At 36.5% G+C, this 72,089-nt stretch overlaps 1 pseudogene; it reads left to right on the forward strand.

The window, feature by feature from the left end:
- Positions 1-37,184: 37,184 nt before the first annotated feature.
- LOC143597799 (protein FAR1-RELATED SEQUENCE 5-like) lies at positions 37,185-39,650 on the forward strand (annotated as a pseudogene).
- The last annotated feature ends 32,439 nt before the right edge of the window (positions 39,651-72,089 follow it).

Raw genomic sequence — 72,089 nt, forward strand, 5'->3', positions numbered from 1 at the left:
GCGTCGTCAGTGAAGAGTACCCAAGGATCCTGGGTCTTCTCTAGTTGTTGGACCTCCAAGTCAGCTTCTTTTCGTAGGTCACAAATGAAATCAGCCACAAAGTCCGCCAGTGCTTGAGACTTGATTTTCGTTTTTGGCTCATATTGGATATCATATGCACTTAATTTCACAGCCCACTTGGCCATTCTACCTGATAACTCTTGTTTTCTAAGAACATTCTTCACAGGATAATTAGTTCTCAAAATAATAGGGTGAGTTTCAAAATAATGTCTCAATTTAGTAGAAGCCATAATGAATGCAAGAATTAACTTTTCTAAATGAGAATACATGGCTTCTGCATCTAGAAGACTTTTACTTACATAGTAAACGGGATGTTGTTCACCTTCATGATCCTTTACTAAGACGACACTCACTGCATTTCCCGAGACAGCTAAATATAGATATAAGGATTCTCCATCCACAGGCTTCATTAGAGCTGGAGCCGAGGATAAGTAATCCTTCAAGGTCGTAAGTGCAGCCTCATGCTTTTCCGTCCACTAAAACTTCTTATTCTTCCTAAGGATATCATAGAAGTCCTTTCACTTTTCGGAGGATCTTGAGATGAACCTATTGAGAGCGGCTATTCTTCATGTGAGCCTTTGGACATCTTTTGCATTTGCAGGAGACTTTAAATTGAGGATAGCTTCAATCTGCTCGAAGCTTGCTTCAATTCCTCTCTTAGTCACCATATATCCCAAAAATTTTCCAGCCTTAACACCAAAGTGGCATTTTGCCGGATTCAATTTCATGTTATATTGGTCGAGGATATTGAATGCTTCCTCGAGGTCTCTAAGGTGATCCTAAGCTTTCTTCGATTTTACCACCATATCATCTATGTATACCTCCATAGTCTTGCCCAATTGATCCTTGAACATCATGTTGACTAGTCATTGGTATGTTGCCCCTGCATTTCTTAGTCCGAACGGCATAGCAGTATAATAGTATATGCCGGTAGGAGTCATGAATGTTGTATCCTCTTGATCAGATGGTTCCATTTGAATTTTTTGAAATCTAGAGGAAGCATCCATAAAGGTAAGCATTTCATGTCCTGCCGTTGCATCCACCATGGAATCTATATGTGGTAATGAGAAAGGATCTTTGGGGCATGCCTTGTTTAAATCGGTAAAATCGACACACACCCTCCACTTTTCATTCTTTTTTGAAACAACGACCACATTAGCTAGCCATCGAGGATACTGGACCTCTCTGATCATACCGGCCTTAAGATGTTTTTCAACTTCTTTTGTATGATCTTGTTCCTTTCAGGAGCGAATTTTCTTCGCTTCTGATGGACGGGTTTAACAGATAAATCAAGGCCTAGTTTGTGAGTGATTACCTCTTTTGAAATACCTGTCATGTCTGAGTGCTTGAAGAAGGTAGATTTTCTTTGTCCCAAGAAGGATACTAAATCCTCCTCGAATTTGCTGGGGATACTGGATCCTAGGAACACCTTTATCTCTTGATCCTCAGGGTCCAATGATACTTCTTTAAGGTCTTTCTCCCGAGCTTCCAGCACGTCCCTAGGATGTTTCCGTAGTTGTTATGCTATAGTTTGTTTGGCTGTTGGCTTCATTGATGAAGAATAATAGTTTTTGGCCTCCGCTTGGTCACCAACTATCTTCACAACTCCCCAAGGGGTAGGCAATTTGATGCATTGGTGATATGTTGAGGCTACTGCCTTCATTCCATGCAGCCGGGGCCTACCTAAAATAACATTGCAACAAGAAAGGTTATCAATAACACAAAATTTCTGGTATGAATTTAACCCTTCGATATAAATTGGGAGGTTGATGTCCCCCAATGTCTTCTTGGTTTCACCACTGAAACCGACTAGCACTGATGTTCTTAGAATGATCTCTGAGTCCGGTATATTCATCTTTTTAAGGACATCATGCTGGATAATGTTGACTGAGCTCCCTCCGTCTACTAGGATCTTGCGTACATAATGGTTAGCGATAAATAAAGTAATGATCAAACCGTCATGATGAGGATCTTGGATTTTTAGTTTGTCTTCCTCGTCGAAGAAGATCCTTTTGTCTGTTGTTAAGGTAGTAGATACTATCGGTTGGTCTCCGTTATCCATCTTGACTTCTTTGGCAAGTCTTTTTGTTGCAGAGAAGGAAGTTCCACAAATGTCTTAACCTCCAGAGATGAAATTCACCATTCGGACATCCAGCTCATCCTTCTGAGGATCCTGGATCTTTGAGTCGAAGAAGACTCTCATATCAGTCACTCGAGTAGTGGGGATAAGTGGTCTTCTTTCATCGTCCAACTCGAATTCTTTTGTGGGCTTTTCTTCTATGGCACACGAATCTTGAAACATTTCGTAGTCTCTGGAGATAAAGTTGATCACATGAGCATCTGGTGGTGGCGGCATTGCTTTTTGTGGAAGATCTTCAGGATCCTGGATCCTGGAATTTTTCCTTCCGAAGAGTTCTTTAAAATAACCATTTCTCAGTAGGTATCCAATTTCCCTCCTCAAGCCGATGCATTCGTCTGTGCTGTGGCCAAAGTCTTCGTGAAAGGCACACCACTTAGACTTGTCTTTGAAGGTAGTCATCTTCTTGTTCTTTCGGGGCCACCTTGCTTTCTCTCCTAGATCCTTCATGGCACAAAACAAGCCATGGGTATCTACGGAGAAATAATACTCGGAGATGCAGGGATAGTCTTCATCATCCTCTCCTTCTTCAACTGCTCATACGTTCTGGTTGTTGAACTTGTTAAACGGCTTTGTGTTGTTGTTCTTGAACGAGAATCCTTGCTTCTTGTCGGAGGATTCTTGTTTTGTTTGATTCCCCAGGTGATCCTGGATCCTTTTGTCATCCTCCAATCGTATGAATCTGAGTGCTTTGTTCCTTACTTCATCTAGAGACCTGCAAGGATTCATCACAAGATCATCATAAAAGGGGGAGCCCCTCTGAACTCCCATTTTGAAGGCCTCAACAGCAGTAGCCATGTCAAGATTAGGGATTTCTAGAGCTTCCCTGCCGAACCTCATAACAAAATCCCTAAGGGATTCATCATTAGGTTGGATAACTCGGTATAAATAACTAGTTAACTTCTCGAATTTCCTACTACAGGAAAATTGGTTGTTGAACAAGTTAACTAAATGTGAAAAAGAAGTAACTGAAAAGGGAGGAAGACTTAGCAGCCATTTTAATGCAGATCCTGTGAGTGTGGATCCGAATCCTTTGCATAAGCAAGCTTCCTTGAGTCTCTCCGGGATAGGGTTGATCTCCATCCTTTCTCTGTATTGTGCAACGTGCTCCTTAGGATCTGTGGTCCCATCATAAGTCTTCATGTTGGGGGTTTGGAACCGCTTCGGAATCTCAGCATCACAGATATGTGGAGCAAATCTTGATAACTTGTGGCTTCCCTCATGTATCTCGGGGATTGGTCGTATCACCCCGGGAACACTGGATATCATATCCTTAAGCTTCTGTAGTTCTTTGGCCATAGCCTGGTTGATACCTGTATCTTGCATGGGACCACGGTTAGTATCTAAGGATATAGGATCATACAAGTTACCTCTTTGCTGGGTGAAGGTCGGCATCCCGGATGAGTAGATGGGATAAGAGGAGTACTCGATAAGAGTTGGTCCACCAAAGGTTATGGTCAGCATGGGGATTATATCTCCTTCATGGACTTCGGAGGATCGTTGATGTTGGACTCCTGAGGATCCTTGGTTCGGAAAGAAGGATCCTTGATTCGGGATGAAGGATCCTTGAGGTTGCGTACTGTAGGATCCTTGAGGATATGACCCAGTGGATCCTGGTGGAAGGATGGCTGATCCTTGTCGATAATACAAGGATCCTTGATTTTGCTGACCCATGGATCCTTGATGGAGGATAGATGATCCTGGCTGAAATAGCGAGGATCCTTGGGCTTGTTGACCCATGGACCCCTGTTGAATGATAGATGATCCTTGTGACAACTGTGCCATGGATTCTGGACTGGTAAAATCCAGCATCCTGGGCATCAGGGGGTGAGATCCTCTGCTGGCCTCTTGTTCTTCTTGAGATCTTCTATCTCACGAAGGATCCTCTGGTTGGTCTTGTTCTGCTGCTCCATGTATGCTTTAACCTGCGAAAATTTAGATGAAACATCACTGTTAGTATTAACCACCGACACAGCAGCAGCGGTTTTCGAGCTCTGGAAGATTGGTAGTTGCGTATTGCTTCCAACAGCAGCAGGCCATGGTGCTCCCGTGATTGGCGGAGGCATCGGTGGCAAAGTCCTTGATGAGAGAGCAACCATAGACGGCATGGTTGATGAAGCAGAGGTTGACTGAGAGGCCATTGATAGTGATATGGGTAAGGAAAGGTTGAAAACGATAGGAATAATATGGATTATAACACCAATTGCCCCACGGTGGGCGCCAAATTGTTTTGGATAAAAATCGGCTAAGGATAATGTATCCAAATCTGTTTGGTGAGGTATAGTTCTAACACGATAAAAGCGAATGTATAACCGAAATCTTGGTGAACACAATGATTTGATCACGAGGGAAAAAACCCTTAATTACGATAATCTTTACTTCGGTCAAAAACTAACAAGGTTATCTTTGGTCGAATTGCTTCGGTCAAGGATTAACAAGGTAATCTTTGGTCGTACGGTATGTGATTATAGTAATCTCCGGCATAAAAAACCCCCGGACGGTGAAAACTATCACCGTCAAGTTTATTAATGGTAAAAGGTGATTACAAGTGTTGTGGAGTTTATGATCGACGTTACAAAGTAGGCTAGTGAGTAGAGAGAATATTTGGTTCTGCTCTAGTGTGTGTGAGAGTACATGTGTCTTTCTAGTCGTTCATAACTCAATTATATATTGAAAATACAATTAACAACAATTCCTAATAATCCGCAAGTCCTCCACTAGCCACGCCCTGACTTTGACCACGTGCCATAGAAATCCAGTAGTGAGATAAGCGGAAAAATAAGTCTAAGAGCCGTTGTTGATATTTGAACATCAGCCTTCACATGAAATCATCCATTACTAGCTACATTTAATAAGGATCCTGGATCCATATTCTAGCCAGAGAATACTCCATGAGGATAATTGATGTCAGCACGTCTTAAAATCGTCATACCTGTTTAACACATCACCATACTAAACGCAATCATTAGTAAACAAATAATACCGAGGATCGTCGATCCTTTATAACCTGAAACATATCTCAAGGATAATCAATCCATAAGATAGTTAAGGATTATGGATCCTCAGCATAAAATTCATGCCCTAACAGTTACGGTTCTACTAAAAAAAATTAAAATTATTATGTCTTATTGCCTTCGAAATTCATCAAGTCAAAAACAACATGGATGAGGCACCAACTGAGTCTTGTGAAAGCTAAGTGAAAGGATTGTAAAGACGACTCAAATGTACATTGTTTGATCAGACACTACGGGTCGAAGTCAAATCAGGGTGATCTTGGGAAAGCTAAATACGCCTTGAGAATAGATCGGAGGCATCACAATTCCTTAAGTGATGTCCATCTAAATTTTGAGTTTAATTGAACCTAATCCATATCACAGAAGCAATGAAAACCATGCTAAGTTTTATACCTGCCTTCAACCTGTTTCTCTATGTCATAATAATGCTGAACATGAATCCTAGTGACAGCCTCTTAATCAGTATGATTCCTGTTCGGATCGTTTCTTAAACATACAGGGTCAACTGAAAGACTGAAATTTGATCTCGTCTCTTTATATTACTTTTGTTTTATTTGCTTGTTTTAATTATGTTTAAAATAAAATCTTGGGTTACTCATTCTGATTTTCTTTTCTTTCAAAATTGTTCAAAATCTAACTTCGTTGTGGCGAAGTTATCAAATCAACGAAGTTGTATTAGCTTCGCCCTTGGGTTTTTCAGAAAGTATAAAAGGAAGACAAGGGTCAATTTTAATCAAACTCACACTCTAAACCCTCGGCTAACTTATTCCTCTGAATAAACTCTCTAATAATCTGCTTTTTGTTTGATAATAAGGCTCGTTGACATCTAACGATTCATAATTTACTAGTTTCGTTTGTTAATCGGTTCCTTAATGTAAGGTTTTGATCAGTTTTCTTGAATAACCCTAAAAGACATTAATATTCATCGGTTTTCAAATGTTTTAGGGATATTTGGACCTCCGTAGCCTTAATCAAACATCCTTATACATGATTTCAGTCTCTGATTATTCGTGTTTACAACTGAAAAGGATCTGTTGTTCGGCTCCGTTTATGCATCGAAGTTGTAAGAAGGTGAAGTTGCCTTATAGCGAAGTTATCTCTAACTTCGCTCACTCAATAACTTCGCTGCTTTAAACCTTTTGGTCACAACTTTGCCGACACACTAACTTCGTTACTTACATGCTAAGCGAAGTAACAAACTGTGTAAACATGTCTAACTTAGCTCATTTTTTTTGCATGTTTTGCAGATATGGCTACTGTGGCAAGTGCTGGTGACACTGGTGGTAACAAAGGATATGGTGATAAGAGACCGTTCTTTTCGGGTCACAACATGTACGTTACTTTGGATCCGGATAGTCGTGGAGCTGAGGATTTTGCTGGGATCATCTCGTTTCTAACACGTTCACGTATCTTTCATGCTATCATTACTACTCTACCGATATATCTACCAAATATTGAAGACTTTTGGAGAACAGTTGAATATGACTGTCGTGTTGAACCTCCAGTTATGCATGCTACAGTCAATCAACAAGTGGTACAGTTCTCAACTAATCAGATTAGGGAAGCTCTACAGTTCGGGGTTGAGACCACTCAGGATCCTACTGAGTTTCCAGCTACTTTTAGAAACGGGGCTTTTCTTCATATGAGGTACTCGGGTCCGTTGGAAGATTCACAACGTAGAAAGGGATTTATTTTAGACCAGTGGAGTTTCTTAATGCACGTGTTGATTGTGTGCATGTCTGGTCGCAAGGTTGGATCTGATGGCATGGGTGCGACGATGCAGTCTGCGATGACTGCATTGACTTATAATAAACCGTATAGCTTCAGTCAAATGGTGTTATATGAGATTGATCGTCAAGATGAGCTGTGGCACGGGAACGTTTCTTAACGTATCCCAGATTTTTACAGATGATTCTTAATCATGTCGCCCCCAATCTGCCACAACGTCGCCCTATCTCTTATGTGGAAAGTATAAACAAGAGAATTTTTGCACAGTGTAGGACATCTAGTGCACGAAGCAAGGCTGAACTTCGTCTGAGGCACACTACTTTGTTTGGGTATCTTGTCAATCCTGCTTATGTTGCCCCGCTGGATGATGGCTTTAATGATCCTGCTCCACTACAAGTCGATATTCCTCAATTACCTCCTGTGATTCAACCACCACAGGTGGTTCAAGAAGTTCCTATTGTTGACCCAGTCGTAGCTCCCGCCGAACAGGTTGATCTTGAAGTTGCCTTTGGAGGGCAAGGTTTCTTTGATATGGATACGGTTGATCCTGCTGAAGTTCAAGCCTCAGTAGTTGATGTTTCTGGTGTACATGCTTCTCTGGTTGATACATCTACGGCTCCATCAATTGCCTTAGTGGAGGATTTTGAGGAAACGTTATCTGATTCTTCCACTGATGAAGTTGTTGAAGCTCAGAGAGTTCTGGCTGCACAAGAAAGGATCCAAGGAAAACAAAAGAAAGATTCGGATGATAGTGAGTCAGATTATGAGGAGGAGATGTATGCCTTAGTCCATAGATCAAAGAAGGCTAGAGCTGGTGAAAGCTCGAGTGTTGTTCATTTTGCCCCTCCACAGTTGTCTGGTATGTCTACACTGCCTTCCTCTTCATCTGATCCATTACTAGTGATAACTAGTGCTCCGTCGGTAGCTTTGTCAGCACCGTCTATTGAACCCTCTACGGTACAGGTGTCTACACCAGAGATTGTTTCTTTACCACCTCCTTCTGTTACTCCATTGGATGTGGTTGCTATGTTTGTTGAATCCACATTGGTGGCTACTACTGGGTTATTTGTCTCTGTTTCACCTACAGTTACTACACCATCTACATCTGATATTCCAGTAAGCTTGGGCATTCCACCGCCATATGCTCAGGATACTTCTCACATGTCTTTTGATTTTGACACTACCTTGTCGGATTCTGAGAGGATTGCAGCTCTTGAAAGGGTTGTTGCTGAGCAGTCAAGGGTGAATGTTATTCAAACTCAGGCTATCCAACGTCTGGTGGCTGAGAATCAACTTAAGACCGCACATCTTGTTGAGCATGGTAAGCTTTTTGATGCCTTGAAAACGTTATTAGCATCTCAGGGGGAGTCTAGCTGCAAAAGTGACGAGTTGAGAACAAAAAGGAGACATGACAGAGATGATGATCCCAATGCATCAAAAGATGCAGGTGGTGAGCTGCAAAGAACTGTACAAACTCTTGGGGTTTCCACATCTCAAGGGGAGTCTACTGCTCCATCGGGTAGTGTAGGTGGTGTGACTGTTGTGGTAGACGATGAGGATGATATGGGTGATGATATGCTATCTTTTGGTGAAATTGAAAAACTTGGTGAAAAGATTGAGATTGACAGTGGCTTAGAGGAATGTGAGATACCTGATGATAGTGTTGAACATGACATTCCTAGTGCTGGTCAAGAAAGTTTGAGTCAAGATGATAATGTGTCGGGTGATTCTGAGTGGGAGGAACAGCCAAGGTGGAAAGAAGGATGTGCTCAGTGGTTTATCAAGATAAAAAAGCCAGTGGTACCTACGATGTTCAGGAAGAGTTATAATATCAAAGGTTACGCTGAATCAAAGAAGGGAATTATTTGTTGGATTTATGATGATCTACTCAAGTTGTTTGTGATCAAGAGGTATGATGGGATTCAGTACTTTGCTAAGAGGTTAAGATCGTTCAATATGTTTCCTAAGTGTGAGGTGAAGGATTTGGCTCGTTTAAGGTTGATTAATAGAAGTGGGGATAATTTTGCTAGTTGGGTTGGTAAAATAGTGTGGAAAGAACTTGTTAAAGAGAAAAAGTTTGAGTTGTTGAAGCCTCAAAAGGGGAAGTTGATTGAAGATATAGAGTGGGGAATGCGGGCTGATGGTAAGCCTTGGATGGTGATGAAGTACAAACCGATTCGATGTTTGAAAGAGGTTCCAATGAAGATCATGCCTTAAGATGTGTTGAAGGATCTTAAATGGTGGTATATTGATTGTCAGACTGCTGAAGCCGTGATGGAAGATCAAGATAAATAGGAGATCTTGAGAGTGTATGATCCTATGCACTTGGTTAACTTGTCTCAAGCTGATTTGCAGGTACTCAATGATAAGAAGATCTTTTATATCCCTGCTTGGAAAGACGAAGCGAAGAAATACCAAAGGGTGGTCTCAGTTTGTGTGAAACAGGGTGTTCATGCTTGAAGACGGAAGATACGGGCTTTTTGGATTACAAGACACGGCGAAGGTGTAAGAGAAATGAAGCTACTGCCAAGGGGGAGTCTGTTGGTGTATGATGCTAGTAGTTCATTTATCTTGAGTATATTGTGTCTGTAATCGTTACATTGTTCTTATGTTTTGATGAACGTGTTAGTTTTATTATTGGGTTTAGCGAACTTGTGGCTTGGCGAAGTTAGGGACAACTTCTCCTAGGGTGTTAGGCGAAGTTGTCATAGTATTTAACCTAACTTCCACCGTTTACTTTGGGTGTTTTTTGGGCAGATATGTTTTGTAAGCAGTAGAGATACTTGTTTGGTGTTTTGTCTCTTTGCATCGATATAACAAGTAATATTTTGTTCTTACGTGTTTCGTTTTATTTACGTGTCTCTCGTGTAATCACTCTTATCATATACGTAGGGGATCTGCACCCTCGTGTTACGAGATACTCCTGTGTAGATCCGGCTGGGAACCTACAGTAAGCAAATCAACACACAAGTCCATGTAACGAATTGTAGTTTGTAAATAATAAGTAAACGAAATTGAATTGTTGATAGGATATATATGTTACCCCCAAAATAATTAAAAAGGGTGAAAAGGGGGTGTGAGAAACTCACCTTTGCAATTAGATGATAACTTGAAAATAACACGGTAAGAGCGTTATATGGAACCGAAGGACCGAATCTCACGAGCTAAAATAATAAGAACACGAGAATTACTAATTAATTTAATGGAAATAATATATCGGTTTTAAAGTTCATATATTATTGTATGTATATATACCTTTGCACATGTTAACCTATTTTATTAATTAGGTCGAACGGATTTTAACAAGTTATTAATATAATATAACTTATAAGATGAACAATGAATATAATAATGTTTACGGAATTTTAGCGTTACCGGTATATTTTAGTATAATATTTGACGGTTTAGTTTCAATAAAGTTCTAACGATATTATATTACATATTTATATATTTTACGAGCTTTAATGATTGGCTAGGGTTGTAAAGGTTCTATTCTTGGATGAAAAAGATTGAAAACAATCTAAACAATTATTGTTTTATTTAATAATGATTTTATAAATATATGTGTGAGATCAAGGTTTGAACCCGCGTCACCATGACCACACCTAGTGTACACAACCACCGACCAAACTGTCTTTGTGTTATAAAGTTAGATACAAATATATATATATATTATCATCAAGTTCATCCTCTTCACTAAAAACCCTAGAATTCAATTATCAAAATCTGTTCCATGTTTGTTAAATTAAAGTTAAGGGTTTTGTTTTACAGCTTGAAAAGATTAAAATCCATATAAAATTTACTTGGTTTGGTGCCGGAATGAGGGTAAAAGGAGTTTGGCTGGAATGAAACTTTGATGGACGATTTTATGATATTAGAGAGTTTGTTTATGAAATATTATGTTTGAAAAAGGTTTCGATAAAGATTATCGACCTATTTATATCTTCAATTTGATCTATCGGTGTTTAATTCGAGTTATTACGAATTTGGTTAAAATCCGATCGGTTGGGGATTAATTACGGGTTAATTAGGAGTTAAATGGCGAAATAACTTGCTTATCAATGTTTAGTATTGGTGGAGACGACGTTTGGAATGTTTAACGGATTAAAACGGAGTGTATATGGGTACATTAGAGGTTGCCGACGCCGGAATTCCGGCAACCGGACTTTGGTCGGAAAAACGAAGTCGAGAGACGGAGGCGAGGGAAGGGGGCTGGGCTGATTTGTTTCATATTATTATTATTATTATTATTATTATTATTATTATTATTATTATTATTATTATTATTATTATTATTATTATTATTATTATTATTATTATTATTATGTTACACTTTAAGCCCCTAGACTTTATAAACTTATCAAAACTAATTTTAAACTTTTATTTAATTCTTAACCCTTGTACTTTGTGAATATACTAAACTTGATAAAACTTTTTATACTTTAATATTTTTGATTTGTTTAAGTTTTTTACTCGTATACTTTTTAAACTTTGATTATTTTATAACCTTTTAAAGCTCGGAGATTCATTAATTGAATAATGCGAATAGAAAGTGAAAATAAAAGAACTTTAAATTATTGAACTTTATATAATTTGATAAATCTCATAAAAAAATTGTAACGATTAAACGGGTCGGTTTAACGAATACAAATATGGAAAATTGACAAATGTCACGGCACTCCCTAATTTTGAGAATTTCGTCCCGAAATTAGGTAGAAGAATCGGTAACAAAAAGATCAGGATATTTTGTTCGCGTTTGATCTTTCTCTTTCCCAAGTGAATTCAGCGCCACGCTTGGATTCCCAACGAACCTTTACCAAAGGTATATGGCTACGTTTAGTTTCCTTGTCTTTGCGATCCATGATTTCCACTAATTTCTCGACAAAGTGCATTGTTTCATCGATGCACACTTCGTCGAGTGGTACATGGAGATTTCCCTCAGCAAGACATTTCTTCATATTTGAAACATGAAACGTCGGATGAACATTAGAAAGCTCTTGAGGAAGTTCGAGTGTGTAAGCAACACTACCAACACGAGTAATGATCTTGAAAGGTCCAACGAAACGAGGAGATAGTTTGCCTTTCTTGCCAAAACGTACAACACCTTTCCATGGACATACCTTGAGAAGGACGCGGTCACCAACATTAAACTAGAGAAGTCGTCGTCGGTTATCCGCGTAACTCTTTTAACGGCTACGAGCGGTAAGGAGATTTTGTCTGATTTGAGCGATTAAATCCGTAGTCTCTTGAACAAGTTCCGAACCGGTGATCTGGGTTTCACCAATTTCGTTCCAACAGATAGGTGATCGACATTTACGACAATAGAGAGCTTGGAACGGAGCCATACCAATACTCAATGAAAAATATTATTGTACGAGAACTCAATCAAGTGAAGATGAGAATCCTAGTTTTCACCGAAATCCATGACACATGACCTAAGCATGTCTTCGAGCGTTTGAATCGTGCGCTCGGATTTCCATTGGTTTGAGGATGATAGGAGGTGCTAAGATCTAATCTAGTTCCCATCGCATTTTGAAGCGAAGACCAGAAGTGAGAAGTAAAACGGCTATCACGATCGAAAATGATACACAAAGGTATACCATGATGACAAACAATACGCTGAACATAAATCTGTGCGAGCTGATCAACCGAAAACTTTTCGTTGATCGGGATGAAATGAGCTGATTTAGTCAAACGGTCAACTATAACCCAAATACCGTCCTGATGGTTTCGAGTAGTAGGGAGCTTGAACACAAAATCCATAGAGATATCTTCCCATTTCCAAACATGGATGTGTGGTTGAACGAGTAAACTAGATGGTCGTTGGTACTCGGCCTTAACTTTAGCTCAAGTAAGGCATTTTCCCACATATAACGTGATGAAATACATCTTATCTGCACCGGGATGAAGGGAATATCGATACTTATGAGCTTCGTCCATGATGAATGTGCGAAGATCGTCACGATTAGGAACCCACAAACGATTGAGGTAATACACAAACCATCACGCTTAATTTTAAGTTGATTCTCGACACCACGGAACATTTCATCATACATATTTCCCTCGGTGACAGAGACATGTTGGGCTTTAAAGATACGGAGTTGAAGATCGGTTTGAACGGTCACACAATGAAGCAGAATTTATTTCACATGGGTCTTTCAACTAAGGGCGTCGGCTACAACATTCGCTTTACCAGGATGATAACGAATTTCAAAGTCGTAGTCGCTAAGTAGTTCAGCCCATCGTTGTTGGAGCATGTTTAGATCTTTTTGCTCGAAAATATGTTGAAGACTCTTGTGGTCGGTGAATACCACACACTTAGTGCCATAGAGTTAATGTCTCCAAATTTTCAACACGAATACAACGGCGCCGAGTTCGATATCATGCGTTGTATAATTCTTTTATTAACCTTAAGTTGTCGTGAAGCATAAGCGATAACTTTACCTTGTTGCCTAAGGACACAACCGAGGCCTTGATTGGAAGCATCACAATAGACAACAAAATCCTCATTGCCTTCGGGAAGTGCAAGGATCGGTGCATCGCAAAGCATGCGCTTAAGAGTTTGAAAAGCTTCATCTTTCTTTGTGTAACGATTCCGACAAATCCAGGTATACCGTAGCCGGAATATACTATTTACGTGTTATTTAATATTGATTATATGAGTTATAGCACATTGATACGAATATATATGGTTCACAGTATGAATCAAACTCAATTATATAGTGAATCGTATTGGAATTACAATTAACCAATGAACGATTATTGAAACCCGAATGAATCGGGAATTACATTATAGACGAAGTATATAATGTTTAGTGATGTTTACGAGGTATGAATGCTTCGGGATAGGTGAATTATAGCACAGAAAAAGGATTTCGATTTAATGGTACGTCGGTACGCTAAACGAAACCTTTAACACCAAATCAAGCAAGAGACGATCAATCAAGCCGAAAAAGATGCGTAATTATTAATAATATGATGTTTTAATGTCATGGTTTAAGTTTTTAAAGTTTTTAAGTCGGTTTTATGTAAATTTTATTTTGACCCGAAAAACGACCATTTTAATTTCGTTTCAAGCCGAATTACGAGTTTAAACGAGAAACGAACTGAACCAGATTATCCAAAACATCATCCGGATTACAAAAATCTGAATGTGTGGCCTAGAATGGATGTGTGGGCCCCACCCCACACATAATGTAGGCCGATCGGCCTTGTTTATGCACACACACTTTTCATTTTTTCTTTTTCCATCAAAAACTCTCCCAAAATCCCTTCATATCTTTCAAGAACACAACCAAGATCATCCATTTTTCACCAAGATCTTCAAGGTATAAACATGGTTTTATGCTTAAATCTTGTTTCTAATTCTACAATATTGAGAAAAGGAGGTTTCCATGTGAAAGACGGGTGAAAACCCGAGATAAAACCGATTCTCGTATGATCAAGGGATGTATACAAGTTATACAAAGGATCTTGATCCAAGTAATGAGTTAAAAGTGTTTAGAATAAAATTTTACGGTTAAAATCTTGTTAAAATGAGTTTCCAAGTGAAAGATGGGTGAAAAACCGAGATGGAACCGACTCTTGCATGATCAAGAGATGTATACATGTTATACAAGGGATCTTGGTCCAAGAAATGAGTAAAAAGAGTCGGGAATGGATTTCTACGGTTAAAACCTTTGTTTTTACTTAAAAACCGACACTAGGAAAGAAATGGCTTGATTGTGGGTATAACTTGCTTGGTGTGGTGTTGATGAGCTTGTAAGTGTTGTATCTAGCGGCTAGCAAAGGCTAGAAACCGAGATCCTTGCGATCTAAAGCTAGAAAACACAAAATAGTTCGGTTTTCGTGTGTTATGAAAAAATGGACAGATTTACGTGTGCTTAGAGTCGGGTCACGAAATTTCACAGAGATGATCTACACATGAAAATATGAGATCTGTGAATTTTTGGTAATTTTTGGATAAAAGATGAATATTTGGTGAATTTAATGCTCGGTTTTGGCCAAAAATAGTGAAAAATAGCAAAACATGATGAAAAATTCCGGAAAATTTAAGATAAGCTTTTTATAACATATAAAAGTCACCCACAAAATTTGAGCTCAGTTGGAAAAGTCTAAGTAGGCTTTTCGGTGAAACGAGTTCTAGGGCTTTCTAGCTCGGTTTTGGGTAAAAATGGCTTGAAAAATAAGTTTTAAATTCTGGAAAAATTCCAGGGAGTTATGAGGATGATAAAGATCATCCCAGAAAAATTTGGGATTTTTCTAAAGTGTTTTGGTATTTTTGATATATTTAGTATTTTAATAAGATTTAAAAATAGATAAATAAATATAAATATAAGAAATTAAATCTGGAAAATTTTTACAAAATTCCTTTCTGTCAAATTAAGTTTTGTGCAAAATTTCAAGACCCGAGACTAATCGGGTAATTAGTTGTGCTAAAAAGAACATAAAAACAAGTTTTTAAAGCTTAAAACGTGTAAACCGGCAAAGTTCGCATAAGCGAGCTGACTGGTACATGAAAACTCTAAAAATAGACTATTTCATAAATCTAAGTAAATTAAGTAAAAATAAATCATCCGAAAATAATTCGGATGATTTGGGTAATTTTACCCGATTTTACCGTTTCCGGCACCGAAATACCGGAAACGGGCCCCACGGCCAAACGGGGTGTCAAACCGAGCTATAATTTCATCACCTTAACTAAATTGACTGTCAAACTCTAAGCAATGTCAATCTGAGTCCTTAGAAGTGTCACGGGGTTAACATTGTCCCCGAATCGAGTACAGTACTGGGTTAACAATGTTCCCAGATGTACCGATTGATATGTATTTAAGTTATGGGAATTATATAGTAACGACTAGATATTATATTACAGATCCAGGCACGTACCTGTTCCTTATATTACTCACCAACTCACAACAAGGTGAGTTTTCACGAGCCCCTTTTAATGAATTGTTTTAATTATATTTTCCCGGGGCGGAAAACATGTCTTATTTAAAGTATTTAAGTACATACCGATCGTATGGAAATACTTGTACATTTATATATATATGGACTGATGCATAGAATATATAAAATGTTTATAATGTGTTATTGTTCTGGGGTAACATAGTTCCCAGGGGTTATATTGTTCTGGGGTAACATAGTTCCCAGGGGTTATTATTGTTCTGGGGTAACATAGTTCCCAGGGGTTATTATTGTTCTGGGGTAACATAGTTCCCAGGGGTTATTATTGTTCTGGGGTAACATAGTTCCCAGGGGTTATTATTGTTCTGGGGTAACATAGTTCCCAGGGGTTATTGTTGTTCTGGGGTAACATAGTTCCCAGGGGTTATTATTATTCTGGGGTAACATAGTTCCCAGGGGTTGTTATTGTTCTGGGGTAACATAGTTCCCAGGGGTTATTATTGTTCTGGGGTAACATAGTTCCCAGAAAGTTATTGGAAATGTTCTGGGGTAACATAGTTCCCAGCATGATTATATGGTTAATAAATGATTATTAAAAATGATTTGTCAGTGTTTATTTAAATTAGTGAAACTCACCAACTATTCGTAGTTGGCCCGTTTTCTTTACATGTTTTCTAGGTATGCCCAAGTTGGAATGATTGATATGTGCTTAACTATCTGTGCTACCTGTTGGAAGCTTGCTGTTCTATGTTTTGTAATGAATTTATTAATGTTTTATTGGTAATATATGTGTGTAACACCTAGACAGTAACGCAACTCGCAACAATGTAATATGTTATAAATTAATGTAGTGGTATTTTCTTTATAAGCAATGCTGTTGATATCAGATGTGTCTGTTGCATCCCGTGTACGTTTCCGCTGCGGTTACGGGGTGTTACAGAACTTGGTATCAGAGCCATTGGTTATAAAGAATTAGGATGTCTGAAAAAATACCTAAAATATAACCAGTAGCTCAAGTATTATAGGATCTGAATATCAACTAATAATATATTGTGACGAGATCGGGATGAACTTGGATGGACAAGTGGGTTATTATGGTCCGGAACATAATAACAGACTTGTCTGCACGAGGAAATTCAGGGGAAGTCACGGGGGACTTAAATAGGTAAAATTGGCAACATATGTGTAAATATATGATAATATTATTATGTGGTAAAGTTGTATAAATAAGTATGTGTTAATTTAATTATGAATTACACTACGAAAAGGACTATATGTTTGTTAACTTGTGTGCAGGTATAATGGCAAGAACACCTAGTGTGTCGACGGAAGAGGACCCGGAAGAGGCTAGTTCCGGGGCCTCTGGAAGCCCAAGTGTAGCACCCAGCTCCGAGCCTTCGGAGGCTAGTCATAGTACTTCTAGACAGACCACCCCAGCTAGGAGTGCTAGTGTACCCTCCCCTGCTAGGGTTACCAGGTCTCCTACCCCGCCCACACCACAGACCACCCCGATTTCCCCCAGGCACGGTCCCCGCCTCACGGCGCGGATCAGTGCCCCATATGTCCCGCCCACTGTTACCCCACCCAGATCCACATACCACCGGGGCGAGTCTTCCCGCCCCCAACCCGAGCCTGCAACCCTACCTGTGTGGGGTCTGCCAAGGCAGGAGCGGGACTTGGCGGCTTGGCTACGTGTTCTCACCGAGCAGGTGAACGAGCACTCTGCCGCCCTGGTCGTGGGGGTACAGAGGCGGGCGTACCTCGGGGACAGCATACTGGACCACCAGTATGCTATTAACCAGTTAAAAAGGGAGTGCTCATACTCCCACTGGTTGATCGACCAGATGGAAACCCGAATGCGGGTTATGATGGCGGTGCTGGTGGTGCTGGTGGCGGTGTTGGTGGGGTTGGTTTACCACCATGTGTAGACGTGTTGGATGGTAGAATCTTGAACCGCTTTTTGATACTCCGTGTAAGTAGTTAGTGGTGATACTAACACGGAGTGAATCTTGTTTAGTTATAGTACAACCACTGGCCCATAGGGGGTCTCTTGTAGGGCATATCATTATCGATACTTTTGGGTATCATTCAAGCACTGACCCATTGCGGGTTATGTCGAGGGTGATACCAACATAGGCCCTTTGTATTAAAACTTAGTTGTGTAATGATGACTGGGAAGTATGTAAATGGATGTTTGTGTAATATGTACTAATGTTTATTAATGTATGGAATGTGTTTGTGTTTCATAATTTGGAATGGTATTAATTATATGTGTTTCCTTGATGTTGTGTAGAATGGCACCGAAACGATCAACGAAAATATCGGAAGTAGATGTGAGCCGTTTGATTGCTCAACAGTTGGAGGCGGCGATACCGGATATAGTATCGCGCATCGCCGCCAGTATTAATAACTCGACCAATCCAACCCCTCCGAGCAATCAAACGCCCATAAATAATGACAGGGAACAAAACGCTAATCCTCCAAGGAATGACAACACTATGCCGAGTACTGACGCACCGCCTACGGTGGTCGCTACCGACAGTAATGGCCCTATCCCTACTGTAGAGACCAACCGCACTGGACCATCCAGGGGTTGTTCAATCAAGGATTTCATGTTATGCAAGCCTTTAGAATTTAACGGGTCGGAAGGACCGAATGGGTTAGTGAAATGGTTAGAGAAAATAGAATCAGTGGTAAATATCAGCAACTGTCCCGAGGATTGTGTCGTTAAGTACGCCACCTGTACGTTCACAGACCATGCCTTGACATGGTGGAACACCATAGTACAGACTCGAGGTCAGGCGGCGACAAACCGCATGACATGGGCAGAGCTTAAGGATCTTGTTTTGAAACATTTTTGCCCAAAGAATGAATTGCAGAAACTGGAACATGAGTTGTGGAACCTAGAGATGCATGGGGCGGACCACTTGGGATATACCAACCGGTTTAATGAACTGTCACGATTAGTGCCGTGGTTGGTCACCCCAGAGTCAAAAAGGGTGGAACGTTATATTTGGGGACTTACTCCAGTAGTGAGGAGCATAGTTAACGCGGGAGGGCACCAGACGTATGAGGGTGCAGTGACACAGGCTGGTATTGTCACGTATGATTTCTTAAGGAGCGGATCGATAAAGGCGACGGGAGAGTCGGCTGGGGGAAAGCGAGGTACGTATGACAATAGGATCCGAGAGAAGCAGCAAAACAAACGAGCTAGGCCCGCTGCCCAGAGCTATGCCATGACTAGTTCGGGTGGAAGGCAAGAACCGCAGAGGGGAACGTTTCCTAAATGCGGGAAATGTGGTTACCACCATAGTGGCGTGTGCAAGGAGGTGGTGTGCCACCGGTGTGGCAGGGTTGGACACTACGCACCAAATTGTAAGACAAATCTGAACAACCTGAACCGTCAACCGCAACCTATTCGGGCGCAACCATTTAGAACTCAATCAGCCCGACAGCAGAACCCGCAAGGAAACCAGATGGTGACCACTAGCCGTGCTTGCTACGAATGCGGCAGCACGGATCACTTCAAAAGGAACTGCCCGAAACTGAATCAGGGAGGAAACGGGAGACAACTCGTGGGTCAGCCATCGTCGTCCAATCCGGCGCGAGGCCGGGCATTTGTGATGGGAGCGAACGAGGCGCGCCAGGACCCCAGCGTAGTGACAGGTACCTTCCTCGTCTCTGATCATTACGCTTCTGTATTATTTGATACAGGCGCCGATAGAAGTTTTGTCTCCGTTAGGTTCCTTTCGATAGCAAACCTTCCTATTGGTGAAACCATAGAACCCTACACCGTAGAGGTCGCTAACGGTAAAACCATGATAGTTAATCGGATTGTTCGGAATTGCCCTTTTATTCTGAGCGAACAATCCTTCCTGATTGACTTGTTACCGGTAGAATTGGGTAGTTTTGACGTGATAGTGGGAATGGATTGGTTGGCTCGTAATAGGGTAGAAATAAACTGTGAAAAGAAAACCGTCAAGATCCGGGTGTCGGATGACGAGGAGGTATTAGTGCAGGGAGAAAAATCCGGCACCATGATACCATTTATATCCCACCTCAAGGTGTTGAAATATATACGTCAGGGATGTGTGGCGTATCTAGCGAGCCTGACGGCCGCTGATTCTGAGGAAAAACGGGTGGACGATATTCCCGTGGTACGCGAATTTCCACAAGTTTTTCCAGAGGAACTTCCTGGATTACCGCCAACCCGACAGGTCGAATTCAGAATCGATCTGTTACCTCAAGCTGGCCCTGTTGCTAAGGCCCCTTACAGACTTGCACCGTCCGAAATGCAAGAACTATCCAACCAGTTGCAGGAATTGTTGGATAAGGGGTTTATACGTCCCAGTTATTCCCCGTGGGGTGCACCTGTACTATTTGTGAAAAAGAAGGACGGGAGCCTTCGAATGTGCATTGACTACAGGGAATTGAACAAATTAACCATCAAAAATAGATATCCTCTTCCCCGAATCGATGATTTGTTCGACCAACTACAAGGTGCGAGCTATTTCTCAAAAATTGATCTTAGATCGGGATACCACCAAGTTAGAATTCAAGAGGAGGATATCCCAAAAACCGCGTTTCGGACTCGCTACGGCCACTACGAATTTTTAGTTATGCCTTTTGGGCTAACAAATGCGCCAGCGGTGTTCATGGATCTCATGAACCGAGTCTGTAAACCCTATCTCGACAAGTTCGTCATTGTATTTATTGACGATATTTTGATATACTCGAAGAGTAAAGAGGAGCACGAGCAACACTTAAAGTTAGTTTTAGAGCTCCTGGATCAGGAGAAGTTATATGCAAAATTCTCCAAGTGTAACTTCTGGTTACAAGAGGTGCAATTCCTCGGTCATGTTATAAACCACAAAGGAATACACGTTGATCCGAGTAAGGTTGAAGCTATTAAGAATTGGCAAGCGCCTAAATCTCCGAAAGAAATCCGCCAATTCTTAGGCTTAGCTGGATACTATCGTCGATTTATAGAGAACTTTTCCAGCATCGCCCAACCTTTAACCCTCCTGACTCAAAAGGATCGGAAATATGAATGGGGTGAAGAGCAGGAAACGGCGTTTCAAACGCTAAAACAAAGATTGTGCCAAGCGCCAATCTTAAGTCTCCCCGACGGAGACGATGGATTTGTTGTATATTGTGACGCATCCCGTAGAGGGTTAGGATGCGTGTTAATGCAAAATAAAAAGGTCATAGCCTATGCGTCTCGACAGTTAAAAGTTCATGAGAAAAACTACACTACTCATGACTTGGAACTGGGAGCAGTCATCTTTGCACTTAAAATCTGGAGACACTATCTCTACGGTACAAAGTGCACCATATTCACTGATCATAAAAGTTTGCAACACATATTCGATCAGAAAGAACTGAATATGAGGCAACGAAGATGGGTCGAGTTGCTGAGTGACTATGACTGTGACATACGATATCACCCCGGCAAGGCTAACGTTGTAGCCGATGCCTTGAGTAGAAAGGATCGAGTCAAGCCACTACGTGTGCGAGCGTTGGGGATGATAGTCCAGTCGAACCTTTCAGATTTGATTCGAGTCGCTCAACGCGAGGCGTTGAATGAGGGCCAATTGGATAAAGAAGGACTTTACGGGAATGAGAAGAATTTCGAACAGCGTGTGGACGAAATTCTTTATTTCAAAAATCGGATTTGGATCCCGACCCTCCATGACCTTCGTGATTTGATCATGGATGAAGCACATAAATCGAAATATTCCATACATCCGGGATCAGATAAAATGTACAAGGATGTGAAAGAATTTTACTGGTGGCCAGGAATGAAAAAGGATATAGCCACATACGTCGGCAAGTGTACGACGTGTGCGAGGGTTAAGGCGGAACACCAGAAACCCTCGGGAATGCTACAACAGCCGGAAATTCCCGAATGGAAGTGGGAGCAGATCACAATGGATTTTGTGACACATCTCCCCAAGACACCCCGAGGTCATGATGCGATTTGGGTAATCGTGGATCGATTAACCAAATCGGCACATTTTATTCCAATTAGGAATACTTTTAACACTGAGAGACTTGCGCAAATCTATATAAATGAAATAGTGTCTCGTCATGGCATCCCCATCTCGATCATCTCCGATAGGGATAGCCATTTCACCTCCAAACTTTGGCAAGCTGTCCAAGAAGCATTGGGAACACGTATTGACCTAAGCACAGCTTACCACCCTCAGACCGATGGTCAGTCTGAGAGGACCATTCAAACTTTGGAGGATTTGCTTCGTGCCTGCGTACTGGACTTTAAGGGGAATTGGGATCAACATCTCCCACTCGTTGAATTTTCCTATAATAACAGTTACCATAGCAGTATAAAGGCAGCACCTTATGAAGCATTGTATGGGCGGAAGTGCCGATCACCACTTTGCTGGTCTGAAGTGGGGGACCCGCAGATCATTAGATCGGATCTGGTCCAGGAGACGACCAGCAAGATTCTTGAAATTAAGAACAACCTAAAAGCCGCGCGGGACCGGCAGAAGAGTTATGCCGATACCCGTCGAAAACCGTTGTCATTTGAGAAGGGTGAAAAAGTATATTTGAAAGTATCACCCTGGAAAGGAGTGGTCAGGTTTGGAAAGGCGGGGAAGTTGGCCCCTAGATATATTGGACCATTCATTATTACTGCAAAGATCGGTCCGGTAGCTTACCGACTAGAACTGCCTGAGGAACTAAGTGCAGTTCATAACGTGTTTCATGTGTCGAATTTGAAAAGATGTCTGGCGGATGAGACATCGGTGTTACCCTTAGAGGGTGTTCAAATAAGTGATAGGCTCAACTTCGTAGAGGAGCCCATCGAAATAGTGGACGGTAAGATCAAGCAACTTAGACACAATAAGATCTCGTTGGTCAAAGTTAGATGGAATTCGCAACGAGGCCCAGAATTTACTTGGGAACGAAAGGATGAATTTCGGAAGAAATACCCCCACCTATTTCCTCAAAATGAAGTAGTTGACGCATAAAATTTCGAGGACGAAATTTTTATAACGGGGGGAGAATGTAACGATTCCGACAAATCCAGGTATACCGTAGCCGGAATATACTATTTACGTGTTATTTAATATTGATTATATGAGTTATAGCACATTGATACGAATATATATGGTTCACAGTATGAATCATACTCAATTATATAGTGAATCGTATTGGAATTACAATTAACCAATGAACGATTATTGAAACCCGAATGAATCGGGAATTACATTATAGACGAAGTATATAATGTTTAGTGATGTTTACGAGGTATGAATGCTTCGGGATAGGTGAATTATAGCACAGAAAAAGGATTTCGATTTAATGGTACGTCGGTACGCTAAACGAAACATTTAACACCAAATCAAGCAAGAGACGATCAATCAAGCCGAAAAAGATGCGTAATTATTAATAATATGATGTTTTAATGTCATGGTTTAAGTTTTTAAAGTTTTTAAGTCGGTTTTATGTAAATTTTATTTTGACCCGAAAAACGACCATTTTAATTTCGTTTCAAGCCGAATTACGAGTTTAAACGAGAAACGAACTGAACCAGATTATCCAAAACATCATCCGGATTACAAAAATCTGAATGTGTGGCCTAGAATGGATGTGTGGGCCCCACCCCACACATAATGTAGGCCGATCGGCCTTGTTTATGCACACACACTTTTCATTTTTTCTTTTTCCATCAAAAACTCTCCCAAAATCCCTTCATATCTTTCAAGAACACAACCAAGATCATCCATTTTTCACCAAGATCTTCAAGGTATAAACATGGTTTTATGCTTAAATCTTGTTTCTAATTCTACAATATTGAGAAAAGGAGGTTTCCATGTGAAAGACGGGTGAAAACCCGAGATAAAACCGATTCTCGTATGATCAAGGGATGTATACAAGTTATACAAAGGATCTTGATCCAAGTAATGAGTTAAAAGTGTTTAGAATAAAATTTTACGGTTAAAATCTTGTTAAAATGAGTTTCCAAGTGAAAGATGGGTGAAAAACCGAGATGGAACCGACTCTTGCATGATCAAGAGATGTATACATGTTATACAAGGGATCTTGGTCCAAGAAATGAGTAAAAAGAGTCGGGAATGGATTTCTACGGTTAAAACCTTTGTTTTTACTTAAAAACCGACACTAGGAAAGAAATGGCTTGATTGTGGGTATAACTTGCTTGGTGTGGTGTTGATGAGCTTGTAAGTGTTGTATCTAGCGGCTAGCAAAGGCTAGAAACCGAGATCCTTGCGATCTAAAGCTAGAAAACACAAAATAGTTCGGTTTTCGTGTGTTATGAAAAAATGGACAGATTTACGTGTGCTTAGAGTCGGGTCACGAAATTTCACAGAGATGATCTACACATGAAAATATGAGATCTGTGAATTTTTGGTAATTTTTGGATAAAAGATGAATATTTGGTGAATTTAATGCTCGGTTTTGGCCAAAAATAGTGAAAAATAGCAAAACATGATGAACAATTCCGGAAAATTTAAGATAAGCTTTTTATAACATATAAAAGTCACCCACAAAATTTGAGCTCAGTTGGAAAAGTCTAAGTAGGCTTTTCGGTGAAACGAGTTCTAGGGCTTTCTAGCTCGGTTTTGGGTAAAAATGGCTTGAAAAATAAGTTTTAAATTCTGGAAAAATTCCAGGGAGTTATGAGGATGATAAATATCATCCCAGAAAAATTTGGGATTTTTCTAAAGTGTTTTGGTATTTTTGATATATTTAGTGTTTTACCAAGATTTAAAAAAAGATAAATAAATGTAAATGTAGGAAAATAAATCTGGGAAAAATTCCAGAAAGTTATGAGGATGATAGAGATCATCCCAGAAAAATTTGGGATTTTTCTAAAGTGTTTTTTTATTTTTGATATATTTAGTGTTTTACCAAGATTTAAAAATAGATAAATAAATGTAAATGTAGCAAAATAAATCTGGGAAAATTCCAGAAAGTTATGAGGATGATAGAGATCATCCCAGAAAAATTTGGGATTTTTCTAAAGTGTTTTGGTATTTTTGATATATTTAGTGTTTTAACAAGATTTAAAAATAGATAAATAAATGTAAATGTAGGAAAATAAATCTGGGAAAATTCCAGAAAGTTATGAGGATGATAAAGATCATCCCAGAAAAATTTGGGATTTTTCTAAAGTGTTTTGGTATTTTTGATATATTTAGTATTTTAATAAGATTTAAAAATAGATAAATAAATATAAATATAAGAAATTAAATCTGGAAAATTTTTACAAAATTCCTTTCTGTCAAATTAAGTTTTGTGCAAAATTTCAAGACCCGAGACTAATCGGGTAATTAGTTGTGCTAAAAAGAACATAAAAACAAGTTTTTAAAGCTTAAAACGTGTAAACCGGCAAAGTTCGCATAAGCGAGCTGACTGGTACATGAAAACTCTAAAAATAGACTATTTCATAAATCTAAGTAAATTAAGTAAAAATAAATCATCCGAAAATAATTCGGATGATTTGGGTAATTTTACCCGATTTTACCGTTTCCGGCACCGAAATACCGGAAACGGGCCCCACGGCCAAACGGGGTGTCAAACCGAGCTATAATTTCATCACCTTAACTAAATTGACTGTCAAACTCTAAGCAATGTCAATCTGAGTCCTTAGAAGTGTCACGGGGTTAACATTGTCCCCGAATCGAGTACAGTACTGGGTTAACAATGTTCCCAGATGTACCGATTGATATGTATTTAAGTTATGGGAATTATATAGTAACGACTAGATATTATATTACAGATCCAGGCACGTAGCTGTTCCTTATATTACTCACCAACTCACAACAAGGTGAGTTTTCACGAGCCCCTTTTAATGAATTGTTTTAATTATATTTTCCCGGGGCGGAAAACATGTCTTATTTAAAGTATTTAAGTACATACCGATCGTATGGAAATACTTGTACATTTATATATATATGGACTGATGCATAGAATATATAAAATGTTTATAATGTGTTATTGTTCTGGGGTAACATAGTTCCCAGGGGTTATATTGTTCTGGGGTAACATAGTTCCCAGGGGTTATTATTGTTCTGGGGTAACATAGTTCCCAGGGGTTATTATTGTTCTGGGGTAACATAGTTCCCAGGGGTTATTATTGTTCTGGGGTAACATAGTTCCCAGGGGTTATTGTTGTTCTGGGGTAACATAGTTCCCAGGGGTTATTATTATTCTGGGGTAACATAGTTCCCAGGGGTTGTTATTGTTCTGGGGTAACATAGTTCCCAGGGGTTATTATTGTTCTGGGGTAACATAGTTCCCAGAAAGTTATTGGAAATGTTCTGGGGTAACATAGTTCCCAGCATGATTATATGGTTAATAAATGATTATTAAAAATGATTTGTCAGTGTTTATTTAAATTAGTGAAACTCACCAACTATTCGTAGTTGGCCCGTTTTCTTTACATGTTTTCTAGGTATGCCCAAGTTGGAATGATTGATATGTGCTTAACTATCTGTGCTACCTGTTGGAAGCTTGCTGTTCTATGTTTTGTAATGAATTTATTAATGTTTTATTGGTAATATATGTGTGTAACACCTAGACAGTAACGCAACTCGCAACAATGTAATATGTTATAAGTTAATGTAGTGGTATTTTCTTTATAAGCAATGCTGTTGATATCAGATGTGTCTGTTGCATCCCGTGTACGTTTCCGCTGCGGTTACGGGGTGTTACACTTTGGCTCCCATTCATAAGGTTTATCCTTGTGAGTTAATGAGGTTAGGGGAAAAGCGATCTTGGAAAAGTTAAGAATGAAGCGACGATAGTAACCCGAAAGTCCAAGTAATGAACGAATTTCGGTAGGGGTGGTTGGAGTTTTCCAATTCTTAACAGCTTCGATTTTGGCCGGGTCAACGTGGATACCCTTTTCGTTTACTATATGTCCTAAGAACGGAATTTCTTTCAACCAGAACTCGCACTTTGAGAACTTAACATAAAGTTGTTCCTTCCTTAAGAGATCAAGGACGGAATGAAGATGCTTCTCGTAATCGGCTTTGGATTTGGAATAAATAAGAATGCCGTCAACAAAAACAATCAAGAATTTATCTAAGTAAGGTTTGCATACGCGGTTCATGAGGTCCATAAACACCGCGGGTGCATTGGTTAGCCCAAAAGGCATAACCCTAAATTCTTAATACCCATAACGAGTCCGAAAAGCGGTTTTAGGTATGTCATCTTCATGCACGCGTAGTTGATGATAACCCGAACGAAGATCAGTCTTTGAGAAACATGAAGCTCTTTGGATTTGATCAAAAAGATCGTCATTAAGAGGCATACGATAACGATTCTTGATTGTGAGTTTGTTGAGCTCACGGTAATCAATGCACATACAGAAGGATCCATCTTTCTTCTTGACGAAAAGAACGAGTGCGCCCCATGGAGATGAACTAGGGCGAATGAACCCTTTGTCCAAAAGTTCTTGGAGTTGGTTAGACAGTTCTTGCATCTCTGAGGGTGCAAGACGATAAGGAGCCCTAACAATCGGGGTTGAACCAGGCACGAGATCGATTCGAAATTCAACATCACGAATAGGAGGAAGACCAGAAACATCCTCGGGAAACACTTAAGGATACTCACGAACAACTGGAATGTCTTCAATTTTCCGTTCCTTCTTTTCCACCACATGAGCTATGAATGCTACATACTTCTTGCATAAGTACGTTTGGGCTTGAAAACAAGTGATAAGCTTTAGACTCGAAGAAGAAGGCTTTTCACCAGAGACACGAAGGATTTGATCATTGGCTAGCAGAATACGAATGAATTTTGGGAAGCAAACAATTTCAGCGCACAGATAGCCAGTCCACCCCTACTATGATGTCGAAACTTCCCAATTGCATAGGAATAAGGTCGATCGAGAACTTGTGGCCGTTTAGATTTAATTTGCAATTATGAATAACCGAGTCAATTGTTACAGATTTACCATTAGCTACCTCAACATAATACGTGTTCTTAATCTTAGATCAGGTTTAGCAAGTAAAGGCTCAAATTCAAATGACACAAAGCTCATATCGGCACTTATATCAAATAAAACGGTTGCAAAGTTGTTATTTACGAGAAACGTACCGTTCACCACATCGTTGTTTTGCTGAGATTGATTGGCGTTAATCATAAAGGCACGCCTACGATTTTCTTGATGAGCTTGAACAATTTGACCACCTTGTGGTGCAGGAGCTAAAATGGCGGGATGCGGCTGAACTTGAGCTTGGTTAGCCAACAATGGTGGAACCTGTGGCTGATAAGCTTGCTGGGTTTGGTACGTCTGAACCTGATACAGCGGATCTGGAGAAAGCTTAAGTGAGTTTACATGTGAGAGTCGTGGACACGCATTGCGAAAGTGGTTAGGATCACCACAATTATAGCAAGCTCGCATCTGATTTATGGATTAAACATATGGCACATGACGGGGGTTGGGTTGAGCAAACCGCTTAGGAGAAGTTGGTACAATTGCAGTCTCATGAAAAGCGGTGCTAAGGTGCCCAAAACAGTTGCAACGGGTGCACTGGCGGCAAGCAGCATTGGCGGGGTTATGACGTCGGCAAAAGTTGCAATACGGATGGGGTCCGTTGTAGAGTTTCTTGGGTAGTGATGCAAGGTTGAGTTGAGGTTCAGGTGCGATTTTTTGAGTTAACGCATAGTTCTTGCGCTTCTTGTTATGGTGGTGTGAGGAGAAAGCAGGCTTGGATGACTCGGGATTCGACTCTTTGGTTTCGGTAGAGGGCTTGTTAAGAGGTTTCTTCGATTTCTTCAATGTCAAAGTACCAGCTTTAACATGATTATCAGTTAAAGTTCCAGAAAGGTTTATCGCGTCACCTAATTCCTTGGGAGCACTGCTTAAGACACTATCTTGAATTTGTCTCGGTAGTCCTCGAATGTACTTATCGACAGCACGCGAGGTTGGGGTAACAAGGTGAGGTACCAGCAAATTGAGTTCATTGAAACGAGACGTGTAAGCTGCATGCTCACCACTCTCTTGTTTGAGGTTCCAAAACTCCGCTTCCAAGTTTATAAGCTTACTTAGAGGGCAGAATTGCTTGGTCATCAGTTCTTTCAATTCATCCCATGGCATAGACATAGCAACTTCGGCACCACGGGTTGTCTTTTCCATCACCCACCAGGTAAGTACCGGTTTTTCAAAGACACTTGCAGCAAAGCGGGTTTCCTTGTCATCGGGACACTCAATGTGGAGGAATTTACTCTCCATTTGTCCGTACCACTGAAGTAGGGGAGTGGCACCTTCAATCCCGTCAAACTCTTGGGGTTTGGTACTGGTGAAAGTCTTAAACGAATAGTGAGATTCTTTAGGCTCGCTTGAAGCAGAGGTGGCATTAGCAGAAAGATTCTGGTGAATTTGGGTCATCATGTCGGGAAGGACCAAAGCTAGTTGTTTGGTGATCTGAGCGGTCAACTTGCGGCTAGAAGAACGACGCTTTTTGAAACAGAGAGACATTTTGCGAACAATTGTGGTGAAAATCGTGAAAATCGGAATAGGGTGTGGTATAAAAATCCTTGTTAAAGTTTGCTTTAAAATAAATAAATAAAGAATTACATAATTGAAAATAAAATAAAAATATCATAACAAAAATATTAAATCTTGTATGAAACTTTAAAGTTTTCATGAACCACCATGGACTCTTATTTTCCAAACATCAAAGAAACTCGAAATCAAATCGAACCGAAAGCTGGGTATTCATGCACAGACTTCCAGTTAAAACACATTGTAAAACATAGAGGGTTGGAGTCGCACGTCGCATGAACGACCATGACTTGCGTGACGTCCTTATGAGTGCAACCATATTCTTTCACAAAGAGAACATGGTCACGTTTGAAAACTTAAAGTTGTGATTCATATGGCGTTGAAAGTGGTATGCTTTGGCTTAATAGAGTTCGTGCCCTTTCCTAACTCTCCAGGTAAGCAACCGGGTCCCGCGTCTGATTGGGATTTATACGCATTGCTTATCCTTAGGTTTCAATAACCTTGGTGTCAAGAGTTTCAAAAAACAAGCACATCCCCCTTACAGTTACTACATACCCGCCATATAGAACCATCTTTAAGAAGAAAATATCGAAACACCATAATAAAGATCAATAATTGAAAATGTTTGAGAAATATTTGTTTTTAGGCATAAGCCTTGGACTTGTGTGTGCTTTGTGTACATGAGGCGTAAATGAATTGACAAAATGTTGGGACTTATATTTTAGACCGACGCATCGAATTAATCTTTGGGTGAAAAATGTATTATTCGGTCTCAACTAAGGGTGGATGGCTTGAAGACCAAGTCATGCTAGGCTAGTATAAATAGATGTTTTTATTCATTTTTCTAGTATGAGTGACTGTATTGTGTATGTGTGAGATTTAGGGTTTTATCCCTTAGAGAGAGTCTCTGCCTCCAGGATGAGCTCTCCTGGTGGCGGCTGAGATATTTCTTAATTGATTGTATGTATGAATGTATGTATGAGTGTTTCATCTTAATGAGAATCATTCGGCTAATATTTCATACTACCATTTCTATCTTGTTTGTGTTTTGATTACAATTGTTCATCCTACTTTATTGTTGATTGTTAATCAAATCAGGCTCTCTCCCAATACACCTCATCCGTCCAAATAACATCATTCAAGAGTGAATCTGAGTTAGATTCGATCCTAACCCTAGATCCGAGCTCCACACCGTTGATTAGTATTGACTATTATTCACGCTTCCGCACCGGGGCTCGGAACTCACAATTGGTATCAGAGTTTGGGTTACCGAATCGTTCAGACTAACCGCTGAACAGATTCATTTCGCTCTTGAATCCACCATGGACGTTAAACGATGAAGTTCGTTGAAATTATTTTTTGGGGGTTTTGAAATTATTTGATGATTCGAAGAAAAGTATATGGATTGATGTTTGGGTTGATGACTCGTTTGGAGATCCAACATCAATTTCATGTTTATTTGGTCAAAACGGTCCGGATCTGATGTAACAGTGTTATTTGGCTCGTTTTGGGGCAACACTGTTCATCTGATTATTTCTAGATCTGAAAATGTTGATTATGTTATGATGATAGGTTTCTTTGATTTCGAGATGACTTGGATAGGGCTATAGTGATTAATTTCCGATTACGAAACTTGTTTCTGGATTTGAAAAATTAGGGTTTTGTGTGCTCATGCTGAACAAACAATAGATGTTTGTTGAAAAATATTGCCGATGGTACAAACTGATAAGGAGAATATAAAGGTCAAGAATGAACATGTACTAAAGGCAATTTCATCATTGTTTGTTGCAGCAGATGCAAAGTGAATATTCGAGCAGGTTCTGCAAGGGCGAATCAGTGACTGATGACGCAGAAATGAAGTTTTGATGTCTCGAGCACACTATGAAAAAATTAAGATTGGACTCGAGTATGGAAAATGACTAAGTGTTGCTTCGAGCACAGGAGGTGTTTTGCCCAAGCACATCTTTGTTTTGCTCGAGCACAGGTTATTTCGAGCACATCTTATATCGAGCACATCAAATTTCGAGCACACTTTGTGAAACCCAGAGCATATCCTTTGTCTTCTCAAGAAAACTCTCTTTAAGTCTCGAGCACACTTTGTTATTTATTCGAGCAGACTCTTTTTCGAGCATACTTTGTTTTGCCATGAACAATTATGCTTGTGAAGAGACAACTCAAGTTTGTGTCGAGCACACCCTTGCTCCCGAGCACACTTTTGCTCCCGAGCATGTTTGGTGGAAAATGAAAAGGCACTAAGTAATCCGAGCACATTTTTATTTCCGAGCACTAAGTAATCCGAGCACACTTGTACTTCCGAGCACACTTTGTGCTAGTTGAAAATTGAAAAATCACAAGTGTTTTGATTTCCGGGTACACTTTGTGCTAGGAAAGTGCTTCCGGGTACACTTTGTGCTAGTGCTAAAATTGAAAAATTCACAAGTACTCCCGAGCACACTTTTTCTCCCGAGCATGCTTGGTGTTAAGTGAAAAAGTGAAAAATCACAAGTGTTTTGCTTCCGAGTACACTTTGTTTTCCGAGTACACCTTGTGCTAGGAAAGTGCTTCCGAGTACACTTTGTGCTTGGAAATTGAATCAGAGTATGCTTTGTGCTAGGAAACAGAGTTTGTGAAACATTTCAAAGTTTTGAAGAAACTTTTGAGATTTTTGGTGCCGTTGACCGTTTGACCAAGCTGTTCTCTACGGAAGATATATACCAGGGGTATTTTGGTAATTTTTCTCCAATCATCAACAAGCTTATGGAATTCAAACCTCATCCAATTTCACGACTTCATCAAAGGCTTTACAAGAACAAGTGTTGACCAAGCTTAAGGATTTAATCACTTTTAGTGTCAACCAACTTTTGAATATGTTCATTTGAGATATTTACAATCTTGATGAGGATGATCAAGATTGTTTCACCCACACTTGATTTGAAGACACATTTATTAAAGACAATTGCAACGAAATTGGGGGAGTAAAATTTTTGAATTTCATTGCAAATGGCATGCTTCAGATCAAGTAAAAGACTCAAGTTAAGGAAAAGTTGATCAAGATCAATAATCCAAGGTTTTTCAAAGACGTTTCATCATTTGTAAGTTTTCAGATTTCCTAGTACGGATGAGAAGATGGAGTCATCACGAGCAACAATGTTGAAAGGATTATCAGTAGAGTCTAACCTCCTATGAAATAGTCACTTGAAGAGTCAAGAACGGGTTATGGTTGACTTGAATGCTATCTTAATTCAGGGAATGGTTTGAAGATAATTCACAGGGGAAGACACAGATTTGAAGAATGGAAGATTATTTGATTATCACAATAAGTTTATTTCTTTTTGTGATAACCTTGTTACTTGAAGTTGATCTTTGAAGTTCAACGCCTCGTTCATATGCCCATACAACTATATCCAAAAGTGATATAAGAGTGATGATTCGAAATGAAAAATGGGAGAAGCTTAACATGAGGGGGAGAATTTCAATGAAAGACAACGAGTTATGAGGTGATCATGGAAGAAATTCGATGGCATCGGTCTAAGGGGGAGATTGTTGGGACTTATATTTTAGACCGATGCTTCGAATTAATTTATGGGTGAAAAATGTATTATTCGGTCTCAACCAAGGGTGGATGTCTTGAAGACCAAGTCATGCTAGGCTAGTATAAATAGATGTTTTTATTCATTTGTCTAGTATGAGTGACTGTATTGTGTATGTGTGAGATTTAGGGTTTCATCCCTTGGAGAGAGTCTATGCCTCCAGGATGAGCTCTCCTGGTGGTGGCTGAGATATTTCTTAATTGATTGTATGTATGAATGTATGTATGAGTGTTTCATCTTAATGAGAATCATTCGGCTAATATTTCATACTACCGTTTCTATCTTGTTTGTGTTTTGATTACAATTGTTCATCCAACTTTATTGTTGATTGTTAATCAAATCAGGCTCTCTCCCAATACACCTCATCCGTCCAAATAACATCATTCAAGAGTGAATCTGAGTTAGATTCGATCCTAATCCTAGATCCAAACTCCACACTGTTGATTAGTATTGACTATTATTCATGCTTCCGCACCGGGGCTCGGAACTCACACAAAAAAAATATTAAGCAAGTGCATTGAACAATCACATAAGGCCCACATAATTTTCTAATCATGCAACCTAAACAATTAAACAAATAAACTATAACTAACTAGAACACTACGTCTAATGTCCTATCTTATAGTCACGGCTCTGATACCAATCTGTAACACCCCGGCTAAAGCGGAATACGCCCAGGTGTGACGTACAAATTGCTCTAAACACATGTGATACTATTAAGTGACAATATTATCGTTAATTCATTCAAATCCCTAGTACACAAGTTTATCAAATGAACAAACACAAAGGAAAAGGAACAAGTCAAACATCTTCTTGTTTATTATTTAGATAACCTAACTTCTAATATCCTCGTCATTTCATCCTCTAAAGAAAGTACCTGTAGCATATATATATATATATATATATATCAACTAATTGAATAGTTGGTGAGTTCACACAAGTTTTGATATACATATGAAAAAATCTACAATTCCATGAACAAGTGTAAATGAGCAAGTAAAGTCCTTTATAGTTGGGATAGTGCACCAACGTACTCAGATCGGGGGTCCCTATTCCACTCATAACATCGAGGTCCTGAGTGCATATGGGGGCGTATGATCATACTTATTGAGGAAACCATGAGCAAGTAATCTTTGAGCAAGTAAACAAATAAACACACAAGTCTATATAACGAATTGTAGTTTGTAAATAATAAGTAAACAAAATTGAATTGTTGATAGGATATATATGCTACCCCCAAATAGTTAAAAAGGGTAAAAAGGGGGTGTGAGAAACTCACCTTTGCAATTGGATGATAACTTGAAAATAAAACGGTAAGCGCGTTATATGAAACCGAAGGACTGAATCTCACGAGCTAAAATAATAAGAACACGAGAACTACTAATTAATTTAATAGAAATAGTATATCGGTTTTAAAGTTCATATATTATTGTTTGTATATATACCTTTAGAAATGTTAACGTATTTTAGTAATTAGGTCTAACGGATTTTAACAAGTTATTAATATAATATTACTTATAAGATGAAAAATGAATATAATAATGTTTACGGAATTTTAGCCTTACCGGTATATTTTAGTATAACATTTGACGGTTTAGTTTCAATAAAGTTATAACGAAATTATATTACATATTTATATATTTTATGAACTTTAATTATTGGCTCGAGTTGTAAAGGTTGGATTCTTGGATGAAAAAGATTGAAAACAAACTAAACAATTGTTATTTTATTTAAGAATGATTTTATAAATATATATGAGAGACCAAGGCTTGAACTCGGGTCACCATGACCACACCTAGTGTACACAACCACCGACCAAACTATCTTTGTGTTATAAAGTTAGAAACAAATATATATATATATATAGGGAAAGTATAAGAAGAAAACCTATTTCAGTTGACAACCACCCCGGAAACTCAAATGAGTGGTTTTGGTGTTGCCATGTGTTCACTGGAGATATTTAATTGTTCTTTAAGTATAAGGGTATTTTAGTCTTTTTGACTTTGACCATGCTTTAATAGTTTCATCTTGTCAAATCACCGATTTTAGGTCCTTTCATATATCTTAACATCATCAGAAAATTTCAATTTGATTCCTTCCAGGTTACCGGTTTTCAAGTATGTCTCCCAACGCAAAGCGATTCTTAGATTTTTCAGCCTTTTTTCCTTCAAAGAAACAACATCAACTAACAGCATTCGATTCTTTAGATATTCATCATTCCAGTGTTGACCCCCTCGTGTGCGTTGATGTTTTTCCTGTTGTTCATCAAGTTAATCCAACACCTGGCGTACCTGTAGTTGTTGACATTGTTTCAGTTGTTCATCAAGTTAATCCAACACCTGTCGTATCTGTAGTGGTTGACGTTGATCCAGTTTTTCATCAAGTTAATCCGGTCACCGCAGTCAACCATCTCGATGTTTATCAAGTTTCTGATGAAGTTACAACTTCGGTTATATCTAGTTCTCCAATTCCAGATCCCCAAGAATTTTGTTTTTGTTTTTTATGCGATGATTATCACTCTTATCCAAGTTTGATGGGTGGTGAGGAATGCTTATTCTGGAAGTGTGCTTTAGTCAGTCCTAGTACCTTATAACCTTTTTGGTCATTACACTCCTGATATATCACCTAAAGATTTTATGGTTGAGGAATGCGTGTTTATTTTAGTCTTTTGTATTTTGTAGTTTTAATCTGGTGCTCGTTTCTAGTTCTTTGTTGTTTTTCTTTTTATTTTTCGGTATTCCCCTATCTGTTGTCACATTTTGCTACAATGGTCTTTATATGTTGTATGACATTTATATTATGATAACTTTATAACTTATGTTTTTATTATGTTTTGACTTGTCCTTCAAATGATAACATATGTCTTCTACATGTTAACATATGTTTTAGCACGCTTATTAACATATGACCTTTTTGTATATTGTTTTATATTTTTTCTCGCTATGGTAGAATGTATCTATTTTTGGAGATTTAATTATTTAGTAATTGTGGTTTAATGTAAAACCAGGTTACGAAATAATAAAACAGAACAAACATTGAGTCGAGTTACGTCATTAAACTTAATTAAACATTAAACTATTCTTCTACATAATTAAACAAACGTACATTAAACATTCAACCTACACTAAACAAACGGTAAACCTAAAATAAAAATACAACATATTAAACATTAAACAGCTTATTTTCTCCCCCAATTGTAGTAGTCCCATGACTCATCAGAATCACTAAATTAGTAAAAGGGGTCGGGTTCAGACTCGTAACCATCTGGTTCTGGTTTTGGAGTTGGAGGAGAGTGGATTGGTGGTTCGTATTCCGCCCCGGGGTCTGTTTCGTACCCTTCCACCCAATCAGGTACTATTTGTGTGGGTCGAAGAGTAGGAGGATGAGGTGGAGGTGGAGGGTGGTCATCTTCATGTGGGTTTCCATGTACTTGTGGCTGATTGTTAACCCTACCATTCGGTTCAACTTGCAAGATTCCAGTTTCTACTTGCTGGTTAGCCGGGTCAACCACATTGTTAGTAGGATTTAGTGCAAAAAACCTTTTGTTTTCAATAACATCCTCTGGAGGTGTACTTGGGGCGGGATACATTTTTTGTATATATTTTTGTGTGTGTGGTAGTGTAAAAGGTATTACTTGAAATGTGAATGGGATGTTGGTGTGAGTTTGGTTGATGACACTTATTATTTATTTCTACAAATACTTTGAGGGAAGTCCCCCTTTGTACCCCACTCAATTTATTTTAATTTATTTTATTGTAGACGGAAGATCTTTTTTTATATTTCCTTGTACTTTCTTGTATTTTCATACTTCTCCCCCTATATATGTTTACTTTTTCTTCTATAAACACAATTTTAAGACTCACCATTAATGTTATCCACCTTCCTTCACGCACTCTTCCTTTATTGTGATGGATGTCCCAGCCGGCTAAAATGATGATATCACATTAACTACTCCAAGCAGTCAAGTTTTTAGCATACCTTTTGATCAGTCTACTTCAAATACTTTCCTTAACCACTTAATTAGCCCCACCAGTCAAGGTAGTATTTCATTAAGTCATATTAATGTTTTAAGTCTAGTTTTTAGTACTCTAATCCAGAGACCTCTAATCCATTTGTTTTATAAATGGTTTTGTTTTAAGGGTTCCAGGGGGTTCCATATGTTTTAATGCTTTTATTCCCATGCTTTTATAACTTAAAATCCTTTATTTTTGAAGCATTATTTTTAAATCATGGGAAGATGTTGTTACTATGTATTATAAGTACGCTGAAGAATCTGGTTTTTCGGTCCGCAAAGGCCAGACTAAGAAATGGAAAGGTGTCGCTACACACAAGTATTTCAGGTGTAATAAGTACGGTACCCCCCAAAGCAAACGTTCCTTTGATTCCTTGTTTGAATCGTCAATGTATGTCAGGCAGAAGACATTTACCGTAACTGATTGCAAGGCTCACGTAGGTGTTTCATTTTGTCGTGAAACATGTAACTTTATTTTGTCTAAGTTTGTAGAAGATCACAATCATTGTCTTGTTGACACTTTTAACCGTGACTTGACTAAGATATCTAGAAAGCTTTCATTCTCAACCAAAAAATTTATCCACCAGATGAGCTTAAATAGAGTTGGTCCTACTAGTGCTCATCGTTTACTTGTCTCAATAAAGGGTGGTCATCATAACGTTAGAGGTACACCTATTGATTTCAAGAACTTTTATAATGGAATGAGGATTTTCATAGGTGATACGGATTCACAGTTAGTTATTGGCCGGTTGAAAGATCGTTATGAGTGTTTCCCTGAATTCTTTTTAGATTTTACAGTTGAAAATGGCAAGTTAAGATCTATCTTTTGGGCTGATGAGATATTCAAATTGAATTATAAAGCTTTTGGTCACGTTTTGGCTTTTGATGCCACCTATCAGACTAATAGGTTAGTCATTTGATTTCATGTTTTGTTTTTTTCACTTATCTTATGTACCTTTATCTTTAAAACATATGTTTTATATGTTTTTTCACTTTACTTTTCTAGGTACAAAATGATATTTGTTCCTTTACTGGTGTAGATCACCACAAAAAATGTGTTACTTTTGGAGTTGCCTTGATCAGTAGTGAGACTATCGACTCTTACAAATGGTTGCTTCAATCCTTTCTTAATTGTCATGGACAACAACCCAAGCTAGTTTTAAGTGATCAGGATCCTTCTATGCGGCAAGCAATAGTCCAGGTATTTTCTGAGTCATGTCATAGGCTTTGCATGTGGCACATAATGAAGAAATTGTCGGCCAATGTTATTATCTTTTAAATATGACCGTTGACTTTTTTGTTGATATCTGTGTTTTGTTTTTTTGATATGTTTTTGTTTCCTTTTACATTAGGTATCTGGTGATGTTATTGAGAATACTAACATTCGTTCTTGAATACATCGTTTGGTTTGGAATATGTTTATCACCCCTGATACATTTGAGTCCAGATGGCACTATCTTATTGAGAAGTTTGGTTTACAAGACAACAAGTGGTTGAATGATATGTTTGAGACCCATGATCGTTGGGTTCCTGCTTATTTACGAGAGATCCTTTTTTGTTGTTTGATGAAGACTACATCTCGTTGTGAAAGCTCTAATGCAACATTTAAAGTCAACTCAACTAGCGCTGACACTCTTGTCCAATTTATGCTATGTATGGAGTCTAGACTAGACAGTCAACGTTACTCTCAAAGAAGTTGTGAGTACAAGACTTCATCTGTTTCATTTAAAAGTACTACTGGTTAAGAAATAGAGAAACATGCATTTGAGTTGCACACTCAAACCATCTTTAATGACGTTAGAAAGGAGATAATGAAAGGGAAGTATTGTTGTTATGTTACACATATTGAATCCGTTGATGCTCATGTTTTATATTCTGTGACTCACTTGGACAAAGGAAGGACATAACCAACGTTTTTCTGGTACGTTAAGGATCATGTTTGGTCACTTTAACATAATTTTTGTTGTTAAAATATGTTATACGTCTACCTAAAAACATAAGTTATAAGTGAAGTCTACGTTAACATATGTTATAATCATACATTTTATTTTTATCCTACAAGTTATCTTTGATCCTGCTGACAACTCGGCCTCTTGTTCTTGTATGGGATTCACTCGTATTGGTTTTTTATGCCGCCATGTGTTTTGTGTTTATAGAATTAAAAAAGTCGACAAGATCCCCTTGAAGTATGTAAGTGATAGGTGGAAACGGGATGTTCTACCTAGAAGTGTTTTCTCAATTTCAAATCAATTTAGTGTGGATTCCAATCCTCAAAGTGTTTTACGTTTTGAGGTTTTGGAGATGGTAAGTCAGTGTGTTGACATGTTGGGGGTTGACTCTGAAGGTCTAAAACTCTTTTGCTATGAAGATAAACGAATTAAAGTCTTTGTTCTTTGAAAAGAGTTTTAGAAATACGGATGCCGCAGATGACAACGAATCTGTTTTTGAAGAAATTATTGGGAATGTCAACGAAGGTGATGATTTTATTGAGAATCCGGATGCTGTTCGGACAAAAGGATGTGGCAAGGTTCGTCGAGTGATGGGTGAGTCGGAGAAAATTGTTGAGAAGGCAGGTAAAGTCGCAAGGTTATGTCGTACTTGTGGTGAGTATGTTCATCATGATTCTCGTAATTGTCCTTTAAATCCCAAGAATAAGAAGAAAAAGTCCTTGGCAGAGCCAGAAAGCAGTGACAATGTTTAGTTAGTTCACGGTGGGGTTAATAAATAAATTTCATAGGAAGGCATATTAGTTTTTTATTCTTATTTTGTTATAATCTTTTAGCATGGTCTTTCTTAATTACTGCCTAAGGATCATGTATGACATTTGCCAGTTTGTTTAATGGTTATCCCGTTTTATGTTTTTTGTTTTTTTCAACTTCCTTTTTTGTTACTTTTTCTTTTTTAATAAATTTATTAAAAAAGGAAGGACATAACCAACGTTTGGGCTTAACAACCATTTGACCTTTGGACTTACATTTACCACCATATTTATTAACACATCAAATCTTCATCTAACCTCCCTCTCCTTTTTCATTATATAAAGGATAAGGAGATAGTTGAACTCTTGTTTTCTACAACATCCTTTTTTCCAATTTTTATCATGTATGCACCTCGACGTAGATTAGTTCCTCTTGCTAAGATTAAAATAGAGTCATCTTCCAGAATGCACTATAAACCTGTGGTCAAAAGAGAGAACCTACCTTCCTACAAAATTCACCCAAATTTTGTTGAACCTAAAGTTGAAGATTTTAAGTACACACCCCCGAAGGTTGAGAGGCCCAAAGTTGAGCAGAGTTGCATAAGAAATTCAAGTCCCTGCGGTCAACATCATGATGTCGAATGGATGTTTTACTATAATTTTGACAATCCCCTCCCTAACATCACCACTCTTTTCCATACCCAACTCCCTCTTTTGACTTCTGTCACTGTTGCAAACGTTTCTACATTGTTCGTTAGTTTTGTGACCCCCTCAGTTTAGATGGTCACTTTCTAAAGTTATGTACTCTATGTTATGTTGTTTAAGGGATGTTTTATTTATGTTAAATGTATCTGGGAACGGGATCCCATGTATCTACCACCCTTAAATGTATTAGGTGGTTTTTAAGTGTTTCCCAATGTATGTGTACTATGGTTAGATTTTATTTTCTTTTTTTAAATGTACTAGTTCACGTGACAGCTGTGAGGGACCCATAATGTTTGTTGACTTGGTGTTTGGTCGCTACTTATTTTTACTATATTGGGAATTGTGTCAAGGACCCATAATGCAAATCAATTAATTGTCCTATTACTTTCCCCTCCTACCATATTCTCTTGCAGGCCCTTCTCTTGCATTTTTTTTCTTTAATTACTTTAACATTTTTTATCTCCACCCGCTGAGTTGTTGTTAAATACCCATCCAACACTCACAAAGTCATTCCACATGGCTGCCTTGAAAAATCACATTCATAAAATCAGTCTCATCAGTATGTATGTCTGCTACTGTCATAAGGTTGCCACCTTACGTACGTCTTGGACTGATTTGAATCCTAGACGCCGTTTTTATTCATGTCCTCGTATGGTATACAATCTTGTTAAATACACCATATTTTGGTAATTTTAATTTTCCTTTTTTGTTTTTTTAAAATGCAGGAGAACAAGTGTGGTTATTTTGTTTGGCTAGATCAGCCTATGTGTGACCGTTCTATGCAAATCATTCCTGGGTTGTTGAAATCAAAAAACAAGCTTGAAGATGATGTTAAAGTTTTGCGACGTCAAATACGCGTTAGGGACATTCTTATTATCGTGTTAATTTTTTTTTTTTTGGTTTTGGTTCTCTTATTTTTTATTTAGTTTTAGTTTGGTTGGGACCCTAGTTTGGTTTGGTTACTTAGATAGCTTACTTTATCAAAAGGTAACTTTTCCGGTGAACGTGCATCGTACAAGCTTTTAGTTGTAGTTGTCTTATCCTCCTTAACTAATTTATCTTTAGTTGATATGTCTTATCCTACATTCGTATATATTACGAGGTAAATGTGACCCTACCAAGAGCACCAGCTTGAAAATAATATGATCTAACTTATAAAAGTACAACATAGTACAATATGCTTTAAAAAAACATTTTTTCTTTTTTAACATCAGGTGTACTTTTTGTAGCATTTATATACGAAGACGTAGACATGTAGCAGCATTTATAAAATAGAATCTCGTATTACTAAAGCGTGTTTTCCTTTTTTTTCTGGTCGTTATTTTGGGTTTATATTTTTTTTTAACTATGTTTTCGAAATGCAAGCTATATGCTTTTTACTAATGGGCTGTTAGTAGTTGTTAAAATATAATTAATCTTTAATTTTACTTAGCATAAAAACGGATCCCACATATAATAACCTGTAAGTCTACAACTTTCTTCTAACTATATGCTTTTAACTATGTTTTCGAAATGCAAGCTATATGCTTTTTAGATTATTTTTTTCCATTCACCACTCGACCATGCCATGTTAGGAGAAAGTGCTAACATATGTTTTGTAACAATAGTTCAATTTCGGTAACATGGATAACATAAGTTAGGTTGTAATTGAAAACATATGTTAATTTGGTAACATATGTTTTATGGTATCTTAAAACATATGTTAACATTGATATCACACAATCCAATGGGTTACCATATGCTATGTAGGTCCCATGTTACGTAAACAGGCTTCACATATTGTATATAACAAATCGTATGGTCATTGTCACGAAATCGTATTGTCAAACTAGTCATGTGTTCAAGAAATTAAGTGTACTCCCCCCCCCCCAATTTATTGATTTTATAAATGGTCCCCCCGACTTATACCTTTTTAACTGTTTGTTTCCTGTTCTACGTGTTCAACTAACGCAAGTCTTTTCCCCACGTTTTGGCTAATCATCACGTATTCAACTAACGCAAGTCTTTTCCCCACGTTTGACTGCTTTTATTTCATTTCCCACGTGTTAAACCCACTATAGTTGGCTACTTAAGATATTGTCTTTTGTACCTTTATACCTTTGTACTGTATGCTACTTTTAAATATTATCTTCCTTGGAATTCCCTACAAGGTGCTACCTAATATCCATTTCCAAAAACACTTTTTATCCACAAATTAACATAATAATTTAAGGTCCCATAATTACTACCTGCCACCGTCATATTCTAAAACAAAAGTATAAGGGCCCACAACATATTTTTTGTCCACACCACAAAACAGAAGTCACATCCGTAACTTCTTTGCCCCAACCACTACCCCCACTTAAATCATGTTCAGACATCACAGTACCCTATCCCATACTTAATTAAAGTTTTACAAAACAAAAACTACAAGTTTAATCAAAAGCATACTGAATTCAAGGGATCTTTTCACTTACCTCCTACCTCCATTAGAACTTCATTCTTTAGAGTGTTTAAGTCAGACAAAAGAATTTTTGATAATATTTTTTTCCTTAAACTTTTAAGCTGACTTTTTTTCTACATGCCTTGTCTAGCAAACCCGGCTTCGAAGTTTTCTCCCTCCCCCATGAAAGTCTCCATATGCCTCATCAACACCACTCCACCTTCTGTCGTGTGGTTTGTGATTGCCCACTTCACCTGAATTCTTTCAACCTTACTCTCCTTTATCTCCTGACTCTTTGAATTATTCCATGACTCCAAATATCTCACAAACATGTCCCTCTATAAATCCGTTAACAAACTAATAAACATATTTGCCATTTTTTGTTTCATTTTACTAAATTAATTATCATATTTACTTTCTAATTAAGCAGAAACTTACCAGTTTGTACGTGGTGTCTTTTAATTCGAACTCGTCATTGTCCTGTATTGTTGCCAACGAAAACATATTAGGAAAATGGTCAATTGTGAAAATTGACGGCTTCTTAAGATTAAACACCACCACAAAATACTCATCGTTTTCCATTACTGGGAAAAAGACCTAGTCTATGTCTTTGAAACTATATATACTCAGGTCTGGCCTCATTGAAATATACACATTCTGGGCAAACTTTGCATTCTCACAATCTTGTCCCATTTCTCTGCCCCTATCAAACCCTCCCCCTGTTTTCATATCATTATGTATTGTTTAGATTTCCCTATAATTTATTAACCAACATGTAATAAATACCTTAAAACAATTACGCACTTACCATCACCTCTGTGTTTAGGAAGTATCTTCTCGGTGTTTTTTGTGTTTCCCAAGTTATGTTCTCATTGAATACAGCCGACCACAAGTTCACCACATTCCTGTCAATCCTTTCCTCGTAGTTCAAACTCCTGATCACCTCCACATCCGCTTTCAGTCGTTGAGAATATTATTTTCCTACATGTGAATAATTTTTTTCAGTACTTATGTTTTTACAAGTTATAAAGAACACAATTAAAAAACCCATTTTCTATAATTCATTAGCATTGGAGTTATTAAAACCGACACCACAATAACCCAATCATTATTTTGTAGTAACTTACCGATTTGTTTCTTCACTGTTTCTGTCTTCACCCATCACGTACTCCCATATTCTATTTTCCAAATTCGTTGTCTTTCTTTCAATATCCAACGGCCCACTCATTGTTGTCATTTTTTCAGCTTTCCCTCCAACTACCCCTGCGTTCAATTTCATCTTCTTTTTCTCCATTTTAGAAACAACTCCCCTTGGATCTATTCCCCTTTTCATTGGCTCAACTACATATAGCACACTCTGTCAACAGTATATAACGTATGTTTTCCTAAAAAAATAACATATGAAAATGACTTTTGTAATGTTTTTATATAACTGCTTTTTTAATACCTCTCCTTTGTTCATCTTTCACCGGTTGATGCGATGAGCTTCCTACGTCAACATTTGTCTTTGTTGTTGTGGCTACCACACACATATACGACACCAAAATTAGGTTGTTTAATACTTTTTCATTTTCCGGTTGACAGTAAAACAAAATTTGTAACATATGGACTTTGTCTTTAATACCTTTTGTTTGTTCATGTGATACTTTATTCGGCGACGGTGTTTGGACATCCACAATTTTCTTTGTTTTTTTTGGTGTGTGTACGACATTTAAAACAAATAGTTACTATCACAGTTTACAATTATTCATTACTACAATATATTTTTTCAATACCTGTCTTGTCATCCTCTTTTTCTCTTTAAGCCGAATAATTTTCCAGATAATCAGTTTTGTCACTCTTTTTTGCTGTTGCTGCAAGACATAACGAAGACGTCAAATATGTTTGTAATATCGTTTTAATTTACACTTTTTACAAAATCTCTAACTAACAAATAATTATAATTTATTACCAATCTGTGAAACCCCTAGACTGAAAGACGGTGCATCGGCTCCAAAATCTTCATTTTCTGCAACATTCAAATACATAAAACTTTGAAATTGTAAATGTAATCTAGAGCTATGTATTTTTTGGGCTTACCTAATGTCTTTGGTTTACGGGCGGCTTCCCTTTTGTTCTTCCTTCGTTACCCCGTTGTCGTTCTTCGGTTTCAACTTCCGGCAACCTAACATCATCATCCCTAGTACTCTCATCTCTTTTTGTTCATCCTGATTGGCTTCCAAATCTTCGACTTCCACGTTGTCCACATCATTTTTTCCACCTGTCACAATTTTGTCAAAAGTACACAACGTCAATTACTCCTACATTTATGTATTGTGAAGTTACATTTTTTTTTTTGCTTTAACACAAATGACAACTTACTTTCATCTTCCGATTTCTCAAAGATATTCATGTCGTCTCTGTTTTCATCTTCACTCAAACCAATTCCTTTGTCTTCTTCATCAACCTCTACATCATCTTTGTTCTTTGTGTCTTCCAATTCTGCCACATCGTCAATCTTCCCTCCCATCTCATCCTCTTCGCTTTCCTTATCCTCTCCCTTTTTTTCTTCTGCAATAAATTGATTTGACAAAGACTATATATATCAGATCACTTATGTTATATGCTAACCTTTTTTTTCAATGTGTTTTTTTGTTTTCACAAACCTCCATCGCTGACATTATCTTCTTCTTGGTCGTTGTCTAAGCTTACTTCTATTGCGTCTCCGGGATTTCCCTCTTCTTGGACATTTGATTCCTCCTCATAATACTCTTTTTAATTCAAATGTTTTAAAAAACAATATTAATGTTGATTTTGTAAACGAATAAAATAATTTTGTTATATCTCACCTTCACAATTTAGGTCATCCAAAACATTATTAATTAACTTACTAGTATCATTTTCGTCACCATTTGTTCCTTGCACTACCTTTAACGTTAATGCACTTCTGTAACAGCTGTATAGTTTTTCAAATTCCTCATACTCTATGTTCTTTTTTTCAAGCTTTCTTAACACTTTATCCATTTGTTTCTTTGCACTCTCAAACTCTTCAATATATTCCTCTGCTTCATTCAACTTAGCCTTTGTTACAAAGATAACAGAATACTAATTGACATACTTTTTATTTTACAGACAACATATGTTTTAAATTTGTATCTTCTCACCTGAAAAACTTCTTCTTCGTCACCTTTCTCCTCCTTGACCCATTTCCTTATTTTTTTTTTCTCCCAAACTCCGAATCTTCCTGCTAACCTTTCTTTTCTATCTCTTGATATAAGCAACTCCTTACTCCAAAACTTGATTGGGTTCGTATTCTCATCTGAACAAACTTCTTTGAAATCCATGCTTTCAACATATAAAATCTGTAAAAACAAAACTAACAAGTTACTAGCTTCTACCAGTTAATGTGTTTATACTTTCAAACATTATTAAATTAACTAACAGATTACCATTAAAAGTGTCAGTGGCCCGTAGAAGTATTTGCTTACATTACATCTTTCTCATCCAAGCTTACATGTTTTCAAGCATTCCATAATGTAAGAACCCCAATCAATTTTCTTGAAATACGTTTTGCTACTTATGTAGTTCAACACTTCCTCTCTACATCTTCCTTGGGTTTTTGAAGTCCCACATGATGCACAAGAACAACATTAGAAAGTCAAGACGGAACAAGAATGTATCTTTGTCCTCAGCTTCCCTTATTTTTGCCACAATTTCTGTTGGCGCAACATGTGTTCCATGATATCTCTCTCTCCATTCTGCCATACTGTTGGTATATTCTTCATGATATTTGAGATTCTTAATTTTCTCACCCTCACTTGGTATTCCAAACAATCTCCTTATTGCCTTTTTGGTTACCTTAATACTACCTGTCTCAACCTCAATTGTCATTTTTTCTGGATCGAACCTGTCCATAACGAAATGTGCTAACTTGGTCGGTATCCCGTCAACATTAAAGTGCAACATTCTCCCAAAACCCATTTTCTTTACTCCTTTCTTTTGATTCTTTCTTAACTCCTTTATGCACATGTATAATTGAGACGGTGATGACATTGTTCTTATTCCGTGCCACTTTTCCTTCTTCTCATCATCCGTCGTTTCTGCCCTATCTTTTTTACCCTCTCTTTATAATTTCCCCAAAAACTTTTCCCTTGACCACTGGATCTTGTCACCTATTTTTTAATTAAGTTTAGTTAATTTTAACAAACATGGCCTACACTTCACAAACTTTTTTAGTTTGATATCCAACAACACATACCTGTTTCCTCCCCGTCTGAGTATCCTCCCTGTGAATCTGTTTCCTCATACCCAGTTAGTATTAAGAAGTTCATTAATTTATTTTCAAATTCTGACAAATGCTTACAAACTCTATGTTCAACTACACTTGCTACAAGTTACCTGTTTTTTTTCTTTACCACCTTGCGTTCCCTAATCTCCTGGCTATTTGAATCTGTTGTTTAAATTAGCAACAAATTAGTATCAAATGTATTCAAACAAAATTTAATGAGTTTTAATTCAACTACAATTGAACTTTATATGTCTTTTCTGAACCCAAACCCTTTTTGTTTCCTTACTTCTATTCTTTGTGAAACAAAAAATATCATCAATTTACATTGTAATTATCAAAAACATATGTTCTAACGTATGTTTTACTTCATAAATAACATATGTTCTAACTTTATTTTATCAAAACAACTTAATTTTCACCCTCATCAATTTACAATGTAATTATCAAAAACATTTTATACTACACAAGATCTTTTATTTTTACCTGAAAACCTATTTTTCTTCAACTTCCGTTTCCCACCTCTCTTAGTATTGGTTCTTGGATGATTCATTTCTTCAAATCCCTGTTCTTCACTTCCTGGTAAATCTGGTCCAAACGAATACTCCATATTTTATTTACTTCACATATCACATAAAATAAAGGTTTACTCATAACGAAGTCCTTACTTATAACATATAACTTATACCTGATTCCGAATCTTCTTCCCGTTGTTTTTGTTTTTTTGCCCCTTCTAATTTTTTGGTGTAGTATCATTTTCGTACTCACTCCCATCAGAATCTGTTCATGCAATAATACATTTATATTCTATAATTTTTATATGTCTATAATTTTTGAATACCAGAATTTTTATGTGTTCTTGTTTTCCTCTTCTCGTTTCCCTTTCTTTTTAAAGCTCCCTTGCTTCTCAACTTAGCATCGGCCAAATTATCTTCGCTTTCTTCTGACTCTGTATTTAATAACAATCAACCCAATAGCTTTTTAGCATGAATCTCATTTTTAATCTTATACATGCTACTTTTTTACTTGAAAGTACCTGTTTCTTTTTGTTCATATTTTATTTTCTTCTTCTTGTCGATTGACTCTATAAAGATAGGATTTATAATTGTGTTCCTAAACTGTTTTTTTGCAGTTTCTGATTTAATACAACAAAACAAAGTTAAACTATTATTTACCTAAACTGTAAATACCCAAAAATAGATGTAACTTATTGTAACCTTAAATTTTTCATTTACCTTTTGGTTCCATCTCAGCCCTGCCACATTCCCTCTTCTTTGAGCTTTTCATATATATTGGGTTACTTAATGTGTTTTCAAGGTCTTTTTTTTGTTTTTTTTAGATGCTTCTACTCCTTCTATCAATAACAAAGTACTTCTTCTTCGATGTGCTTTCTTTCATTTTCTACAAGTAATCCAAAAAAGTATTCAATACATGGGTTCGCTTCAATACATAGAATAAAATCAAAAGTTATTTCTTACATTAACTGTGTGAGGCCAGTTTATACTCGACCAAAAAAATCCTAATAAATCTTTACAGACATTTTATGTTGTTTTATTTTTCTATTTAATCATTTTTTAAACTGGTTACACATTCACATTATGTAACTTATTAAAAATGTTCAAAACCCTCATACTTTTAAACATAAACCTCATACTTTAATGAAAACTTAAAAAAATGTGTATTCAAGTTAAAAACATTCACATTCACATTATTTAACTTACTTCATGTGTTTTCAAGTTTAAAATGTAAGTTATTAAAAATTTTCAAACATAAACCTCATACTTTTAAACCTTAATAAAACCCATCTATCTTTTCTTTAACTTTAATATTCTTAAAAATGAAAAAACCCTAAAACTAGATCGCTCTATAAAGATGACCCAAAAAATGTTAACAACCAGATGACCGGAAAATGTTAAAAAACAGATGAGTCAACAGATCAACGGAAAATGTTAAAAACGTAAACCTAAAGTTGTTATTAACATCTGTTCAACCAAGAGATGCTTTTTGTAACTTCAGTTCCGCATATGAAAGAAAGTAAACATGCCGATAAATTAGTATCAGTCTATGGAATAGCCTGATATCTATCAGTCTTCAATCGATTTCTTACTGTTCACTTGTGGAAGAGGAAGGAGATGAAGCAGTGAAGATTTAGTTTGTATTGGAATATGTGTTTCAAAATTTGAACGTTTTTGTTTTTAGATTGTTGGTGTGTAGGTTGCTTGATTGGACATAAAGTAATGGTATGTTAAATGTCTTTATTACCCTTTTGCAATGATAATATGTTTTTTTAACATAAATAATGTATTAATAATGGACGTTTAATCTCAGCCATCCATTATAAGAAATCAATGGTTTAGAGAGGGTTTACATGGTTTTCTCAACTGAAGTGGGTTTTTATTTTAACCTTACCCTATATATACATATATATATATGTTATCATCAAGTTCATCCTCTTCACTAAAAACCCCAAAATTCAATTATCCAAATCTGTTCCATGTTTGTTAAATTAAAGTTAGGATTTTTATTTTCCGGCTTGAAAAGACTAAAATCCATATATAAAATACTTGGTTTAGTGCCGGAATGAGGGTAAACGGAGTTTGGCGGGAATGAAACTTTGATGAATGATTTGACGATATTAGAGAGTTTGTTTATGAAATATTATGTTTGAAAAAGGTTTAGATAAAGATTATCGACCTATTTATATCTTCAATTTGATCTATCGGTGTTTAATTCGAGTTATTATGAGTTTGGCGGTTGGGGATTAAATACGGGTTAATTAGGAGTTAAATGGCAAAATAACTTGCTTATTAATGTTAAGTATTGGTGGAGACAACATTTGGAATGTTTAACGGATTAAAACGGAGTGTATATGGGTATATTAGAGGTTGACGGCGCCGGAATTCCGGCGGCCGGACTTTGGTCGGAAAAACGAAGTGGAGAAACGGGGGGAAAGGGGGCTGGGCTGATTTCTTTCATATTTTTATTATTATTATTATTATTATTATTATTATTATTATTATTATTTAAATATTATACTTTAAGCCCCTAGACTTTATAAACTTATATAAACTAAATTTAAACTTTTATTAACTTCTTAACCCTTGAACTTTGTGAATATACTAAACTTGATAAAACTTTTATACTTTAATATTTTTGATTTGTTTACGTTTTATACTCGTATAGTTTTTAAACTTTAATTATTTATAACCTTTTAAAGCTCGTAGATTCGTTAATTGAATAATGCGAATACAAAGTGAACACAAAATAACTTTAAATTATTTAACTTGATATAATTTGATAAATCTCATAAAAACAAATTGTAACGATTAAACGGGTCGGTTTAACGAATACAAATACGAATACAAATACGAAAAATTGACAAATGTCACATCAGCTGTATAAGAAGTCTTTCAAAGATATATATATATATATATATATATATATATTAAAGAAGTGCATATGGTTGAAATTTGAAAGAGAATTAGGTTGTTTTCTCACCTAAATTAAGGAGTGAGTTGGTTTTCACGGTCTCACTTTTTTGTGTTTTGGGAACCGCATTTTTATTGAATATGTCTTCCCATTCACAACATCTAGCAAAGATCTTGTTATTAGATAGATGTTTGTCCTTTCCTTCACGGATCAATTCATTGATTTCTGAGCAAAGTTTTTCAAATATCTCCAACTTTCACTAGTAGAAAAAGGCTTTTAATGACATACTCACTACGACATGCAGTGATTTACGATTCGCAAATGTGTCTGTCATTAAATAAATGTCATATTTTTCAAAAATTAAAATATTTATGACACATTTTTTTGAGTGTCATTAAATTAGTGTCATAAACTTAAAAACCTAACTTGTGTGTCATATTTGCAAGTCATGTTGAAACCAAAGAAAAAAATCAATATACCCACCCATATATCTTCTCAATAATCGGCCTGCACAAAATAATTTTCCCACTTAAAATAATTTTCCAAACACAATTCTCAATTCTCCCACTCAAAATCGTCATCTGCTTCTTCATCACAAACCAGCGTCTCTACACAATTAAATTACGGCTTTACATCTGCGTTTTGTACCACCACATCATCTATCTTCTTCACCTGCGTTTTCTACACTGGACCGAACCAGCGCTTTTCTACACCTGGGCTACACAATTGCATTTTCTTTGAAGGATTATTTGCAATAGTTCAACTATTGTGAGGTATGCTCCTTCAATTTTACGTTGTTCTGCTTTTAATTTCTGGTTTCATAATCTTCTAGGGTTTAATCGACTGTGAGTTTTTTAATTTTTTTTGGATTGGTTTGACTAGATTATGGTGTAGGTAGACTACTAAATTGTTATGATGATAGTTTAGGGCTGTTATTATGAACGGCTGTGGTAGATAAAACAGTGCGTATTTATTTATTAGGGGTTCCATTAAATAACAATATGTCTATAGTCTCTTTTTGTTTTTCTTGGTTGATTGGAAATGGATTGGTGTGTGTGGGGGAGGGGGTAAATGGATTTGATATTTTGGTGATGGTGATTTTGATTTACTATAATACCCACCCAATGACATCATCTTCTGATGGCTTTTTTGCATGTTCAGTATCATAAAGTTATTAAGTATATCAATAAAGTGTGGTTGTTCGTATAGAAAAATATGATTTGTTTTTTATTTGCTACATGGTATTGAATTATCTATATAAGTTTCATTTACGTTTAAGGTTTGATTTTGTTTTTTGTCATTGTGTCAAACTAGAAATAAATGGTCATCGATAAATCATGGATTTTGTCTGATAGATTATCAAATGCATATGAGGTTGGTACTGAGGCCTTTTTAGAGTTTGCGCAAAGCAATATTCCGAAATCAAATGTTATACCATGTCCTTGTGTAAAATGCATCAATTTGTGTCACCACTCTATCGATAATGTCCGTTATCATTTGTTTGCCCACGGTTTCATCGAAAATTATAAGGCTTGGTCGTTTCATGGAGAAAAACTTCCTAATAAATCTAGGCCTCCTGACTTTGATTATAATTATACAAGTGATTATAATTATACAAATGAAATGCTAGATGATACCTTTGCATATGCTGAGAAAGAACCTGATACATTAAAGTCACTTCTTGAATAATGTGATAAGCCACTATACGTAGGGTCGAAGTATAATGCACTTAGTGGATTACTGAAATTCCAACATTTGAAAGGTCAATATTGTTGGTCGGATGCTAGTTTTGATGCATTGTTGGGTGCATTAAACGATGTGTTGCCATTAGATAATGTGATTCCTAGCTCGTTATATGAGGCAAGAAGTTTCTAAAAGGAATAGGTCTACAATATGAAAAGATACATGCATGTGAAAACGATTGTGTTCTATTCTGGAAGAACATAAGGATGCTTCTCAGTGTCCAAATTGTGGCGCATCCCGTGGGAAGAATGATACCAAAAACATTCCTAATAAAGTTTTGTGGTATTTTCCTTCCATCCCTAGATTTAGAAGAATCTTTTCATCACCATAAATCGCACGTGACTTAACTTGGCATGCACGAGGATGGGTCAATAATGGTAAGCTAACTCATCCTCGTGATTCTCCTGCTTGGAAGCTTGTTGACAACACGTGGAAAGAATTCGGAAAAGAAGAACGGAATATTATATTAGCTGTGTCTGCTAATGGTATTAGTCCTCACAAGTCATTGAGTTCCAAGCATAGTTGTTGGTCCGTTATCCCAATAATGTATAATCTACCCTCTTATTTGTGTATGTCAAGAAAATTCATGATGTTGACTCTATTGATATCAGGGCCCTACCAACCTGGTAACAATATTGATGTCTACTTGGAACCATTAATAGAAGATATAAAACTCTTGTGGGAAACAAGCGTTAAGACATTTGATGCTTATACAAAAGAGTATTTCAATCTAAGAGCGGTATTACTTTGGACTATAAATGACTTTCCCGCATATGGTAATCTTTCGGGGTGTGAAACCAAAGGTTATCATGCTTGTCCAATATGTTCAGAGAATACTCAATTCACAATGGTTGCCAAAGTCCAAAAAAGTATGCTTTCTTGGCCATAGAAGATTTCTCCCACTTGAGCATCCTTTTCGTAAAAGAAAAAAAGACTTCAACAATCAACAAGAGATGGATGTTATAAAAAACCAATTATCAGGTGAAGAAGTTTACGAGTATCTGGCGGGGTTTAAGAATTCATGGGGTAAGAAGAAAAAGTCAAAGAAGGAATTGTCTAAGAAGGAAACGTTAAAGAAGAAAATATCAAAGAAAAGGTCAAAGAAGAAAACGTCAAAGAAGGAAAAAGAAATTATCTACGAGAGAACTAAATTGTGGCATAAAACATCAATTTTTTTAACTTGAATATTGGAAGAAGTTGCTTGTTCGACATCAATTAGATGTTATGCACATAGAAAAAAGTGTGTGTGAGAGTGTTTATGGGACGTTATTGAACCTGCCTCATAAGACAAAGGATGGGTTAACTGCACGACAAGATCTTAAGGAGTTAGGCATTAAGCATGAATTACAAGCTCAACCGAAAGGAAATCGACTTTTTCTTCCACCTGCATGCTACACTCTAAATGCCATGGATAAAAAAATATTTTATGATACTTTGTCTAACATAAAAGTGCCCAGTGGGTATTGCTCTAATTACAAGAATCTTGTGTCCGATGATGTTTCAAAGATGAATGGTTTGAAGTCTAATGATTGCCATGTACAGATGCAACAACTTCTTCCCTTTGCAATCAAAGGGGTGTTACCCGAGAGAGTGAGGAAAAAAATCATAAGTCTGTGTCATTTTTCAAAAGGTTGTGTAGTAAAGTTGTTGATGTTAGTTAGCTAGGAATATTTCAAAGTGACATCATATTAACCTTGTGTTTATTAGAGAAGTATTTTCCTCTTTCATTTTTCGATGTCATGATTCACTTGATGGTGCATTTAGTTAGAGAGGTGAGGTTATGTGGCCCGGTTCATTTTAGGTGGATGTATCCATTTGAGAGATACATGAAAACGCTGAAAGGGTATGTGCGAAATCATTATCGACCCGAGTGTTGCATTGCAGAATGTAATTTGGCTGACGAAACCTTAGAATTTTGCTCGGACTACTTAAAAAACATGAAATCAATTGTCAATCCCTATGAACGTGTTGATGAAAGAATCTGAACTGGCGAGCTTTTATCGAAGGCTACATTAGAAGTTGTGGATGCTAAGTTACTTGATCAAGCTCATCTCTATGTATTACGAAACACTATCGTTGTGGAACCGTATATAGAGTAAGAATTACATAATATTGTATATTATATATTACTTGCTACTACTCTATATAAACTATCAAAATTCTTCTAACTTTTATATTTTTGGCAACGTAAGTTGGAATTGAAGGATGTCAACCCCCGTCGAAATAGTATGTGGTTGCAGAACTAACACACTCGGACTTTTATTAGTTGGCTTAAGAACGAGGTGTATTTTTAAGTAAGTTTGTTAGCAATACATTAAATTTTTTTAATAATTTTGTTCGAATTACATTAATTCTTTTTCCCATGGGTTGAAAAACGTTTGGCTAACGGGGAAGATATTTGTGACAATGTTCGTTGGTTGGCCAAAGGACCTAGTTTTTCTGTTCATAAGTATAGTGGTTTTGCCATAAATGAGTATCATTTCCATACAACATCTTGGGATGAATCTAGAACAACCCAATGTAGTGGAGTATTTATAGTTGCACATGCTATGCAAATTGCTAGTGCAAATGATTCTAATCCTGTGTATGGCGTTGTTACATACTTTGGTTGTATAAAGGAGACATGGGATCTTGATTATCGTATGTTTACCATTCCCGTTTTCATGTGCGATTGGGCTGATAGTCTTGGAGTAAAAAAAGATGATTTTGGATTCACAGTGGTTAACTTTGATAGCCTTGGTCACCAAACTGAACGCTTCATATTAGCTAGCCATGTGAGACAAGTTTTTTATATTCAGGATCAAGAAGATGAGAAGTTGTCTGTTGTTGGCTTCACACCACATAAGATGTACAAGTATGGAGCAGCTGATGAAGCTCAGATATGCTTGAATTTGAGGCTACTGTTGATGTTTCACAAGACTCTGCTTTAGTAGACATTGATGTTAATGTTTTGTGTATGCGCACGGATGCCGAGGGCATATTAGTTTAAACTATTTTGTGGATAATAAAACTTTTGATTTTGTATTTTTATTTTGATTGTGTTTAAAATTGCTGCAACTGATATTTTATTTGAAATACTTGGGTATGTTTAATTTTATTTCAATTCTTGAGTGTGATGAAGTTTCATAAGTGACTTGGATCTATTTTTATTTAAAAATCATGGTTGTAACTAATAATCAGGGTTGAAACAAATTTGTTTGTGGTGACATGGAATCTAAATCGGATTCGGATCATGAATATTCCAAATCACACCGGGGTCCAACTATAAAATCAAAATCCAACAAAGGAAAAACTCTAGTTACTTACAATAGGAGAGGGGTCCCAGTTGGAGAAGGAAAAAAAAAAACTTGCTACTTTCGAGGGAATGGTAGCAAGAAATCTGGTTCCTATAGTTTACAAGTCTTGGATGGACGTTAGAGAGGAAACAAAACAAGAGTTATGGGAATATGTTTCAGTAAGTCTAACTTCTGACCTTAAATTCTAGTTATCTTTATTTTTTTAAATTATATTGTTAGCGTTTTATGTTTTAGGAACATTTTATAGTTGGCCCAAAGAGCCGGAAAAACATTCTCTAGTCAATTGGGGACAAATGGAAAAACTTCAAGCATTATTTATACAAGAAATACATTATGGATCATATAAATAACTCTCAGACGGAGAGTTTACTCAATCCTACGCCTACGTATCCGTCTGTGAAAAAAGATGACTGGAAAGTTTTTGTAGCACAATGACTTTCAAAAAAGTGGCATGTTTGTTAAACTTTTCCTGTGTATATTTGTTCATAGATCATTAATTATAAAAACATGCATGAGACTCCTTAAACTTTCTAACGCATGAGAAAAGTAAGAAAGCCAACAAAGTACGTGCAAAGAATATATACAATCATCGTTTAAGCAGGAAGGGATATGTCGGACTCACTGAAGAGATTGTATGTATTAAAATAATATAATATTTTACTTGTATTTGTGTATATTAATACACTTCTACTGTTTAGATGAAAGAGACCGGAAAGAAGGAAGGGGATATTGATAGGTCGATGTTGTGGAAAAAAGCAAGAGAACAAAAATCCGGAGGTTTCGACTCTAATGTCCAAGAAATTGTTAATAAAATTGTAAGTTTCTCTATTTTGTCTCAATAACTATAATTTTGTGTTTGTAGATAAGGTAATAAACAAACACGCGTGCTGGTTAGTTTTGTTAACTGCACGTGCAAACCACCGCACGCCCGTACAGATCAGCTCGTGCATGTTTTCAGCGCGTGCAGCACCAACGCGTGTAGACTAGCGCGTGTTTGTTTGTTTCTAGAACTATATTTGTTTGTTTACAGATAAGGTTCTGATCAGAAACGTGCGCTCATTGGTCTGCACGTGGTGTTAACAAACTGACCAGCGCGCATGTTTGTTTGTTTTTGTTAAATTATAATATTTCAAATATTTTATACATGTAATTGCGATACAACAAACAAATATAATTAACATGCTGGTCAGCTTATGCTGACCAGCGCCTGCAGACCAGCGCGCAGAGGCTGTCAGCGCGTGCAGACCAGCGCGTGGACTGTCAGCGCGTGCAGACCAGCACGCGCGCGCTGTAAGCTTCATCTATCGTATACATCTACGTGTGCAATAATATTTTTTATCTCAATTATAGGATAAGCTAAAAGAATCTGGAAGTAATGTAGAGGATACATATGGTCAACATGATTTGCTTAGCAGGCCCTTGGTACTAAGAAACTACGTGGGCATGTACATGGAATGGGTAAATTTGTTACGCCACACCAATATTTTTTCTTACCAAAGACGGTTAAGCATTACATGGACACGGAGAAGAAGACAATAGATCAACGGTTCGTTAAACTTGAAGATGATGTAGAGAAGTTGAAAAGGGGTATGAATATTAATAATGCTTCCGAAGCTGAAAGTTGCCAAATGTGGGGCAATGAAGACTTTGAAGACGAGCCACCTGAAGAACTTGTGCAAGTCTTTATCATTTTTAAGTAATATATCATTGTAAGTCTTGATTACAACTAACATCCTATATATATTTGTAGGATACGAGGTGTTATCTTGCGGTTGAGGTTGCTACAAATTAGTCTCCATAGGAACTATAATGATGGAAACAAGTGAGAACATTCAAGTTATGTTGGAATGTAGTTTGCAAGGAGAACCTCCACTACCAATTCAGCTAGAAGAAGAGTTCATTTTTAAAGTCAAAGATGGAGTGGGACACATACTGAGTTGACCAAGATAGCTTGTCATTATATTCTCGGACTTGGTAATACCACTTACATAGATATAATGCATATGTACATGAGGTCTACTTTAAATTATATATTTATATTTTTGTAGAATAAAGCGGTGAGGAAACCATCTGTAATGCCATTACTCGAAATAGAAAGTAAGAAAGTCAAAACACGGTTATGAGAACCTGATGAGGGAAAAGAAAAAAAAATAATGGAAAAGAAAAGGAGACAAGTAAAGCAATAAAAATTCATAAAGAAAAAACGAAACACCGGAGCCTAGTGAGGAAAATGAAAAACATAAAGGAAAGGAAAGAATACAAGAAAAGATAAAAGAGACTTTTATAAAAAGGAAGACGAGAGCACAACAGAAGACAAGGGTGAGAATTGAGAAAAGTCCTATATTGGCAATGGGTGCACTTGTGGCTGATGGACAACTTGCAAAGGTTGATTCTATAAAAGTTCAGAGTGACGATGATTGTTTTGGGTACGGGAGTTTCACGTACCTAAGTATGGAAGATTTCGAAGTTGTTTTTACACTAGACTGGCTGAGTGGTTCTGTTGTTACTTCATATATGATGTAAGTGAATAATTTAATGTAAAAAACTGTTTCTAATTTAAGCACAATTTTAGTTAATAAATTTACTTTTTGTATATTATAAACAGGTACTTGTACGAGCAACTCATGAATGGGTTGATTCCAAATCATGGAATTTGTTTTGTGACCGCGAGTGCAACCATGACAAATGCTTGTAAAGTGAGATCTAAACATATTAAAGATTCAAGTAAAATAATTGCAGATCGGTTGACTAAAAGAAACAAAAATGACATCGTCATTGTGCCCTATAATCCCGGGTTTGAATTCTCATTTAAATAATTGTTCTTTAATAATTTAGGGCTAAGTTGTTTGGCTTTATGTTTGTTCGATTATTGTAGAAATCATTGGGTGTTAGCTGTATTAGACATGAAGACTACTACTTGCTATTATCTTGATTCCTTAAGGCCTATTGATGTCAATCCGCAGCTGAAGCAAATTATCAATGCATAAGTAATACAAATTATTGATTAGATATTATATTCTTTGATATATTTCATAATCTACTTGTAGGGCAGTGGTATTGTACGTTGTAAAAATGGGATCTGACATGCGGATCAAAGTCAACTGGGTCAACAACATGGTGAGCACTTATTTCCTTATTGAAATTGCCTTTTTAAAAGATCATTTGTGACAATGGTGACTAAGTATAATATGTGTTGGATTGTGTGTGCAAACTGGCCAGCACGCGCTGCTGCGTTGACCTGAACACGCGCTCAAGTTGAATTCTTATATAGTTATATATATCATGCATTTTATGGAATACTATTCAACACACTTAAGATTATAAAGGTCAAACGGGCCTAAATCGTGAAACCGACCCGTTACTAGCTGGTTGTGAACACCCCTAGCTATTATATTCTTGTTTATAAATCACTAGAATCTTAATTATAGGGCTTCAATATTTTACTATTTGTAACTGTGTAGTGTCCAACTCAGCCGGGAAGTACCAAGTGTGGTTATTATGTCTTAAACTTCATGAAGTAGATCATCCGTGAAGGACTTAACATACTCATCAAGAACAATGTAAGTGTAGTTTATTTGTTTTTTTATGTTTGTAATTTGTATTGGTTTGTAATTTTGACCCAATTCATTTTGACTCAATCAAATCCAGTAACGTTATCATTTTTTAATTTTCTTCTTAGGTCGAGGGAGACAAAGAGGAATACACGGATGCGGATTTTGATGCAGTTCGGAATGGTCGGGTTATGCGGCACAGTTTATTTTCCGGTAGTGATGCATGTATTTGTATCGACTATTAACCAATATTTTTGATAACTTGGGAATATTTGTAATATATTGACGTACGATGTCTAATTATGAAATGAAATAAATATTTTTCTTTAATATAAAATTAGTAATATGCATAAAAAAATAAATTAAAATTATACGATGACACGCATTAGTGTTGGTCGTAAACTGGTATCATAAATGCAATTAATGAAAGTGTGTCATAAATGCGTGTCACAAATGTCTGTCATTAATGCGTGTCATTTAATATGACACACGGGTGCATGTCATTTTTCGTTTATGACTGGGCCATTAACTACACGCATTTGCATGTCATCCTTACCATTTAATGACACTCAACGCGTGTCATGAAAAGAAATTTTTCTAGTAGTGTTTTTATCCATTGCCTTATTCCAAGAATGTAAAATGAAAATATAGTTATTAATTAATTTAAGATATTCAATAAATCAGATGTCTCACCTTTTCTTCCTTTGTTTCTTTTGGTGGTAGGTAAGCAGATATCCCAGACAGTTGAAGTGGGGTTCTATAAAAGTCGACCAGCTCTTGCGCATGTGTTTCCAATGGCATTTGCAAACTCAAATGTGAATACGTATCATCATCATCATCAAATTCGCCTTCGGCAGTGTGATCAGCATTATCTGTTTCCGTTTCACTTTCCCCCATCTGCTTTGATTATATATTAATGTTTTGTTATAAATGTATCATTAGAAGAAATACACATGAGATATTATTAGAAGAAAATAACAAGTTTTCTAACCATTGGCATCAGCCCGATGCATCGCTTTGTCACCAGCAGCTGTCTCACCAACTGTATCTGCAGGTTTATCAACAGTTTTTTTCTTTATCTGCAGGTTTATCAGCAGAAGCCACATCAACTGTATTATCAGCAGCAGCCTCAGGAGTTATCTTGTCACCAGCAGCTGCAACATCAACTTTACCTGCAGCAATTCCAACATCAGCAATATCACTTGTGGGCGCAATCAATCCTTTGCTTGCAGTTCCAACATCAGTAGCCACACCAACCATTTCAACATTCTCATACTCAGGAGCGTATTCCTTATTTTCATAATCATCTTCTAAAGGAGATCCATTATTATATAAGTATCTCTCCATCTTTGCAAGAGTTGTTATGTACTTGTGTTGTGACCGGAGCCCCAAATGGACCATATCTTTTCAGGTACGCATGTGTGTAAAGCATCACAAGAAAGGTGATTGGACCGTTGTATTGTTCATTGACATCCTTCCATTCTCCCTTTGTAATCTTCAAGTTTTCAATTACATAGTTGCGCCAGTCCATATTTGGAATATCTGAGAGTTTATCGATTGTGGTGATGAATCTTTGAGTGATTGTAGTTGATTTTGTTATAAATCCTATACATGTGTTGAACAACACAAGGAAATTAATCTTAAACAAGTCACCAACTCCGTGATCTTCTGTCAACTTCTCTCCCACATGTTTTATACTTATTCTTGTAGTTGGGAATTGATTTTTGAATAGATTTGTAGTTGCATCATCCCCCAATCTTGATCTATTCCTGTTTAAAGCTGGTATTTTACCCATTGGTATCCCCAACACTTCATGAACTTTTGTTGGTGTTATTTGAATAACACGACTGCCGATGTTCAATTCCATAAAACATTGATCATAGTTCATCAGCAACCAATGCCCCAACATTGATGGAGTTTGGTTTACTTGTAGTCTTAACATTGACCAAAATCCCATTTTTTCCAAACAAGCTTTTTGTTCAGAGTTCATTGAACTCACTGCATCAACAATGTTAAATGGTGCATATCTGACTCGCAACTTTTTGTTTATAAATTCAACAAAAGGTTTCCTTTATATCCTCTCAGCTGGCTTCTTTTCGTTAACAACTTTCTTCTTTGGTTTTTGAAAGTCCGAGTCAGAGGTACTGTCTTCTACATCTTTCCTCTTATGTGTTAACAACTTGTTGATTGGAGCTTCAAAGTCTGAATCAGAGTTTGCTTCAACATGTTTTCTTTTAAGATTTTTCACTCCGGCATCAACTTGTTTTGTTTTAACCTTTCGCTTAACTGAATCACACATAAAATGTTTATTAAGCGCTTAATAAACGCGTAAGACTATACTCAGATTAATTGCATAGTTGCAAATGATAATCCCAAAACGCTTATCAAATTCCTAAGACTATATTCAGATTAATTGGACATATTCAACTATTACAATCATCACAAACACGCTTATTAAACGCTTAACATTACATTCACATTAATTGGACAGATTCATATGTTACAATCATCCCAAAACGCTTATCAAACGCCTAAGACTAGATTCAGGTTAATTGCATAGATCCAGTTGTTCAGTCATCACAAACACGCTTATTAAACGCTTAACATTACATTCACATTAATTGGACAGATTAAGATGTTACAATCATCCCAAAACGCTTGTCAAACGCTTAAAATTACATACAGATTAATTGACAAGGTAATAACCAATAATTAAACCAAATCATCCCAAAACGCTTATTAATCGCCAAATTATGCTAATAATTAAAACCTAAAATGATTACAACTACAGATTTTTGTCAAACGCTTACAAAAACAACGGTTAAAACCTAAAACGATTACAGAAATCATAAACAAACACCTGATTTCTCAGTAATCTGAGGTCTATCTTGGTTTTCTTATGATCTTCGTTCCTTCCTAGAAGCAGATGACTTAAGGTTCTTCTTTTTATCCATCTTCGTCACGCTTAAATGTAGTATAGTTCAGTTGATTTACAGTAGTTTCTGAGTACACTTAATCGTCGTCGTGATCAGTTGATTAGAAGTTGATTATTGGGAGTGATTTTAAGGATGGTTATGGAGAGTATCTGACGATCTTACCATTTTAGAAGAATTCAGGCGTGTGTTTTAAATTTTTGATCGGACGCTTGAAGTTGTCGTGTACGGTTTGTACGATAATGCATTAATGTATTATCGTGTACCGCACTCTATTAATATAAAACTAAACAGCAGAACATTTCTTATTTATTATCATTACCATAATCTACTATTATAATAAACAAAAATGTTGGTTGAACCACAAACCTCTTAGTTGGCCTAATAGTTTGCCAAGTGGCACTCTCATTTATTAACTTATAATTTCTAATTAATTTTATTAATTTAAAAGTAAAATTTGATCAAGATTTAAAACATTCCTTATCTAGTCTTATCATTATCCCATTCATTCCTTATCTAGTCTTATTATGAATTACAACCAAAGGGAGTTTGATTAATATTATAAAGTCATGTTCATTGTACCACCCCTTTTATTGATTATGATTGTCCAAATGACTTATTTACTCTTCTCACAAACCTGAAGTATATTGACTCTTGGTTTATATTTTGTTCCAAGTTGCGTGCAATAGATCCACTTTGTCAATGACAAATTTTGATGTTACCATGATAATAACATGATCAGAAACATTAGCGAGTAGGGTAGAAACCAATTGATCAGATTATTCTAGGTTATTTTGACCAAAAAATCTAAATTACAAGATCAAAAACATAAGCACGATTGGGTAGAAGGTCAAAGTGACTAATTTCGTATGGACCTGTTGAAACCGGAACACTCCTTGTCCACTACTTTGATTAGCAATATAGGTGTCACATATGAATACAAAAGCCATATTATTTTGAAATCGAGCTTAAATGAATTTAGCCAATCTTTCTTTCCTTTTTTTTTCTCTCTCTTTCGATCTATTTGACTAATTATGAATGTACAAATCGAACTGAATGAATGAGACAAGTGTTGGGTATTAAATCATGGTTAGTTTGGTTATTTTTTTGTTGTGAATTGCAAGTAATAGTAGAAGCAATAATTGAGTATCAGATGGTCTCACTACTACACAAATAGGCAAAAGCGACCGAAATTTGCGACCAACCAAAATGGTCGCAACTTTAGCGACCATATTTGTGACCGAAATCATAATGGTCGCAAAATTAGCGACCAAAACAAAATCAAACGCTAAATTAGCAACCGAAAAAAATTCGGTTGCAAAATTCGCAACCAACATTTTCCGGTCGTTAACTGGTTGCAAATTTAGCAACCAAAATTGTTTTGGTTGCAAATGTGGTCGGAAAACAATCACAAATTTACCGACCGAAATTGCTCAGTTGCAACAATAGCGACCGAAACAAAATAGGTCGCAAAATTAGCAATCAACTGTTTTTTGGTCTTTAACTGGTTGCAAGTTTAGCGACTACAATTGTTTCGGTTGCAAATGCGGTCGGTAGTATCAAGAAACCGGAAAATATAAAAACAAAAAATAATTTGGTCGCAAAAACAGTCACAAATTTACCAACCGGAATTGTTCGGTTGCAACATTAGCGAACCAAACAAAATAGGTCGCAAAATTAGGAACCAACTTTTTTTGTTCGTTAATCGATAGAAAATGTAACAACCAAAATTGTTCCAGTTGCGAAGACGGTCGGTAGTTTTGATAAATTAAAAAAAACTAAAACAAAAATTAATTTAGTAAAAAATGGTCGAAAATTTACCGACCAAAATTGTTTAGCCGCAAATATGGTATAGTTAAGATCATATCAATCAATTAGACTATGTGTAGTCATAATGCCCATCCCTTGGCATTATGTGTCATATGGCGTCGGTCAGAGTTTTGGTTTTTTTACAAAAAGATCGTGTAGTCATAACTCTTCACCCCCGGCCATTTTGCGCCATGTGGCGCTCAGCCACTGTTATTTTTTTAAAATAATAATTCATTAAATAATTAAATATAACATTAAAAACTACATTAAAATAAAAAAATACGTTAAATTTAAAAATAAAAACTACATTAAAATAAAAAATACAATAATAATAATAATAATAATAATAATAATAATAAGACTAAATGATGTATTTTTCAAAAAAATTATTTTGCCGAATTGCATTTAGAGATTGAACTCTCGGGTTGTCTTCGGATAACGCGTTTGTTAAAGCCTCGATGTTGTGGTCCAATCCCTTTCTTTTAATTCCTTTTAAGTACTTCGACGACGTCCAAATTTACTTAAAGTCATTGAGCTCCAAGTTCTTGTATACCTTTGAGTCGAATGTTCATTTCTTTGAAATGAATTTCCATTTCGGCATTCGAACCCATTGACGACGAACGGATACATGGTTCGAGGGGTCAGATTTTTATGAAGTAACTTTTTTTTAATCAAATGCTCGAATTTTTAACGATAATTTTTTTAAAAAATCATGCCCATCAAGCGTTTTACACAAAACGCCCACACAAAACCTCAAACCCAAAAATCCGGGAGGGGGGTATGCTCCTGGCGTTTTTCGTCCAAAATTCGGCAACAACGCCACCATTACGGGTGTTCTTATGAATAGTCAAATGATGCTTAATTTGGATTGGTGATGTTTAGTTATGGTAATTAATGGTCAAGTGTGATCATTAATGGTCAACTGATAATCAGTTAGGTTTAGAGGCGTACAAACCGGTTTAAAACTTAAACCGATTTGGTTTGAAATTGGGTTGGTTTGGTCAACAAAAGTCAAAATCAGTATATGATCAGTTTTGGTTTGGGTTGAAACCGGTTTCTTAACCAGGTTACGGTTGATTTCGTTTCAGATTTTGATCGGTTTTGGTTCAGGTTTTGACCGGGGGTTTTCCCAATTAGGGAAACTAGCAATTAGATCAAATAAAAAAACTGTATATGATTTGTATATGCGTTGTTGCTATATAAAGTATGGTTTGTTAATGTTTCAGTAAAACTGTAGCAATTTATTTGTATATATAAAACTTGCAATTTATTTGTAATTTTAGTGATTTATGAACTTTTCATTTTTCATTATTATATGTAATACGTAAGTTTAATCATATAACGTATTTAAAAAGATTTTATCAATTATACCGTTTTTAATGTCCAACCCGTATAATACACAGCTTCCTAACCTAGTTTAATCATACATTAAAATATTATCAAACGAAAGTCTTGATTGAAATAATAATATACTATTCAACAGAGGCAGAGAACCTCACGAGTATTTTTTTTTTCGCAATATTATTTCAATCTTTTTAAAAAGTTATGTAGTGTAATTTTTTATACTACATAAAAAAACGTACATGTTTCGTTGCACTTTAACTTCCACTATGACTATAATTTTAGGTTTTTTATTTCGTTTGTTGTTTGTTGTAGCGAGTACAACGAAATCGAATAAATTTATTAATGTCGTATTATATATAATTAACATTTAACTAAATGCCTTTTAATGAATTTTTAAAATGCTTTTTGCGTGTTCGTTTTTATGCACCATTTCTAGCATTAGACATGACTTAAAATATTATAGAAAAATAAATTCGTATTAATGAATGACTTACAACAAAAAGAAAATCATTAATTAATTTTGCTCTAAATTACGAAAGGTAGATGTCGTAAGTTGATATTAATATAATATTCTTACAACAAAAAGAAAATCATTAATTAATTTTATTCTAAATTACGAAAGGTAGATGTCGTAAGTTGATATTAATATAATATTCTTACAACAAAAAGAAAATCATTAATTAATTTTATTCTAAATTACGAAAGGTAGATGTCGTAAGTTGATATTAATATAATATTCTTACAACAAAAAGAAAATCATTAATTAATTTTGTTCTAAATTACGAAAGGTAGATGTCGTAAGTTGATATTAATATAATATTTTGATGAATCAATCTCCTTATCTAATAATAAAACATTGGATTGTTAGACAATGTGTAGTGGGCGACGATCAGGGACAAGGAGGGGCAATAATCACTTGGCACCCCCTCCCTTCCCGCCCCCCCCCCCCCTCCAAGCGACAAATTGGGCGATAAGGGAGGGGGTGTTTTCGTCGTCTGCTTGTGTGTTTGGGTATATTATTATTATATATGTTGTGTATGTGATTGATATATATATATAAAATATATATATAGAGAGAGAGAAAAATGTTCAAATAAGAATAAGGAGTTTCCTAAGAATGGTAAGAACCAATAAATTTTTGACATTTTTCATTACAAATTATGGTGAAAGAATAATTCTAGGAAACTATGTCGGTTATAATGGTGCAAAAGTAATTCTAGGAAACTATGTCGTTTATTGGTGATTTTAAATCTCAATCATTGATTAACATGATCCAATGGCTATGATTTATTCCTAGTCTTCCTAGGAAACTACTTGTTTTTAGGATAACCTTCCCATATATATATATATATATATATATATATATATATATAAAAGGGTTCAAATAAAAAGAAAGAGTTTCATAAGAATTGTAAGAACCAATAGATTTTTGACAAGTGGTATTACAACATATGGTGAAAGAACAATTCTAAGAAACTATGTCGGTTATAGTGGTGAAAGAGTAATTATAGAAAACTTTGTCGGTTTTTGGTAATTTTAAATCTAAACCATTGATTAACATGATCCAATGGCTATGATTTATTCCTAATCTTCCTAGGAAACTACTTCTTTTTTGTATAACCCTCCCTTATATATATATATATATAAAATGGATCAAATAAGAATAAAGAGTTTTCTATGAATGGTAAGAACCTACAAATTTTTGACATTTGGCATTACAAATTATGGTAAAAGAACAATTCTAGGAAACTATGTCGGTTATAATGATGAAAGAGTAATTCTAGAAAACTATGTCGGTTATTGGTAATTTTAAATTTCAGCCATTGATTAATATGATCTAATGGTTGTGATTTAATCCTAATCTTCCTAGAAAACTACTTATTTTGAGGATAACCCTCCCCTATATATATATATATATATATATATAAAGGTTCAAATAAGAATAATTAGTTTCCTAGGAATGGTAAGAACCAACAAATCTTTGACATTTTGCATTACAAATTAAGGTGAAAGGACAATTCTAGGAAACTATGTCGGTTATAAAGATGAAAGAGTAATTCTAGGAAACTATGTCGGTTATTGGTAATTTTAAATCTCAACCATTGATTAACATGATCCAATGGCTATGATTTATTCCTAGTCTTCCTAGGAAACTACTTATTTTTAGGATAACCCTTCCATATATATATATATAGGGTTGATATCATTTAAGAACTCTAAAAAAGTTAAGAACTCTTAGGAACCCTTAACAACCAAACAATTTTTTAATTTTTTTATATATTAACATTAAGAGTAGTTTTATCATATTTTATACAAAATTTTGTGATTACATTTATTAATCACATGTTTACATATATGTAAAATTTATGTACTAAATTATTTACATATGTGTCAAACAAAACATAGATATGTATAAAAACTAATTTTAAAAATTGTAATTGTAGATATAGATATAAAAAAATGATAAAACTAATCTCAAAGAACATTAAAATACAAAAAAGTTTATAAAAAACGTTAGTTTTCAAAGGTTCCCTCAAGTTCTTAAATAATTTTATAGTTCTGTAATGATACTCATCCTATATATATATATATATATATATATATATATATATATATATAGAAAAGGGTTTAAATAAGAATAAGTAGTTTCCTAGGAATGGTAAGAACCATGTTAGGCCTAGTTTTGTGGTTTGAGCTTAGTTTGTATTTAGTTTAACTTGATTTGGGCTTGGGTTTTGGGTTAGCATGTGAGCCGAGAACATCTATGTGTTCTCGGTGGGCCTTTGTTGTTTTGGGTCGGCTAGGTTGGTGGTGTACCTATATATAGACGCTGTCATGTATAGGTTGTGGTTGTTCATTCCTTGTTATTTTTGATCAAGTATTGTAAGTGCTTAAGCACCCGAAGTATTCAATAATATGCGTGTGTTTTGAAGCAATATTGTGTTCTCGTTTTGTGTTAACTTCGTGTTCTTGAATCACCGAGTATAGGTATTCCGCACCTATACTTGTTATATTGATATCATAATTGTAGTGATCCAGATTCGGGACTTACAATTGGTATCAGAGCCTTAGACATTTTCAGGCTCGTTATTGTGATATCAACGATTCAAGAATATCATCTACGGTGGTCATAACGTTTCCTGTGAAACAGTGACCGGAGAAGAAGTACTTTTGTAAACAGATTGACCTTGGTTTGGAAACAAATCAGGATCCTACTTTCTCGGGAGTTTGTTACAAGATTAGTTGAAGATTCTCTGTTTTCGACCACTGTGGTACTCGGTGATTACCTGTTCTCGGTTAAATATAGTACTCGGTGATTACCTGTTCTCGGCTAAATATAGTTCTCGGTGATTACCTGTTCTCGGCAACTCGTAGTTCTCGGCCAAAAGAGGTTTTCGGTCAAGTCTTGGTCAATACCAGTTTTCGGTCAAACCTATTAGTTCTCGGTCAAAGTTCAGTCACAGCTTTAGTTCTCGGTCAAAGTTCATAAATAGCTTGAGTTCTCGGTAAAAGAATTGGTCAACAACTCTGTTTTCAGTCAACAAGTTTGATTTCATTCACAGCCCAGTATAGTATTCTGGGCCTGTTTCACTTAAAACTTGGATTTCAGTTTGGACTCTTAATTGGACTTAATTCTATTTGAACTTAAATTAAGATAGCCCAACTAACTAATAGCAACAGTTCCATCAACTCATCACTTTCACCAAGAACTTGACTCCATTATGGGCACTGCTGCTCGTATACCCTGTTTACTGTCTCATGAGGGGTTCAGTGAATGGAAATTCCGTTTTGAACACTATGCCAAGATGAAATATTCAAAGATTTGGAAAAGCATTGTGAAGGGACCTCAAAGGATCACCTATCAAAGGGAGGGTTCAAACGAGGTTCTTGTGAAGCCAGTTGCTAATTATGATGATGATGATGATTTTGCTAAAGTTAAAGAAGATGGGAAAGCTCTTTCCACTCTAACCATGGCACTCTCACCTGAGATTGCTCTTCAGTTGAGAGAACTTCAATCTGCTAAGGAATTGTGGGCTGCACTAATAGAAGTTTATGAAGGAAATGAGGATATGAAGAGAAGTCGCCAAGATCTGCTGTGACAAAAGTTTAATATGTTTAATCATGTTTTGGGAGAGACACTGGAATACCAACTTCAAAGGTTTGTATCTCTCGTAACTGAAATGAGAAATGCAGGAATTTTTCTGCAGACCTCAGAAATTAATAACAAGCTGGTGAACTCTCTGCCGAAAAATTGGGACATGAATGTTGCGGTTATCAAAAAGACCAAGGATCTTAACAGAATGAGCATGACTGAAATGATAGCCACAATCAAAGCCTGTGATATGGATGATAATTTGCGGGCAATAAATCACGCTAGTTCTTACAGTGCTGCGGGATATAACGTTGCTTCTAACAGTGCTCTTATGTCTCAAGATAGTTTCTCACTGTTCAAGTCTACTCAACAAGCACCACAGGGAAACTTCCAGATGTTTTAATCCACTCTAGGTCAATCATCATCATCCAATTCGCCCAATCCAGCTCCAGCATTTTTCACCAAATCTGGTCAGTCCACAAATCACTCTACAAATGATTTCGGTAAAACCACTCCCAGTCAGAACTTCAGCCAAATTCCTAACAAAAGAGACTCAAGATAATATAGCTCTAATGGCGGGTTTTATGAATTGTTACCATGCCTTTCTGGCCTGAGATTTGGTTCAACCCGTGGTTGCTGCTGAACTAGATCAGATTCATCCTGATGATGTTGAATAAATGGATATCTCGTGGCAAATTGCAATGGCAGTTTTCCGTGCCAAAAAGTTTACTAAAAGGACGGGTAGAAATAATTGGAACATGCCTAAAAACCAAAAGGTGGGTTTTAACAAAGAGACTCTCAGGTGCTACAACTGTCATGAGTCAGGTCATTTTGCTCGTGAATGTACTAACCCAGCTAAAGATGGAAACACAGAAAGGGCATTGGTTCCAGTTGGTAATACTCGGGGTGAGGCTGGAGGTAGTTCGGGTAATAGTGAAAGAGGTATGGTTGCTCAAACATTCTTTTGGGAGGGTCAGATGGCTGCGCTCAACATTGGAAATCAAACTGCAAATTTTGCAACTGTAGAAGACTCTGAAGAAGAAAACACTGCTGAGGAGAAGGTTAAGGAACTCCAGTTTGTGTACATGGCGTTCACTTCTCCGGACTCATATGAGGTACGTTTTCAACCATGTTCTTTAAATTGTGGTGGAAAATAGAAATGTATAAGCTTCATAATGACAGTCTAAGTAGAGATATAGAGAATAAAATAAGAGAATTTTAAACTTAAGAAAAATGAAAAGGGTTTTTTTGACAAAATAGAATCTCTGAACAAGGATATTAAAAAACTTAAGTCTGATTTTAGCATAAAGAGCTGTCACCATCTTGTGCTAAACAAGAAATCGCTGAGTTAACTGCTAAACTGGAAGCCTCAAAGTTAGAAATTTTAAATCTAACTAGCAAGTTTGAAAAGGCTGAATTTAATTTTAAAAAATTTAATGGCTCCAGTAAGGTTGTCAACTCAATGATTGAAAATCAACTGTGGTGGAAAGAGAATGAAGGTGAGGGAATAGGATTCAGTCAAATTCCCCCCTCCATATAAACACAATTATGTTCCTACTCCTGTCACCAAAGAACAGGAAGAAAAGATAAAGGATATGAAGTATGGTAAACAAGACAATGGTGATGGAACCAGCTCTGCTGATGCTATTTCGTCTACTTTAAATATGAACGATTCTAATGTATCTACTTCATGTGCAGAAAGAGTAATTGTGAAGGAATGGACTGATGAGGATGATGACCCTTGTACTGATTTTGATAATAATAATGTTTCTGATGTTTCTTTAAATCTTCCTGTTTTGAATTCTGTTATTCCGACTGTTTGTGTGGGCTCTGTTTTAAAGAGAAAGGATTCTTGTGTGGTTGATTCGGTTGAAACTTTGAACTCTATTAATGTGGTTTCTAATAAAATAAAAAATTCAAAAATTTCAAAAACATCAAACAAAAAATATGTTGCACCAAAATTTGTCAAAGAGGGATGCTCTAATGACAAACAAGGTGATAAGTTAAAAAGGAGAACAGGAGTTCTCACGAACTTAAGCAGACTGGTCCACACAGTCAGTCCAAACAAGGTGTTGCCAGAAATGATTTTTTCATAAAACGTCAAACTTGTTTTAATTGTGGCACTTCTGGCCATATTGCCAGAAATTGTCCACATCGTCCGTATGTTCCTTACTACGGATTTTATCAAAGGAATATGCCATACACGCCCCCACAACGCTTACAGGCAAGGATTCAGGCATTATCAAGCTAGTTCCTTTAACGATGACTAGAATACAAACAAATCTGGCAGGTTTTGTCCTCATCAGACCAAACCTAACATGTCCAACAGAAAAGTCAGAAATGGTGTTCCAAGTTCAAATTCTCACATGAACACCAAGGCTAGACCAAAACAGGAAAAGAAGAATGATTCTTCTTCATCTACATCTAAAACACCGGAGATTATGACAACCATTCGTACATATAATTCCAAATCATACAGACATAAATGGTTGCCTAAATATCCGGCGAAAATGTCAACTCATTCCATTTTTGAGGATCAAAAGGATATGTCATGGCAATCTGTGACAACCGTAGATGAGTCAGGGTCACCCAGTGTAAGTATGGACTGGGTACCAAAAATTAACTAATCCCGCGCTTTGTGCAGGGACAGCTATGGAGGAATATCATCAGACCTTGGTATGTTGATAGTGGTTGTTCCAGGCACATGACAGGGGACATCACCCAGCTACACGAAATTCAAACATTTAACGGTGGGTACGTGTCTTTTGCGGGAGGTAAGAAAGGAAAGACCACTCAGAAGGGTACTGTAAGTAACGGTGTTTTAAAGTTTGAAAATGTTAATTTTGTTCCAGA

The sequence above is a fragment of the Bidens hawaiensis genome, unplaced genomic scaffold, assembly GCF_021521415.1.
Source record: "Bidens hawaiensis isolate Kalapana, Puna unplaced genomic scaffold, B.hawaiensis_p1.1 tig00049060_1, whole genome shotgun sequence".
Classification (NCBI taxonomy): Eukaryota; Viridiplantae; Streptophyta; class Magnoliopsida; order Asterales; family Asteraceae; genus Bidens; species Bidens hawaiensis.